This window comes from Triticum urartu, chromosome 1A (assembly GCF_056163025.1).
Source record: "Triticum urartu cultivar PI428250 chromosome 1A, HENAU_Tu73, whole genome shotgun sequence".
NCBI lineage: Eukaryota > Viridiplantae > Streptophyta > Magnoliopsida > Poales > Poaceae > Triticum > Triticum urartu.
The window spans coordinates 445630408-445702496 of record NC_141873.1 but is presented as its reverse complement, the minus strand read 5'-3'; the positions used below and the strand labels follow the sequence as shown (position 1 = coordinate 445702496).

The 72089-nt window shown below is 44.5% G+C and overlaps 1 protein-coding gene across 1 annotated transcript; it reads left to right on the top strand.

The window, feature by feature from the left end:
* The first annotated feature begins 61590 nt into the window (after window positions 1–61590).
* LOC147991633 (uncharacterized) lies at window positions 61591–71040 on the top strand. The gene is made up of 3 exons (XM_087538749.1): window positions 61591–61652; window positions 70331–70388; window positions 70624–71040. Exons 1-3 carry the CDS (start codon window positions 61591–61593, stop codon window positions 71038–71040), a joined length of 537 nt encoding a protein of 178 aa, XP_087394875.1.
* The last annotated feature ends 1049 nt before the right edge of the window (window positions 71041–72089 follow it).

Below are 72089 nucleotides of genomic sequence, written 5' to 3'. Positions count from 1 at the left end.
TGATACGTCTCCAACGTATCTATAATTTTTTTATTGTTCCACGCTATATTATCTGTTTTGGATGTTTATGGGCTTTATTATACACTTTTATATTATTTTTGGGACTAACCTATTAACCCAGAGACCAGTGCATGTTCCTGTTTTTCCCTTGTTTCAGTGTTTCGCAGAAAAGGAATATCAAACGGAGTCCAAACGGAATGAAACCTTCGGGAGCGTGATTTTTGAAACGAACGTGATCCAGGAGACTTGGATTTGAAGTCAAGGAAGCTTCGAGGCGGCCATGAGGCAGGGAGGCGCGCCTGCCCCCCTGGCGTGCCCCCACCCTCGTGGGCCCCTCATGGCTCCCCTAACCGACTTCTTTCGCCTATATATATCCATATACCCTAAAAACATAAAGGAACATAATAGATCGGGAGTTCCGCCACCAGAAGCCTCTGTAGCAACCGAAAACCAATCTAGACCCTTTCTAGCACCCTGCCGCAGGGGGGAATCCCTCTCCGATGGCCATCTTCATCAACCTGGCGCTCTCCATGACGAGGAGGGAGTATCCCACCCTCGGGGCTAAGGGTATGTACCAGTAGCTATGTGTTTGATCTCTCTCTCTCTCTTGTGTTCTTGATTCGCACGATCTTGATGTATGTCTTGCATGTGCTTATCTGTGGTGACAATGGTATATCACGTGATCCATTTGATGTATGTTTTGGTGATCAACTTGCGAGTTCCGTCAGTTCATGAACTTATGCATAGGGGTTGGCACACGTTTTCGTCTTGACTCTCCAATAGAAACTTTGGGGCAATCTTTGAAGTTCTTTGTGTTGGTTGAATAGATGAATCTGAGATTGTGTGATGCATATCGTATAATCATACCCACGGATACTTGAGGTGACATTGGAGTATCTAGGTGACATTAGGGTTTTGGTTGATTTGTGTCTTAAGGTGTTATTCTAGTATGAACTCTAGGATAGATTGAACGGAAAGAATAGCTTCGTGTTATTTTACTACGGACTCTTGAATAGATCGATCAGAAAGGATGACTTTGAGGTGGTTTCGTACCCTACAATAATCTCTTCGTTTGTTCTCTGCTATTAGTGATTTTGGAGTGACTCTTTGTTGCATGTTGAGGTATAGTTATATGATCCGATTATGTTATTATTGTTGAGAGAATTTGCACTAGTGAAAGTATGAACCCTAGGCCTTGTTTCCTAGCATTGCAATACCATTTACGCTCACTTTTATCACTTGCTACATTGCTGTTTTTATATTTTCAGATTACAAAAACCTTTATCTACCATCTATATTGCACTTGTATCACCATCTCTTTGCCGAACTAGTGCACCTATACAATTTACCATTGTATTGGGTGTGTTGGGGACACAAGAGACTCTTTGTTATTTGGTTGCAGTGTTGCTTGAGAGAGACCATCTTCATCCTGCGCCTCCCACGGATTGATAAACCTTAGGTCATCCACTTGAGGGAAATTTGCTACTCTCTTACAAACCTCTGCACTTGGAGGCCCAACAACTCCACTTGAGGGAAATTTGCTACTCTCTTACAAACCTCTGCACTTGGAGGCCCAACAACATCTATGTAACGCCCCGAGACCGTTGCGCCAGGTGTCGTCCAGTTATTCGCTGTTGTTGCCTTGTCTTTGCTTGCGTGTTGCATCTTATCATGTCATCTTGTGCATTGAATCATCATGTTTTCAAAACTTGCATTCGTCTGGGTCTCCCAGTTCCTTCCGTTGTCCGTTCTGAGCCCAGACACACTTGCACGCGCCCGCGGCATGTCCGAAATAGTATTTTATAAGTGGCCGGAGAATGTTCTCGGAATGGGATGAGAGTTGACGTGTGGTCTTGTTATAGTGTAGGTAGACCTCCTGTCAAGTTTCATCGCATTCGGAGTTCGTTTGATGCCCCAACGGTTAACTATAGCGGCATTATAGCCGGTCTAACGTCGGACATTTTTGGTCTCCGGAAACATATGCCGGGCCCTCTCTCTCTCTTTTCCCCCTCGCAGTCTCGCCACAGCCCACCTAGTCCATCCTCCTTCCCCTCTTCGCTTCCGGAGTTGTCCGATGCGACCGCACGGTCCGAAACCCTCTCTGCTCAGTGCATCAAACCCCCTCGCGTGCGCGTCCGAAAAGCTGTCCCGGACCCGACCCGGACTGTCGCCACCGTTGTGTCCGGATCATCCCCAAACATCTACAAAACGTCTCCGTTTTCTTATTTGGGCTCCCTAGCTATTTTATCCGCGATCGTCCGATTACGATCGTAGGGTTGAGAAAGCCCCTAACCTAACCTACCCGCTATATATATTAGTCTATCCAGAGACCAAATCTCTAATTTCTAGGGATCCTCCTCCGCCGCCACTCTCTTCCATCTCCCTCGAGATCCTTTCCGATCTACTCCACCTCGTTTTCTTTAGCCAACCAACCCGCATCGCTCGCTGATTTCCTCGTGCCCGAGGCCTCCAAATCACTCCTCGCCGGCAACCAGCGCCAGCAGGCCGTGCCCTGCGCCCTTCCTCCCCTGCTCCTTTCCCTTCCTTCTTTCTCTCCCTCTTACGCGCAAGCTCTCCCCTTGTTCTCTTCTTCTTCTTCACAGGGAACCGAGACGCCAGTGCCGCCGTTCCTCTGCTTCGTCTGCTTCCAGCAGGACCACGAGGCGCGCCCGAGCCCCGCCTGCTCCTTCACGTCCGCCGCCGTCTCCCAAGGCCCTCGGCTCCGCCGCCCCGGCAAGCTCCATGCCGCCCCGGCAAGCTCCATGCCGCCCCGTCTTCTCGTTCTTGCTGCCGTACCCATTGCTGCTTTGCTGCTTGCCCCGCCATCCAGTTCAAGGAGAAGCATCAGCCCCGCGCCACCGGAGTCAAGCCGCCGCCGGCCTCCGCGTCGAGCTCCGCCACCAGAGATCCCCGTCACAGCCTCCTCCTCGACCAAGACCTCCGCCTCATCGCCTGAAGCCGCCGCATCGACTCCCCTGCCTCGCTCTGTTGCCGCGTCAGTAGCCACCACTGTCGTGGTCTTCTCCATCGCCAAGTCCCAGCACCCGCGGCCCTACGCCTCGCCTATATCCGGATGGGTCCGTGCCCTCCCACATCGCCGGCAGCCATTCCCGCCGCCTAGTCTGTCACCGTGAACCTGCTGCTGCTCTGAACCATGCACCCCCGCTGCTGTTTCTGCTTTCAGAGACGAGGGCAGCAACGCTCGCCCGCTCTTACGCGTTGACCAAGCCAAGCGAGCGCAGGCCCAACTCCCTTCGCCCGCGTGGGCCTCCCAGCCGCCAGGCAGCTGCGTTGCCGGGCCCAGTCACTGCTCCGAGCCGGCCCAAGTACCTTGGTGAGAACCCCATCCCATCCAGTTTCGGCCTAGTGTAGTTTTTTTCCTGATCTGCGTTTTTTCCTATTAATCCTGAGACTGCAGTTTTGCAGAAAAACCCTCCTGTTTCGTGCATATAATAACTCAACAACCGTGCATCCTTTGTAAAAACTTTATATATGAAAGTTGCTTAGAATTTTGTCTAGTTTCACAATATCCAATTTTCACCCATGTTTAAAATGTTTAAAATGTTGTTTGTGTAACTTTGTCCATATGCCATGCTAAAATGGTTTAATTCTTAACTAAATAACCGTAGCTCCGTTTTTAACAAACTTTATATGTAAATGGGGTAGAATTTTGCCTAGTTTATCATGGTGACATTGTTTTGCATGCCTAACAACTCTAAAATATGGTTTAGGGAAGAACAGGACCTAACCTAATATATGCACATGAGTTTCCGGATTTGTTGTTTGTTGTTCCCGGCCTCATTTAAACTTGACTAGATGGGTAGTTTTCATTTGCTTCACCCTCTTGTCATGTTTAACAACATTTAATATTGTTGGGTACATAAACGAGATCGAGCTAAATAATTGATGTGGTGCTCCGTCAATATGCAACTCGTTGCATATTGAGCTCCACTTAATTTGTAGGATTGTTTGTGCACTTTGTCATGCCATGCTTCATTAAACCGGACATGCATCATACTTGATTGTGCATCATGCCATGTTATGTGGTGGTTGTTTACTATGTTGTGTGCTTCTTTTTGGTGTTGCTTCTTCAGGTTGTTTCCGGTAACGTTGCATTGTGAGGATCCGTTCGACTACGCCCGTTTGTCTTCTTCATGGCTCGTTTTTCTTCCTTGCGGGATTTCAGGCAAGATGACCATACCCTCGAAATCACTTCTATCTTTGCTTGCTAGTTGCTCGCTCTTTTGCTATGCCTATGCTGCGATACCTACCACTTGCTTACCATGCCTCCTATATTGTTGAACCAAGCCTCTAACCCACCTTGTCCTAGCAAACCGTTGATTGGCTATGTTACCGCTTTGCTCAGCCCCTCTTATAGCGTTGTTAGTTGCAGGTGAAGATTGAAGTTTGTTCCTTGTTGGAACATGGAGATGTTGTTCCTTGTTGGAACATGTTTACTTGTTGGGATATCACAATATCTGTTATTTAATTAATGCATCTATATACTTGGCAAAGGGTGGAAGGCTCGGCCTTATGCCTGGTGTTTTGTTCCACTGTTGCCGCCCTAGTTTCCGTCATATCGGTGTTATGTTCCCGGGTTTTGCGTTCCTTACGCGGTTGGGTAATAATGGGAACCCCTTGACAGTTCGCTTTGAATAAAACTCCTCCGGCAATACCCAACATTGGTTTTACCATTCGCCACCTAGCCTTTTTCTTTCCCTTGGGTTCTGCAGACTCAAGGGTCATCATTATTTTAACCCCCCCCCGGGCTAGTGCTCCTCTGAGTGTTGGTCCAAACTAGAGTCATGTGCAGCGCCCCCTCGGGGAAACTCGAGGTTTGGTTTTAGTTGTATGGAGAGCTCATCTGAGTGTGCCCTGAGAACGAGATATGTGCAGCTCCTATCGGGATTTGTCGGCACATTCGGGCAGTGTTGCTGGATTTGTTTTACCATTGTCGAAATGTCTTGTAACCGGGATTCCGAGCCTGATCGGGTCTTCCCGCTAGAAGGAATATCCTTCGTTGACCGTAAGAGCTTGTCATGGGCTAAGTTGGGACACCCCTGCAGGGATTTGAACTTTCGAAATCCGTGCCCGCTGTATGGGCAGATGGGAATTTGTTAATGTCCGGTTGTAGAAAACCTGAAGTTGACCTTAATTAAAATGCATCAATCGCGTGTGTTACCGTGATGGTCTGTTCTCGGCGGAGTCCGGGTAGTGAACACGGTGTTGGAGTTATGTTTGACGTAGGTTGTTCTAGGATCACTTCTTGATCATAGTTTCTCGATCGTGCCTTGCCTTCTCTTCTTGCTCTCTTTTGCAAATATGTTAGCCACCATATATGCTAGTCGCTTGCTGCAGCTCCACCTCATACCTTTACCTTACCCATAAGCTTAAATAGTCTTGATCGCGAGGGTGCGAGATTGCTGAGTCCCCGTGGCTCACAGATACTTCCAAAACTAGTTTGCAGGTGCCGTTGAGTCCATGCAGATGACGCAACCAAGCTTAGGAGGAGCCCGATGAAGATCTTGTCCTTTGTGTTGTTTCGTTCTAGTTGATCAGTAGTGGAGCCTAGTTGGGGTCGATCGGGGACCTTGTCGCTTTTGGGGTTCTTCTTTTATTTTGGTTCCGTAGTCGGACCTTGAGTGTGTTTGGATGATGTAATGCTTTATTCATGTAATTGTGTGAAGTGGCGATTGTAAGCCAACCATGTATCTTTTCCCTTATGTATTACATGGGTTGTGTGAAGATTACCTCACTTGCGACATTGCTTTCAATGCGGTTATGCCTCTAAGTCGTGCTTCGACAGGTGGGAGATATAGCCGCATCGAGGGCGTAACAAGTTGGTAATCAGAGCCTTCCCCGACCTTAGGAGCCCCCACTGCTTGATCGTTTTTAGCAGCCGTTGTTGAGTCTAGAAAAATGTTTTGAGTCATTTAGGATTTTATATATCGGAGAGTTTAGGAATTCTTTTTACTCTCCAGTCTCTTCATCGCTCTGGTAAGGCATCCTGATGTAGAGTTTTGACTCTTTTCTTCTTGAATTTCACTAAAAAAATTTAGGATCACGCGGGTATCTTGGAATCGTTCCGATCGATTTGTGACGAGAACATTGTTCTTGGTGCCTCCTGACATTTAGGGGTTGTGGCAGTGTCCCGGGGAGTTTAGCTCCGAGGTGTTGTCATCACAATTTTATCGTTGCAATTCTGGAATACCTGAGTTTAGGTTCGCCGACATAAAAAATCTCTTTTATGCAGTTGTTGGTGAGATAACCTCGACGCCACCCAGTACTGGGGCGGGAGTTCGGGAGTATTGCCATAACTCGTATAACGGATGCTTTTCGAAGGTTGAGGTAGACGATTTCCGAAGGTTTCTTGGTTATGTGTTGAAGGATGGATACATTTGGATGTACGATTTGCTAGTTTTGGGTGAGATATTATGCTTCCCCTGTATCCCCAACACCTGATTGCATAACCGGAAAATTTCGGGAGTTTATAAGTGGGAATTCAAGTAGCTCTTAGGTTATCTTTCCGACAGATGTATGATATGAAATCGGGGTTCGACGTCTAGTGGTCCACCTATTCACGGTTGGTTTTACAGTGGTCTCGTTGTGTCTTAAAGAGTCCTTGGCTATGCCGACTCGGGGACGCTTCGTATGTCATGTGCACTGCCTTGTACATGATGGTGATGTACGATCGAGCCCGTGTAGGCCCCACCACGAAAACTTCGGACGAAATCTCTATCATATGTTTGTTCCGGCTTATTTTGCAAGCCAATCCTTTGTTTTTGTTTTGAGCTGTGGTATTCGAGTTGCTTCGAAGTCAAATGTTGATTCCATACCTTCCCTAAGCGGCGTTCTCATATTCCTATGGGAATACTAAACCTTCATGATAATCGAGACTGTCATGTCAATCCTTTTCAACCGGGGTGCTTCTCTTCAAGTGGATCCGATCACTTCAACATTCGCAAGATCAATTATTAGTTCTTCTCAATGTTGTTTGTTTCATCCATCTCCAAGTTGCCTTTGTTTTTCCCGCCCTCCCTCCCTTGTGTTTCTGCAACGACTCGGATTTCTTAATCAAGTATCCATCTTATTGATGTGAGTCTCTCCATTTTTTTCCGTCAATGTTCTTATCCGGTGATTCTCATGAAGATACTAATGGACCTTCAAGTTCGTCATTCTTCATTCTTTTCATCTCCGGTGGTTTCAAGTCAAGCTTTGTTGATCATATCCTTTCCTCGTTTCAATGTTTTCTCATGCCGGTGCACCTCGTAATCATCCACTTCTCGCTATTCAATTGTTCCGGAGTGCACAAGATATCTTGAAGATTCGTGCTTCCACTCTGCATCCGTTCAACCTATTTCGAGGTTGTTATCTCAGTCAAGCCTTTTAATTCAACCGGTGCAACCTCTCTTTTAAATCATTTCAACGGTATTCTCTTTTCAGTGGGCCCTAACCCACAGGTCTATTCCCAGGATCTTACCTGACTCTTCTTATTTCCCGGAGATATCCTCAAATTTGTTGTCAAAGTTTGACGTAAGAATGAATTATCATCAGTCAAATGTATTTCTCCAAGATCTTTCAAATTCTTTTCATCGTTGGCTCAACCTTTTCCATTCTTCATTCCGGAGTGCCTCAACAATTCTTGGTGTTGTTTCTCGTCGTCATTCTCGGATTTTGAAGTCTGAAGAAGAGTTTTCCCTTGAATCTTGTTTCGATCTATCAAAGATTCGTGGTTCTAGTTCAAGGCCATCCTCTCATAATTATTTTCAATTGTGACAATTCTTTTCACCCACCCGGAGCATTTCATGAGTTGTTACCATTTATTTCCTCTGAAGGCCATCTTTCCAAATATTATTCATTCTCAGCTTTCAGCTATCATTCTCCAAATCTTACCGGTGCATCATTCAAATATCCTCTAATCAACTCGCGATTTTTTCGTTCACTTGCATCTAAATTCTCTCAAGTTTCTTCGTTCATTTCATAATTCTTCCCAGTGTTTCTTTACCTTTTGCTTCGTTCTTTTCCAATTCTTACGGTGGTTCGTTGAAGACGTTCTTAAGTTTTGATATATCTCTTTTAATCCTTTCTACGAGAATAAGTAGTATGCCAAATCCATTGATTGTCACCAATTTAATTGGTGAAGGATAAGCATAATGTAATTCTTATTCTTGTTTCATCCAAGTGATTAATTCTTTATTCCGGAGGTTCATCAAATTCGCGGTTTCACTTGATTCATCTTTCTTTTCCCGGAGTTCCAAGTTCTCTCAATTATATCATCACGGAGATTCATCTAAATCATTACAAGGTTTCACCTTGTGTTTTCAACTTCCCTTTCTTTTCGTCATCCTTTTGTTTACCGGAGTACTTCATCAAGGTGCTGCATGATGGTTCATCAAAGAAATAATTCCTTCTCCAAGTGTTCATTGAGATTCTTTTCAAAGGAGCTCAAGCATTTCTCATCTTGCAATCCGGAATTCAATTCTTTCTTCCGTATCATTGGAGATGGTATTATGTCATTCTTAATATTTTGAGTTCATGTTTCATAACTCACATGTTGTTAAGAATGGGGTATTTTAAATCCATCAATCTCGTCATTGGATTTATCTTGGGTTATATTTCACCAAAGCCTTCCCTAAGGATTGTTGCTATTTATGGTGCTTATAAATGATCCAAGTTCTTCATTTATCCTCCCGGCGAAATAAGTTTTCTCGTCTCCTTGGTCATATCAATCCAATTCTTTTCCCATGACTGGCAGGTTGTCACCTCATAATTTGAGATGTTTTCCATAAGCCCACTTCAAGTTTATTCTTTTCGTTGTTGGTTTGCCAACAACTCCGGTCTAGCATTTGTTGTAAGCGTGCTCCCTCGAGATCTTGTTTCCCTTCGTTCATCCCATTCCATTCTTACTTTTGTTCCGGAGGCTTTGTGATGTTGCTCTCTTCAACCCATCATCTTGGTTGTCAAGATCATGTTCAGTTCCTTCCATTTTCAGTCGAAGTGCTGCCCAAATTATACCTTTCTTTCCCTCTCTATCTTGTTTTTAACCGGAGTGTTGTGCCTTTTTCCTCAACTTCTTTTCGTCTTATCAATGCTTGTACCACTTTTCAATCGGAGTGCTGCCCGAATTGGTTCTTCCTCGTTACCCTTCTCAAACGGAGTGTTTTCAACTTTGTTCATCTCCGTGGTATTCTTTCTTTCAATGTGTACAACCTATCAAGGTTCTTTGGTTTCACTCGTTTGTCAAAAGAGCAACTTAGCTTTACCTCTTCTCTTTCTCTTCCGTTTTTTCCCTCCGGTGCCATTCTAGATCTCGGGACGAGATCCTCTCGTAGTGGTGGAGTGTTGTAACGCCCCGAGACCGTTGCGCTAGGTGTCGTCCAGTTATTCGCTGTTGTTGCCTTGTCTTTGCTTGCGTGTTGCATCTTATCATGTCATCTTGTGCATTGCATCATCATGTTTTCAAAACTTGCATTCGTCCGGGTCTCCCAGTTCCTTCCGTTGTCCGTTCTGAGCCCAGACACACTTGCACGCGTCCGCGGCATGTCCGAAATAGTATTTTATAAGTGGCCGGAGAATGTTCTCGGAATGGGATGAGAGTTGACGTGTGGTCTTGTTATAGTGTAGGTAGACCGCCTATCAAGTTTCATCACATTCGGAGTTCGTTTGATGCCCCAACGGTTAACTATAGCGGCATTATAGCCGGTCTAACGTCGGACATTTTCGGTCTCCGGAAACAGATGCCGGGCCCTCTCTCTCTCTTCTCCCCCTCGCAGTCTCGCCACAGCCCACCTAGTCCATCCTCCTTCCCCTCTTCGCTTCCGGAGTTGTCCGATGCGACCGCACGGTCCGAAACCCTCTCTGCTCAGTGCATCAAACCCCCTCGCGTGCGCGTCCGAAAAGCTGTCCCGGACCCGACCCGGACTGTCGCCACCGTTGTGTCCGGATCATCCCCAAACATCTACAAAACGTCTCCGTTTTCTTATTTGGGCTCCCTAGCTATTTTATCCGCGATCGTCCGATTACGATCGTAGGGTTGAGAAAGCCCCTAGCCTAACCTACCCGCTATATATATTAGTCTATCCAGAGACCAAATCTCTAATTTCTAGGGATCCTCCTCCGCCGCCACTCTCTTCCATCTCCCTCGAGATCCTTTCCGATCTACTCCACCTCGTTTTCTTTAGCCAACCAACCCGCATCGCTCGCTGATTTCCTCGTGCCCGAGGCCTCCAAATCACTCCTCGCCGGCAACCAGCGCCAGCAGGCCGTGCCCTGCGCCCTTCCTCCCCTGCTCCTTTCCCTTCCTTCTTTCTCTCCCTCTTACGCGCAAGCTCTCCCCTTGTTCTCTTCTTCTTCTTCACAGGGAACCGAGACGCCAGTGCCGCCGTTCCTCTGCTTCGTCTGCTTCCAGCAGGACCACGAGGCGCGCCCGAGCCCCGCCTGCTCCTTCACGTCCGCCGCCGTCTCCCAAGGCCCTCGGCTCCGCCGCCCCGGCAAGCTCCATGCCGCCCCGTCTTCTCGTTCTTGCTGCCGTACCCATTGCTGCTTTGCTGCTTGCCCCGCCGTCCAGTTCAAGGAGAAGCATCAGCCCCGCGCCACCGGAGTCAAGCCGCCGCCGGCCTCCGCGTCGAGCTCCGCCACCAGAGATCCCCGTCACAGCCTCCTCCTCGACCAAGACCTCCGCCTCATCGCCTGAAGCCGCCGCATCGACTCCCCTGCATCGCTCTGTTGCCGCGTCAGTAGCCACCACTGTCGTGGTCTTCTCCATCGCCAAGTCCCAGCACCCGCGGCCCTACGCCTCGCCTATATCCGGATGGGTCTGTGCCCTCCCACATCGCCGACAGCCATTCCCGCCGCCTAGTCTGTCACCGTGAACCTGCTGCTGCTCTGAACCATGCACCCCCGCTGCTGTTTCTGCTTTCAGAGACGAGGGCAGCAACGCTCGCCCGCTCTTACGCGTTGACCAAGCCAAGCGAGCGCAGGCCCAACTCCCTTCGCCCGCGTGGGCCTCCCAGCCGCCAGGCAGCTGCGTTGCCGGGCCCAGTCACTGCTCCGAGCCGGCCCAAGTACCTTGGTGAGAACCCCATCCCATCCAGTTTCGGCCTAGTGTAGTTTTTTTTTCCTGATCTGCGTTTTTTCCTATTAATCCTGAGACTGCAGTTTTGCAGAAAAACCCTCCTGTTTCGTGCATATAATAACTCAACAACCGTGCATCCTTTGTAAAAACTTTATATATGAAAGTTGCTTAGAATTTTGTCTAGTTTCACAATATCCAATTTTCACCCATGTTTAAAATGTTTAAAATGTTGTTTGTGTAACTTTGTCCATATGCCATGCTAAAATGGTTTAATTCTTAACTAAATAACCGTAGCTCCGTTTTTAACAAACTTTATATGTAAATGGGGTAGAATTTTGCCTAGTTTATCATGGTGACATTGTTTTGCATGCCTAACAACTATAAAATATGGTTTAGGGCAGAACAGGACCTAACCTAATATATGCACATGAGTTTCCGGATTTGTTGTTTGTTGTTCCCGGCCTCATTTAAACTTGACTAGATGGGTAGTTTTCATTTGCTTCACCCTCTTGCCATGTTTAACAACATTTAATATTGTTGGGTACATAAACGAGATCGAACTAAATAATTGATGTGGTGCTCCGTCAATATGCAACTCGTTGCATATTGAGCTCCACTTAATTTGTAGGATTATTTGTGCACTTTGTCATGCCATGCTTCATTAAACCGGACATGCATCATACTTGATTGTGCATCATGCCATGTTATGTGGTGGTTGTTTACTATGTTGTGTGCTTCTTTTTGGTGTTGCTTCTTCAGGTTGTTTCCGGTAACGTTGCATTGTGAGGATCCGTTCGACTACGCCCGTTTGTCTTCTTCATGGCTCGTTCTTCTTCCTTGCGGGATTTCAGGCAAGATGACCATACCCTCGAAATCACTTCTATCTTTGCTTGCTAGTTGCTCGCTCTTTTGCTATGCCTATGCTGCGATACCTACCACTTGCTTACCATGCCTCCTATATTGTTGAACCAAGCCTCTAACCCACCTTGTCCTAGCAAACCGTTGATTGGCTATGTTACCGATTTGCTCAGCCCCTCTTATAGCGTTGTTAGTTGCAGGTGAAGATTGAAGTTTGTTCCTTGTTGGAACATGGAGATGTTGTTCCTTGTTGAAACATGTTTACTTGTTGGGATATCACAATATCTGTTATTTAATTAATGCATCTATATACTTGGCAATGGGTGGAAGGCTCGGCCTTATGCCTGGTGTTTTGTTCCACTCTTGCCGCCCTAGTTTCCGTCATATCGGTGTTATGTTCCCGGATTTTGCGTTCCTTATGCGGTTGGGTAATAATGGGAACCCCTTGACAGTTCGCCTTGAATAAAACTCCTCCAGCAATACCCAACATTGGTTTTACCATTCGCCACCTAGCCTTTTTCTTTCCCTTGGGTTCTGCAGACTCAAGGGTCATCATTATTTTAACCCCCCCGGGCCAGTGCTCCTCTGAGTGTTGGTCCAAACTAGAGTCCTGTGCAGCGCCCCCTCGGGGAAACTCGAGATTTGGTTTTAGTTGTATGGAGAGCTCATCTGAGTGTGCCCTGAGAACGAGATATGTGCAGCTCCTATCGGGATTTGTCGGCACATTCGGGCGGTGTTGCTGGATCTGTTTTACCATTGTCAAAATGTCTTGTAACCGGGATTCCGAGTCTGATCGGGTCTTCCCGCTAGAAGGAATATCCTTCGTTGACCGTGAGAGCTTGTCATGGGCTAAGTTGGGACACCCCTGCAGGGATTTGAACTTTCGAAAGCCGTGCCCGCGGTTATGGGCAGATGGGAATTTGTTAATGTCCAGTTGTAGAAAACCTGAAGTTGACCTTAATTAAAATGCATCAACCACGTGTGTTACCGTGATGGTCTCTTCTCGGCGGAGTCCGGGAAGTGAACACGGTGTTGGAGTTATGTTTGACGTAGGTTGTTCTAGGATCACTTCTTGATCATAGTTTCTCGATCGTGCCTTGCCTTCTCTTCTCGTTTTTTTTTGCGAATATGTTAGCCACCATATATGCTAGTCGCTTGCTGCAGCTCCACCTCATACCTTTACCTTACCCATAAGCTTAAATAGTCTTGATCGCGAGGGTGCGAGATTGCTGAGTCCCCGTGGCTCGCAGATACTTCCAAAACCAGTTTGCAGGTGCCGTTGAGTCCGTGTAGATGACGCAACCAAGCTCAGGAGGAGCCCGATGAAGATCTTGTCCTTTGTGTTGTTTCGTTCTAGTTGATCAGTAGTGGAGCCCAGTTGGGGTCGATCGGGGACCTTGTCGCTTTTGGGGTTTTTCTTTTATTTTGGTTCCGTAGTCGGACCTTGAGTGTGTTTGGATGATGTAATGCTTTATTCATGTAATTGTGTGAAGTGGCGATTGTAAGCCAACTATGTATCTTTTCCCTTATGTATTACATGGGTTGTGTGAAGATTACCTCACTTGCGACATTGCTTTCAATGCGGTTATGCCTCTAAGTCGTGCTTCGACACATGGGAGATATAGCTGCATCGAGGGCGTAACAATCTACAAGAAGAAGGTTGTGTAGTAGACATCATAGTACAACCAGAGTATGGTCCGCACCAGATTGGTATGGTAATCCTTTCTGGAAGTCATGTTACTAGACCATGACGAACCTACGAACTATCAGGAAGCGATGATGAGCCCAGATTCCACAAAATGGCTTGAGGCCATAAAATCTAAGATGGGATCCATGTATGAGAACAAAATATGGACTTTGATTTACTTGCCCGATGATCAGTGAGTCATTGAGAATAAATGGATCTTCAAGAGGAAGACGGACGTTGATAGTAGTGTTACTATCTACAAAGCTCGAATTGTCGCAAAATGTTTTCGACAAGTTCAAGGTGCTGACTACGATGAGATTTTCTCACTCGTATCGATGCTTAAAAGTCTGTTCGAATCATGTTAGCAGTTGCCACATTTTATGAAATCTGGCAAATGGATGTCAAAACTGTATTCCTTAATGGATTTCTTAAAGAAGAGTTGTATATGATGTAACCAGAAGGTTTTGTCGATCCAAAAGGTGCTAACAAAGTGAGAAAGCTCCAGCGATCCATCTACTGACAGGTGCAAGCATCTTGGAGTTGGAATATATGCTTTGATAAAGTGAACAAACCATATGGTTTTATACAGACTTGCGGTGAAGCCTGTATTTACAAGAAAGTGAGTGGGAGCACTACATCATTTCTGATAAGTATATGTGAATGACATATTGTTGATTGGAAATAATTTAGAATTTTTCTGAAAAGCATAAAGGAGTGTTTGAAAGGAGTTTTTCAAATAAAGACCTCGGTGAAGCTACTTACATATTGAGCATCAAGATCTATAGAGATAGATCAAGATGCTAGATATATTTTCAATGAGTACATACCTTGACAAGATTTTGAATAGTTCAAAATGAAATTGTCAAAGAAGGATTTCTTGCCTATGTTGCAAGGTGTGAAGTTGAGTAAAGACTCAAAAACCCGACCACGGAAGAAAATAGAAAGAGAATGAAAAGTCATTCCCTCTGCCTCAGTCATAGGTTCTATAAAATATGCTATGTTGTGTACCAGACCTATTGTGTACCTCACCATAAGTTTGGCAAGAGGGTACAATAGTGATCCAGGAGTGTGTCACTTGACAGCGGTCAAAAATATCCTTAGTGGAATAAGGAAATGTTTCTCGGTTATGGAGGTGACACAGAGTTCGTTGTAAAGAGTTACGTCGATGCAAGCTTTGACACTAATACGTCCATTTTGCATCATGCTTTTATATCGATATTTATTGCATTATGGGCTACTATTACACATTATGTCACAATACTTATGCCTATTCTCTCTTATTTTACAACGTTTACATAAAGAGGGAGAATGCCGGCAGCTTGGATTCTGGGCTGGAAAAGGAGCAAATATTAGAGACCTATTCTGCACAGTTCCAAAAGTCCTGAAACTTCATGGAAGACGTTTTCAGAATATATAAAAAAATACTGAGCACAAGAAGTTCACCAGGGGGGCCACACCCTGCCCACGAGGGTGGGGGCACGCCCCCCAACCTCGTGGGCCCCCTGGTGGCCCTCCGATGGCCATCTTCTGCTATATGGAGTCTTTCAATGAGAAAAAAACCACAAGCCATCTCCTCGGACGAAACTCCGCCGCCATGAGGCGGAACCTTGGCGAATCCAATCTAGGGCTCCGGCAGAGCTGTTCTGCCGGGGAAACTTCCCTCCGGGAGGGGGAAATCATTGCCATCGTCATCACCAACGCTCCTCTCACCGGGAGAGGGCAATCTCCATCAACATCTTCACCAGCACCATCTCCTCTCAAAACCCTAGTTCATCTCTTGTATCCAATTCTTGTCTCCAAGTCTGGGATTGGTACTATTAGGCTGCTAGTAGTGTTAATTACTCCTTGTAGTTGATGCTAGTTGGTTTATTTGGTGGAAGATCGTATGTTCAGAACCTATATGCATATTAATACCCCTCTGATTATGAACATGAATATGCTTTGTGAGTAGTTACGTTTGTTCCTGAGGACATGGGACAAGTCTTGCTATTAGTAGTCATGTGAATTTGGTATTCGTTTGATATTTTGATGAGATGTATGTTGTCTCTCTTCTAGTGGTGTTATGTGAACATCGACTACATGACACTTCACCATTATTTGGGCCTAGAGGAAGGCATTGGGAAGTAATAAGTAGATGATGGGTTGCTAGAGTGACAGAAGCTTAAACCCTAGTTTATGCGTTGCTTCGTAAGGGGCTGATTTGGATCCATATGTTTCATGCTATGGTTAGGTTTACCTTAATACTTTTGTTGTAGTTGCGGATGCTTGCAATAGAGGTTAATCATAAGTGGGATGCTTGTACAAGTAAGGACAATACCCAAGCACCGGTCCACCCACATACCAAATTATCAAAGTACCGAACACGAATCATACGACCATGATGAAAACTAGCTTGACGATATTCCCATGTGTCCTCGGGAGCGCTTTTCTCTATTTAAGAGTTTGTCCAGGCTTGTACTTGGTACAAAAAGGATTGGGCCACCTTGCTGCACTTTATTTACTTTTGTTACTTGTTGCTCGTTACAAATTATCCTATCACAAAACTATCTGTTACCACTTATTTCAGTACTTGCAGAGAATACCTTGCTGGAAACCGCTTATCATTTCCTTCTGCTCCTCGTTTGGTTCGACACTCTTACTTATCGAAATGACTATGATAGATCCCCTATACTTGTGGGTCATCAAGACTCTTTTCTGGCGCCGTTGCCGGGGAGTGAAGCGCCTTTGGTAGGTGGAATTTGGTATGGAAAAATTTATATAGTGTGCTGAAATTTACTGTCACTTGTTACTATGGAAAGTAATCCTCTGAGTGGCTTGTTCGGGGTATCTTCACCCCGACCAGTAGAGCAAAGAGTTGCTCCTCAACCTACTGAACCTACTGAAAGTGAAAATGTCTGCTTTGAAATTCCTTCGGGTATGATAGAAAAATTGCTAGCTAATCCTTTTGTAGGAGATGGAACAAAGCATCCTGATGAGCACCTAATATATGTGGATGAAGTTTGTGGATTATTTAAGCTTGCAGGTGTATCCGGAGATGTTGTTAAGAAGATGGTCTTCCCTTTATCTTTGAAGGAAGACGCATTGACATGGTATAGGCTATATGATGATACGGGGTCATGGAACTACAAACGATTGAAATTGGAATTTCATCAGAAGTTTTATCCTATGCATCTTGTTCATCATGATCGCAATTATATATATAATTTTTGGCCTCGCGAAGGAGAAAGCATCGCTCAAGCTTGGGGGAGGCTTAAATCAATGTTATATTCATGCCCCAATCATGAGTTCTCAAGAGAGATGATTATTCAAAATTTATATGCTCGGCTTTCTCATAGCAATTGCACCTGCATGCTTGATACTTCTTGCGCTGACTCTTTTATGATGAAGACTATTGAATTCAAATGGAATTTATTGGAAAGAATTAAATGCAACTCTGAATATTGGGACCTCGACGAAGGTAAGGAGTCAGGTATGACACCTAAGTTTGATTGTGTTAAATCTTTTATGGATACCGATGTTTTCCGTAAATTTAGCACTAAATATGGACTTGACTCTGAAATAGTAGCTTCTTTCTGTGAATGTTTTGCTACTCATGTTGATCTCCCTAGGGAGAAGTGGTTTAAATATCATCCTCCCATAGGAGTAAAAGTAGTTGCACCAATTAAAGTTGAAGAAAAGACTGTCACTTATAATGATCCTATTGTTCCTACCGCTTATGTTGAGAAACCACCTTTCCCTGTCAGGATAAAGGATCATGCTAAAGCTTCAACTGTGGTTCATAAAAGCAATATTAAAACTTATACACCTCCTGAGCATATTAAAGTTGAACCTGATATTGCTATTGTTAAAGATCTCTTGTCTGATAATATTGATGGGCATGTTATTCATTTCCTTGATGAGACTGCTAGAATTGCTAAACCTTGTGCTAAAGATAAAAACAGACCTGTGGTAGGCATGCCTGTTATTTCTGTTAAAATAGGAGATCATTGTTATCATGGCTAATGTGATATGGGTGCTAGTGCTAGTGCAATACCTTACGACTTATAAAAGAAATTATGCATGATATTGCACCTGCTGAGATAGAAGATATTGATGTCACAATTAAACTTGCCAATAGAGATACTATTTCACCAATGGGAATTGTTAGAGATGTTGAAGTCTTGTGTGGGAAAACTAAATATCCTGCTGATTTTCTTGTTCTTGGTTCCCCACAAGATAGCTTTTGTCCCATTATATTTGGTAGACCCTTCTTGAACATTGTTAATGCCAAGATAGATTGCAAAAAGGATGTTGTTACTATCGGTTTAGATGATATGTCTCATGAATTTAATTTCTCTAAATTTAGTAGACAACACCGTGAAGAATAATTGCCTAGTAAGGATGAAATTATTGGTCTTCCTTCTATTGCCGTACCTCCTAGTGATCCTTTAGAACAATATTTTCTATACCATGAAAATGATATGTTTATGAATGGAAGAAGGGAAATAGATGAAGTATTCTTTAAACAGGAACCTATTCCGAAACACAATTTGCCTGTTGAAATCCTAGGGGATCCTCCTCCACCCAAGGGTGATCCCGTGTTTGAGCTTAACCGTTGCCTGATACTCTTAAATATGCTTATCTTGACGAGAAAAGGATATATCATGTTATTATTAGTGCTAACCTTTCAGAGCATGAGGAAGAGAGATTATTGAAAACTTTGAAGAAGCACCATGCTGCTATTGGGTATACTCTTGATGATCTTAAGGGCATTAGTCCCACTCTATGTCAACATAAAATAAATTTGGAAGAAGATGCTAAACCAGTTCGTGATCATCAACGACGGCTGAATCCTAAAATGAAAGAAGTGGTAAGAAAGGAAATACTAAAGCTCCTTGAGGCAGGTATAATCTATCTCGTTGCTGATAGTTAGTGGGTAAGTCATGTCCATTGTGTCCCTAAGAAGGGAGGTATTACTGTCGTTCCTAATGATAAAGATGAATTGATTCCTCAAAGAATTATTACAGGTTATAGGATGGTAATTGATTTCCGCAAATTAAATAAGGTCACTAAAAAGGATCATTACCCCTTATCTTTTATCGATCAAATGCTAGAAAGATTATCCAAACATACACATTTTTGCTTTCTAGATGGTTATTCTGGTTTCTCTCAAATACCTGTGTCAGCCAAGGATCAATCAAAGACTACTTTTACTTGCCCTTTTGGTACTTTTGCTTATAGACGTATGCCTTTTGGTTTATGTAATGCACCTGCTACCTTTCAAAGATGCATGATGGCTATATTTTCTGACTTTTGTGAAAAGATTTGTGAGGTTTTCATGGACGATTTCTCCGTCTATGGATCTTCTTTTGATGATTGCTTGAGCAACCTTGATCGAGTTTTGCAGAGATGTGATGAAACTAATCTTGTCTTGAATTGAGAAAAGTGACACTTTATGGTTAATGAAGGTATTGTTTGGGGCATAAAGTTTCTGAAAGAGGTATTGAAGTTGATAAAGCCAAGGTTGATGCTATTGAAAAGATGCCATGCCCCAAGGACATCAAAGGTATACGAAGTTTCCTTGGTCATGCCGGATTTTATAGGAGGTTCATTAAGGACTTCTCAAAAATTTCTAGGCCTCTGACTAATTTATTACAAAAAGATATACCATTTGTCTTTGATGATGATTGTGTAGAAGCATTTGAAATACTTAAGAAAGCATTGATCTCTGCACCTCTTGTTCAGCCACCTAATTGGAATTTACCCTTTGAAATTATGTGTGATGCTAGTGATTATGCTGTAGGTGCTGTTCTAGGGCAAAGAGTTGATAATAAATTAAACATTATTCAATATGCTAGTAAAACCCTAGACAATGCTCAAAGAAATTATGCTACTACTGAAAAAGAATTCTTAGCAATTGTATTTGCTTGTGATAAGTTCAGGCCTTATATTGTTGATTCTAAAGTAACTATTCACACTGATCATGCTGCTATTAAATATCTTATGGAAAAGAAAGATGCTAAACCTAGACTTATTAGATGGGTTCACTTGCTACAAGAATTTGACTTACATATTGTTGATAGAAAGGGAGCTGAGAACCCCGTTGCAGACAACTTGTCTAGGTTAGAAAATGTGCTTGATGACCCACTACCTATTGACGATAGGTTTCCTGATGAGCAATTAAATGTCATAAATGCTTCTCATACTGCTCCATGGTATGCTGATTATGCTAATTACATTGTTGCTAACTTTATACCACCTAGTTTCACATACCAGCAAAAGAAAAAGTTCTTCTATGATTTGAGGCATTACTTTTGGGATGACCCACATCTTTATAAAGAAGGAGTAGATGGTGTTATTAGACGTTGTGTACCTGAGCATGAACAGGAACATAGCCTATGCAAGTGTCACTCCGAAGCATATGGAGGACACCATTCTGGGGATAGGACTGCACATAAGGTATTGCAATCTAGTTTTTATTGGCCTACTCTCTTCAAGGATGCCCGTAAGTTTGTCTTATCTTGTGATGAATGTCAAAGAATTGGTAATATTAGTAGACGTCAAGAAATGCCTATGAACTATTCACTCGCTATTGAACCATTTGATGTTTGGGGCTTTGACTATGTGGGACCTTTTCCTGCCTCTAATGGATATACACATATTTTAGTTGTTGTTGATTACGTTACTAAGTGGGTAGAAGCTATTCCAACTAGTAGTGTTGATCATAACACTTCTATTAAAATGCTTAAAGAAATTATTTTTCCAAGATTTGGAGTCCTTAGATATTTAATGACTGATGGTGGTTCACATTTTATTCATGGTGCTTTCCGTAAAATGCTTGCTAAGTATGATGTTAATCATAGAATTGCATCCCCTTATCACCCTCAGTCTAGTGGTCAAGTAGAATTGAGTAATAGAGAGCTCAAATTAATTTTGCAAAAGACTGTCAATAGGTCTAGAAAGAATTGGTCCAAGAAACTTGATGATGCATTATGGGCCTATAGAACTGCATATAAAAATCCTATGGGTATGTCTCCGTATAAAATGGTTTATGGAAAAGCATGTCACTTACCTCTCGAGCTAGAACACAAGGCATATTGGGCTATTAAAGAGCTCAATTATGATTTTAAACTTTCCGGTGAGAAGAGGTTATTTGATATTAGCTCACTCGATGAATGGAGAACCCAAGCCTACGAAAATGCCAAGTTGTTTAAAGAAAAAGTTAAAAGATGGCATGATAAAAGGATACAAAAGCGTGAGTTTAATGTAGGTGATTATTATTGCTATACAACTCTCGTTTAAGATTTTTTGCAGGAAAACTTCTCTCTAAATGGGAAGGTCCTTACGTTATCGAGGAGGTCTATCATTCCGGTGCCATAAAAATTAACAACTTCGAAGGCACAAATCCTAAGGTGGTGAACGGTCAAAGAATCAAACATTATATCTCAGGTAATCCCATAAATGTTGAAACCAATGTTATTGAAACCATAACCCCAGAGGAATACATAAGGGACACTTTTCGGAACGTTTCAGACTCCGAAAAGGAATAGGTATGTGCTACGGTGAGTAAACCGACTCCAAAACAATATTAAGGCAATATTTCTTCGTTTTGGAATATTTAGAAAAATAGAAAAATAAAAAGCAGTCCGGGAAGGACACGAGGCCTCCACGAGGGTGGAGGGCGCGCCCTCTACCTCGTGGGCACCTCGTGCGCTCTCCAGACTCCGTTTTTGTACATGACACGTATTTTGGTCGGTAAAAATTCATTATATAATTCCCGGAGGTTTTGACTCCCGTATCACGTAATTATCCTCTGTTTGTGTTTCGAACTGTTTCTCTGACAGATCCAGGACGTCATGTCGTCTTCAAGTGCCCCCAAGGACCAGTTTTTCGAGAAGGTCATCAACCCCTACCTCGCGGAGGTGCTGCAACACCCTCAAACCATTAAGATGCGTGAGGGGTTGTTGCACATCCGCGATGTTGAGGGACCAAGGAAGACCGGAAGCACGGAGGCAAGGCTCGAGGCATTGGAGTAAGATGTTTTCAAGTGTCAAGAGATGGTGGAGCGTGGACTCGATTCCAATCACATTATGATCATGGAGTTCACCAACAACCACAAGCTGGACGCCAAGGACATTGGGGAGGCCATCTTCAAGCTTCATGAGAAAATCGAGCACCTCCAAGCCCAGATCTATGACCTGCAAAATCAAAACTGTGAGTATGAATATAGATTCAAGAGGATGAGTTTGGCTGCAGATTTGAGGTTTCAGGAGACTCGATCATCCTTCTATGATGGTGAGCCTATGCCTTGGAAGAAGGACGACATGCCTACACCATCAACAAAACCATCACCTTCTCCACCAACAAAGAAGAATTGAGTATCTGGTATGGGCACTCCCCTTGGCAACTGCCAAGCTTGGGGGAGTGCCCCGGTATCATATCACCATCACTTTTATCTTTACTGCTTTTCGTAGTTCGATCCTTTTTGATAATATCTTGATCTAGTAGAATAAAGTTTTAGTATGATCTAGTTGTGAGTTTTGCTTTATGATCCTTCTATGTAATCGAGTCCGTGAGCTATATATAATAAAGATTAGTGTTGAGTCAAGGGCTTGATTATTTTGCCATGATCCTAAGTGAATAAAAGAAAAGAGAAAGAATAAAAAAGGAAACAAAGAGATCATATGGATCTTATGGAGAGTAATGAGCTCACATAGAAAAAGTATGATGAATAAAAGTTGTTGAGAGTTGACAAACATAGTTTTGGTCATCGTTGCAATTAATAGGAACTAATAAAGAAAGAGAGGTCTTCACATATAAATATACTATCTTGGACATCTTTTATAATTGTGAGCACTCATTAAAATATGACATGCTAAAGAGTTGACGTTGGACAAGGAAGACAATGTAATGGGTTATGTTTTCTTACATCTGAGATAAATTATATTGTCATGGATCATCCAACATGGTTGAGCTTGCCTTTCCCCCTCATGCTAGCCAAATTCATCGCACCAAGTAGAGATACTACTTGTGCTTCCGAATACCCTTAAACCAGTTTTGCCATGAGAGTCCACCATACCTACCTATGGATTGAGTAAGATCCTCCAAGTAAGTTTTCATCGGTGCAAGCAATAAAAATTGCTCTCTAAATATGTATGACTTATTAGTGTGGGAGAAAATAAGCTTTATACGATCATGTGATATGGAAGAAATAAAAGCCACAGACTGCATAATAAAGGTCCATATCACAAGTGGCAATATAAAGTGACGTTCTTTCGCATTAAGATTTTATGCATCCAACCATAAAAGCGCATGACAACCTCTGCTTCCCTCTACGAAGGGCCTATCTTTTTATTTTATCTCCTACATTGGATAAGAGTCATGGTGATCTTGACCCTTCCTTTTTACATTTTATCCTTTGGCAAGCACAGTGTGTTGGAAAGATCCTGGTATATATAGCTAATTGGATGTGAGCTTTCATGAACTATTATTGTTGACATTACCCTTGAGGTAAAACGTTGGGAGGCAAAACTACAAGCCCCTATCTTTCTTCGTGTCCGATTAAAACTCCATACCCATAAGTATTGTGTGAGTGTCAGCAATTGTGAAAGACTATATGATAGTTGAGTATGTGGACTTGCTGAAAAGCTCTTATATATTGACTCTTTCCTATGTTATGATAAATTGCAATTGCTCCAATGACTGAGATTATAGTTTGTTAGTTTTCAATGAAGTTTACGATTCATACTTGAATTGTGATTGAATTATTACTCTAGCATAAGAAATCATATGAAAAGAATTATGTAAGGATCTGTTCTAAGAATGATCATGATGCCCTCATGTTCGTATTTAACTTTTATCGACACCTCTATCTCCAAACATGTGGACATATTTTTCGATTTCGGCTTTCGCTTGAGGACAAGCGAGGTCTAAGCTTGGGGGATTTGATACGTCCATTTTGCATCGTGCTTTTATATCGATATTTATTGCATTATGGGTTGTTATTACACATTATGTCACAATACTTATGCCTATTCTCTCTTATTTTACAAGGTTTACATAAAGAGGGAGAATGCCGGCAGCTGGGATTCTGGGCTGGAAAGTGAGCAAATATTAGAGACCTATTCTGCACAGCTCCAAAAGTCCTGAAACTTCATGGAAGACGTTTTCAGAATATATAAAAAATACTGAGCGCAAGAAGATCACCAGGGGGCACACCCTGCCCACGAGGGTGGGGGCGCGCCCTACCCCCCTGGGCACGCTCCCCTACCTCGTGGGCCCCCTGGTGGCCCTCCGATGGCCATCTTCTGCTACATGGAGTATTTTGATGACAAAAAATCACAATCCATATCCTCGGACGAAACTCCACCGCCACGAGGCGGAACCTTGGCGGATCCAATCTAGGGCTCCGGCAGAGCTGTTCTGCCGGGGAAACTTCCCTCCGGGAGGGGGAAATCATCGCCATCATCATCACCAACGCTCCTCTCATCGGGAGAGGGCAATCTCCATCAACATCTTCACCAGCACCATCTCCTCTCAAAACCCTAGTTCATCTCTTGTATCCAATTCTTGTCTCCAAGTCCTGGATTGGTACTACTAGGTTGCTAGTAGTGTTAATTACTCTTTGTAGTTGATGCTAGTTGGTTTATTTGGTGGAAGATCATATGTTCAGATCCTATATGCATATTAATACCCCTCTGATTATGAACATGAATATGCTTTGTGAGTAGTTACGTTTGTTCCTGAGGACATGGGAGAAGTCTTGCTATTAGTAGTCATGTGAATTTGGTATTCATTCGATATTTTGATGAGATGTATGTTGTCTCTCCTCTAGTGGTGTTATGTGAATGTCGACTACATGACACTTCACCATTATTTGGGCCTAGAGGAAGGCATTGGTAAGTAATAAGTAGATGATGGGTTGCTAGAGTGACGGAAGCTTAAACCCTAGTTTATGCGTTGCTTCGTAAGGGGCTGATTTGGATCCATAGGTTTCATGCTATTGTTAGGTTTACCTTAATACTTTTGTTGTAGTTGCGGATGCTTGCAATAGAGGTTAATAATAAGTGGGATGATTGTCCAAGTAAGGACAGTACCCAAGCATCGGTCCACCCACATACCAAATTATCAAAGTACCGAACGCGAATCATATGAACGTGATGAAAACTAGCTTGACGATATTCCCATGTGTCCTCGGGAGCGCTTTTCTCTATATAAGAGTTTGTCCAGGCTTGTCCTTTGCTACAAAAACGATTGGTCCACCTTGCTGCACTTTATTTACTTTTGTTACTTGTTGCTCATTACAAATTATCCTATCACAAAACTATCTGTTACCACTTATTTTAGTACTTGCATAGAATACCTTGCTGGAAACCGCTTATCATTTCCTTCTGCTCCTCGTTGGGTTCGACACTCTTACTTATCGAAAGGACTACGATAGATCCCCTATACTTGTGGGTCATCAGACACCGATCTGGATGACTCTAAGTGTCGATCTAGATACATATTGAAAGTGGGAGCAATTAGCTAGAGTAGCTCCGTGCAAAGCATTGTAGACTGATACGTCTCCAACGTATCTATAATTTTTGATTGCTCCATGCTATATTATCTTCTGTTTTGGACATTATTGGGCTTTATTATTCACTTTTATATTATTTTTGGGACTAACCTATTAACCGGAGGCCCAGCCCAGAATTGTTGTTTTTTTGCCTATTTCAGAGTTTGATAGAAAAAGAATATCAAACGGAGTCCAAACGGAATGAAACCTTCAGGAACGTGATTTTCGGAGCGAACATGATCCAGGAGACTTGGACCCTACGTCAAGCAACCAACAGGGAGGCCAAGAGGTAGGAGGCGCGCCAACCCCCCCCCCCCCCCCCGCCGCCCTAGGGGCGCCCTCCACCCTCGTGGGCCCCTGTTGCTCCACCGACGTACTCCTTCCTCCTATATATACCTACGTACCCCCAAACGATCAGATACGGAGCCAAAACCCTAATTCCACCGCCGTAACTTTCTGTATCCACAAGATCCCATCTTGGGGCCTGTTCAGGAGCTACGCCAGAGGGGGCATCGATCATGGAGGGCTTCTACATCAATACCATAGCCTCTGCGATGATGTGTGAGTAGTTTACCTCAGACCTTCGGGTCCATAATTATTAGCTAGATGGCTTCTTCTCTCTTTTTGGATCGCAATACAAAGTTCTCCCCCTCTCTTGTGGAGATCTATTCGATGTAATCTTCTTTTATGGTGTGTTTGTTGAGACCGATGAATTGTGGGTTTATGATCAAGTTTATCTATGAACAATATTTGAATCTTCTCTGAATTCTTTTATGTATGATTGGTTATCTTTGCAATTCTCTTTGAATTATCAGTTTGGTTTGGCCTACTAGATTGATCTTTCTTGCAATGGGAGAAGTGCTTAGCTTTGGGTTCAATCTTGTGGTGTCCTTTCCCAGTGAAAGTAGGGGCAGCAAGGCACGTATTGTATTGTTGCCATCGAGGATAACAAGATGGGGTTTTTATCATATTGCATGAATTTATCCCTCTACATCATGTCATCTTGCTTAAAGCATTACTCTGTTCTCTTGAACTTAATACTCTAGATGCATGTTGGATAGCGGTCGATGTGTGGAGTAATAGTAGTAGATGCAGGCAAGAGTCGGTCTACTTGTCTCGGACGTGATGCCTATATACATGATCATACCTAGATATTCTCATAACTATGCTCAATTCTGTCAATTGCTCGACAGTAATTTGTTCACCCACCGTAAAATACTTATGCTCTTGAGAGAAGCCACTAGTGAAACCTATGGCCCCCGGGTCTATCTTCATCATATTAATCTTCCAACACTTAGTTATTTTCTTTTCTTTTTACTTTGCTTTTATTTTACTTTGCATCTTTATCATAAAAATACCAAAAATATTATCTTATCATATCTATCAGATCTCACTCTCGTAAGTGACCATGTAGGGATTGACAGCCCCTTATCGCGTTGGTTGCGATGATTTATTTGTTTTGTGTAGGTGCGAGGGACTCACGCGTAGCCTCCTACTGGATTGATACCTTGGTTCTCAAAAACTGAGGGAAATACTTACGCTACTTTGCTACATCACCCTTTCCTCTTCAAGGGAAAACCAGCGCAGTTCTCAAGAGGTAGCAAGAAGGATTTCTGGCGCCGTTGCCGGGGAGGTCTACGCAAAAGTCAACATACCAAGTACCCATCACAAACCCTTGTCTCCCGCATTATATTATTTGCCATTTGCCTCTCGTTTTCCTCCCCCCTACTTCACCCTTACCGTTTTATTCGCCCTCTCTCTCTCTATCCTCCCTATCTTTCTCTATTTGCCTCTTTTTGCCCGTTCCTCGTTTGCTTGTGTGTTGGATTGCTTGCTTGTCATGATGGCTCAATATAACACTAAATTGTGTGACTTTACCAATACCAATAACAATGATTTTATTAGCACTCCGATTGCTCCTCTTACCGATGCTGAATCTTGTGAAATTAATGCTGCCTTGCTGAATCTTGTCATGAAAGATCCATTTTCCGGCCTTCCTAGTGAAGATGCCGCTACCCATCTAAATAGCTTCGTTGATTTGTGTGATATGCAAAAGAAGAAAGATGTGGACAATGATATTGTTAAGTTGAAGCTATTTCCTGTTTCGCTTAGAGATCATGCTAAAGCTTGGTTTTCGTCTTTGCCTAAAAATAGTATTGATTCTTGGAATAAGTGCAAAGATGCTTTTATCTCTAAGTATTTTCCTCCCGCTAAGATCATCTCTCTTAGAAACGATATTATAAATTTTAAGCAACTTGATCATGAACATGTTGCACAAGCTTGGGAGAGGATGAAATTAATGATACGTAATTGCCCAACACATGGTTTGAATTTGTGGATGATTATACAAAAAATTATGCCGGATTGAATTTTGCTTCTAGAAATCTTTTAGATTCGGCCGCGGGAGGCACTTTTATGGAAATCACTTTAGTAGAAGCTACTAAACTCCTAGATAATATTATCGTTAATTATTCTCAATGGCACACTGAAAGATCTACTAATAAGAAAGTGCATGCGATAGAAGAAATTAATGTTTTGAGTGGAAAGATGGATGAACTTATGAAATTATTTGCTAATAAAAGTGTTTCTTCTGATCCTAATGATATGCCTTTGTCTACTTTGATTGAGAATAATAATGAATCTATGGATGTGAATTTTGTTGGTAGGAACAATTTTGGTAACAATGCCTATAGAGGAAACTTTAATCCTAGGCCTTATCCTAGCAATTCCTCTAATAATTATGGTAATTCCTACAACAATTCTTATGGAAATTATAATAATATTCCCTCTGATTTTGAATCTAATATTAAAGAATTTATTACTTCGCAAAAGAATTTCAATGCTTTGATTGAAGAAAAATTGCTTAAGATTGATGAGTTGGCTAGGAACGTTGATAGAATTTCTCTTGATATTGATTGTTTTAAACTTAGATCTATTACACCTAAGCATGATATCAATGAGTCTCTCAAAGCCATGAGAATTTCCATTGATGAGTTCAAAGAAAGAACCGCTAGGATGCGTGCTAAGAAAGATTGCTTTATAAAAGCGTGTTCTTCTAGTTTCCATGAAAATACAGATGAAGATCTAAAAGTTATTGATGTGTCCCCTATTAAATATTTGTTTTCAAATGTGAATCTTGATAATGATGGGATTGAATATGATCCACCTTTACCTAGAAGGCGTTCCAAAGATTCGGATTTTTTAGATCTCGATGCTAAATTTGATAAAAGTGGGATTGAAGAGATCAAAACTCTAGATGTTAATGAACCTACTATTTTAGATTTCAAGGAATTTAATTATGATAGCTGCTCTTTGATAGATTGTATTTCATTGTTGCAATCCGTGCTAAATTCTCCTCATGCTTATAGCCAAAATAAAGCTTTTACCAAACATATCGTCGATGCTTTGATGCAATCTTATGAAGAAAAACTTGAGTTGGAAATTTCTATCCCTAGAAAACTTTATGATGAGTGGGAACCAGCTATTAAAATTAAAATTAAAGATCATGAATGCTATTCTTTGTGTGATTTGGGTGCTAGTGTTTCCATGATTCCAAAGACTTTGTGTGATTTATTAGGTTTCCGCGATTTTGATGATTGTTCTTTAAACTTGCACCTTGCGGATTCCACTATTAAGAAACCTATGGGAAGAATTAATGATGTTCTTATTGTTGCAAATAGGAACTATGTGCCCGTAGATTTTATTGTTCTTGACATAGATTGCAATCCTTCATGTCCTATTATTCTTGGTAGACCTTTCCTTGGAACGATTGGTGCAATTATTGATATGAAGTAAGGAAATATTAGATTCCAATTTCCGTTAAGGAAAGGCATGGAACACTTTCCTAGAAATAAAATTAAATTACCTTATGAATCTATTATGAGAGCCACTTATGGATTGCCTACCAAAGATAGCAATACCTAGATCAATCCTTGCCTTTTATGCCTAGCTAGGGGCGTTAAACGATAGCGCTTGTTGGGAGGCAACCCAATTTTATTTTTATTCCTTGATTTTTGCTCCTGTTTAGTAATAAATAATTTATCTAGCCTCTGTTTTGGTTGTGTTTTTTTGTGTTTAATTAGTGTTTGTGCCAAGTAGAACCGTTGGGAAGACTTGGAAAAGTCTTGTTAATCTTGCTGTAAAAAACAGAAACTTTAGCGCTCACGAGAACTGCTTCCATTTTTATTTGGAAAGTTCTATTTAGTTAATTCTTTTTGCAGATGATTAATAGATCAATTACTCACGTCCAGCAATTTAGTTTAGAATTTTTGGGGTTCCATATCTTGCGCTAGCTACAGATTACTACAGACTGTTCTGTTTTTGACAGATTCTGTTTTTTCGTGTGTTGATTGCTTATTTTTGATGAATCTATGGCTAGTAAAATAGTCTATAAACCATAGAGAAGTTGGAATACAGTAGGTTTAACACCAATATAAATAAATAATGAGTTAATTACAGTACCTTGAAGTGGTCTTTTGTTTTCTTTCGCTAACGGAGCTCACGGGATTTTCTACTTTAAGTTTTGTGTTGTGAAGTTTTCAAGTTTTGGGTAAGGATTTGATGGATTATGGAACAAGGAGTAGCAAGAGCCTAAGCTTGGGGATGCCCATGGCACCCCCAAGATAATCTAAGGACACCAAAAAGGCAAAGCTTGGGGATGCCCCGGAAGGCATCCCCTCTTTCGTCTACTTCCATCGGTAACTTTACTTGGAGCTATATTTTTATTCACCACATGGTATGTGTTTTGCTTGGAGCGTCTTGTATGATTTGAGTCTTTGCTTTTTATTTTAACACAATCATATTTGCTATACACCCCTTTTGAGAGAGACACAGATGATTCAGAAATTATTAGAATACTCTATGTGCTTCACTTATATCTTTTGAGTTATATAGTTTTGCTCTAGTACTTCACTTATATCTCTTAGAGCACGGTGGTGGATTTGTTTTATAGAAACTATTGATCTATCATGCTTCACTTAGATTATTTTGAGAGTCCTAAATAGCATGGTAATTTGCTTAAATAATCCTAATATGCTAGGTATTCAAGATTAGTAAAAACTTTCTTATGAGTGTTTTGAATACTAAGAGAAGTTTGATGCTTGATGATTGTTTTGAGATATGGAGGTAGTGATATTAAAGTCATGCTAGTTGAGTAGTTGTGAATTTGAGAAATAATTGTGTTGAAGTTTGCAAGTCCCGTAGCATGCACGTATGGTAAACGTTATGTAACAAATTTGAAACATGAGGTGTTCTTTGATTGTCCTCCTTATGAGTGGCGGTCGGGGATGAGCGATGGTCTTTTCCTACCAATATATTCCCCTAGGAGCATGCGCGTAGTGCTTGGTTCTTGATGACTTGTAGATTTTTGCAATAAGTATGTGAGTTCTTTATGACTAATGTTGAGTCCATGGATTATATGCACTCTCACCTTTCCATCATTGCTAGCCTCTTCGGTACCGTGCATTGCCCTTTCTCACATTGAGAGTTGGTGCAAACTTCGCTGGTGCATCCAAACCCCATGATATGATACGCTCTTTCACACATAAACCTCCTTATATGTTCCTCAAACAGCCACCATACCTACCTATTATGGCATTTCCATAGCCATTCCGAGATATATTGCCATGCAACTTTCCACCATCCCGTTTATCATGACACGTTCATCATTGTCATATTGCTTTGCATGATCATGTAGTTGACATCGTATTTGTGGCAAAGCCACCGTTCATAATTTTTCATACATGTCACATTTGATTCATTGCATATCCCGGTACACCGCCGGAGGCATTCATATAGAGTCATACCTTGTTCTAGTATCGAGTTGTAATCATTGAGTTGTAAATAAATAGAAGTGTGATGATCATCATTTAATAGAGCATTGTCCCAATATAAAAAAAGAGAAAAAAGGAGAAAGGCCAAATAAAAAAAGAAGGCCTAAAAAAGAAATTAAAAGGGACAATGCTACTATCTTTTTTCCACACTTGTGCTACAAAGTGGCACCATGATCTTCATGATAGAGAGTCTCTTGTTTTGTCACTTCCATATACTAGTGGGAATTATTCATTATAGAACTTGGCTTGTATATTCCAACAATGGGCTTCCTCAAATGCCCTAGGTCTTCGTGAGCAAGCAAGTTGGATGCACACCCACTTAGTTTCTTTTGTTGAGCTCTCATACATTTATAGCTCTAGTGCATCCATTGCATGGCAATCCCTACTCCTTGCATTAACATCAATCGATGGGCATCTCCATAGCTCATTGATTAGCCTCGTTGATGTGAGACTTTCTCCTTTTTGGTCTTCTCCACATAACCCCCATCATTATACTCTATTCCACCCATAGTGCTATATCCATGGCTCACGCTCATGTATTGCGTGAAGGTTTATAAAGTTTGAGATTACTAAAGTATGAAACAATTGCTTGGCTTGTCATCGGGGTTGTGCATGATGAGAGCATTCTTGTGTGACGAAAATGGAGCATGACTAAACTATATGATTTTGTAGGGATGAACTTTCTTTGGCCATATTATTTTGAGAAGACATAATTGCTTAGTTAGTATGATTGAAGTATTATTATTTCTATGTCAATATTAAACTTCTATCCTGAATCTTTTGGATCTGAATATTCATACCACAATTAAGAAGAATTACATTGAAATTATGCCTAGTAGCATTCCACATCAAAAATTATGTTTTTATCATTTACCTACTCGAGGAAGAGCAGGAATTAAGATTGGGGATGCTTGATACGTCTCCAACGTATCTATAATTTTTGATTGCTCCATGTTATATTATCTTCTGTTTTGGACATTATTGGGCTTTATTATTCACTCTTATATTATTTTTTGGAGCTAACCTATTAACCGGAGGCCCAGCCCAGAATTGTTGTTTTTTGCCTATTTCAGAGTTTCGCAGAAAAAGAATATCAAACGGAGTCCAAATGGAATGAAACCTTCGGGAACGTGATTTTGGGAGCGAACATGATCCAGGAGACTTGGACCCTACCAAAGATAGCAATTTATTGATATGAAGTAAGGAAATATTAGATTCCAATTTCCGTTAAGGAAAGGCATGGAACACTTTCCTAGAAAGAAAATTAAATTACCTTATGAATCTATAATGAGAGCCACTTATGGATTGCATACCAAAGATGACAATGCCTAGATCTATTCTTACTTTTATGCCTAGCTAGGGGCGTTAAACGATAGCGCTTGTTGGGAGGCAACCCAATTTTATTTTTGTTCCTTGCTTTTTGTTCCTATTTAGTAATAAATAAATCATCTATCCTCTGTTATGATTATGTTTCTTATGTTTTAATTAGTGTTTGTGCCAAGTAAAGCCTTTAGGATCTTCTTGGATAATTGTTATTTGATCTTGCTGGAAAAAACAGAAAGTATGCGCTCATGAGAATAATTTTGATTTTTAACCAGAGAGCGATAAAATACTGATTCCAACTGCAGTAGATAAATATACAAATTATTTAGGTCTTCCTAATTTGGTAGAAATTTTGGAGTTACAGAAGTATTCGAAACCTACAGATTACTACAGACTGTTCTATTTTTGACAGATTCTGTTTTTCGTGTGTTGTTTGCTTATTTTGATGAATCTATGGCTAGTATCGGGGGGTATGAACCATAGAGAAGTTGGAATACAGTAGGTTTAACACCAATATAAATAAAGAATGAGTTCATTACAGTACCTTAAGTGGTGAGTTGTTTTCTTATACTAACGGAGCTCATGAGATTTTCTGTTGTGCAGTTAGGGGTGGACTAATGAGTAGCTCGGCTCATTAAGCTCGTGCTCGTTAAGGCTCGGCTCGTTAAGCTCGTTAATATTAATGAGCAGAAAACCTTGCTCGGCTTGGCTCGTTTGAAGCTCGTTAAGCTCGTGAGCGCTCGCGAGCGCTCGTTAACAGATTATAATGTGTTATGATATACAGGATGAATGTGTAGGTGTGATTTTCAAGATGAAATATGGTGACTACAAAAAGGAATGCACTAGTTTGTTGCCTCATATGTCTTAGATTAAATTGATGGGCTGAGGTGCTATAAAAATTTGTCACGTAAGATGAAAAAATGTGTTATGTTGTTATTAACGAGCTTAACGAGCTACTCGTCAAACTCATTAGCTCGTTTGTTAAGCTCCTTAAGCTTAACGAGTTGAAATCAATGATTGGCTCTGTTCATTAAGAAACGAGGTTCGAGCTTAACGAGCCGAACTATCGAGTGCTCATTAAGCTCGCGAGCTACGAGCTTTTGGTCAAGTTTTGGGGTAAAGATTTGATGGATTTTGGAACAAGGACTGGCAATAGCCTAAGCTTGGGGATGCCCAAGGCAACCCAAGGTAAAATCCAAGGACAACCAAAAGCCTAAGCTTGGGGATTCCCCGAAAGGCATCCCCTCTTTCGTCTTCGTCTATCGGTAACTTTACTTGAGGCTATATTTTTATTCATCACATGATATGTGTTCTGCTTGGAGCGTCTTGTATGATTTGAGTATTTGCTTTTTAGTTTACCACAATCATCCTTACTGTACACGCCTTTTGGGAGAGACACACATGAATCAGAATTTATTAGAATACTCTACATGCTTCACTTATATCTTTTGAGCTAGATAATTTTGCTCCAGTGCTTCACATATCTTTTTGAGCACGGTGGTGGTTTTATTTTGTAGGAATTATTGATCTCTCATGCTTCACTTATATTATTTTGAGAGTCTTTTAGAACAGCATGGTAATTTGCTTTGGCTATAAAACTAGTCCTATTATGATAGGCATTCAAGATGGGTATGATAAAAACCTTCATATAGAGTGCATTGAATACTATGTTTCTTGATAGATGTTTTGAGATATAAAGGTGGTAATGTTAGAGTCGTGCTAGTTGGGTGTAATTGTGAAATTGAGAAATACTTGTGTTGAAGTTGGCAAGTCCCGTAGCATGCACGTATGGTAAACGTTGTGTGACAAATTTGAAACATGGGGTGTTCTTTGAGTGCTTTCCTTATGAGTGGCGGTCAGGGACGAGCGATGATCTTTTCCTACCAATCTATCCCTCTAGGGGCATGTGTAGTAGTACTTTGCTTCGAGGGCTAATAAACGTTTGCAATAAGTATATGAGTTCTTTATGTGTGACGCCCCCGATTCAATCGTACACTAATCATACACGCAAACGTGTACGATCAAGATCAGGGACTCACGGGAAGATATCACAACACAACTCTACAAATAAAATAAGTCATACAAGCATCATATTACAAGCCAGGGGCCTCGAGGGCTCGAATACAAGAGCTCGATCATAGACGAGTCAGCAAAAGCAACAATATCTGAGTACAGACATAAGTTAAACAAGTTTGCCTTAAGAAGGCTAGCACAAACTGATATACAGATCGAAAGAGGCACAGGCCTCCTGCCTGGGATCCTCCTGAACTACTCCTGGTCGTCGTCAGCGGGCTACACGTAGTAGTAGGCACCTCCCGAGTAGTAGTAGTCGTCATCGACAGTGGCGTCTGGCTCCTGGACTCCAACGTCTGGTCGCAGCAATTGGGTATAGAAAGGGGGGAAAGGGGGGAGCAAGGCAACCGTGAGTACTCATCCAAAGTACTCGCAAGCAAGGAGCTACACTACATATGTATGCATTGGTATCAAATGACAAAAGGGGTAACATATGTGGACTAAACTGCAGAATGCCGGAATAATAGGGGGACAGCTAGACCTATCGAAGACTACGCTTCTGGTAACCTCCTTCTTGCAGCAGAAGAAGAGAGTAGATGGTAAGTTCACCAAGTAACATCGCATAGCATAACCCTAACCGATGATCCTCCCCTCGTCGCCCTGTGTGAGAGCGATCACCGGTTGTATCTGGCACTCGGAAGGATGTGTTTTATTAAGTATCTGATTCTAGTTGTCATAAGGTCAAGGTACAACTCCAAGTCGTCCTGTTACCGAAGATCACGGCTATTTGAATAGATTAACTTCCCTGCAGGGATGCACCACATTTCCCAACACGCTCGATCCCCTTTGTCCGGACACACATTCCTGGGTCATGCCCGGCCTCGGAAGGTCAACACGTTGCAGCCCTACCTAGGCACAACAGAGAGGTCAGCACGCCGGTCTAAATCCTATGGCGCAGGGGTCTGGGCCCATCGCCCATTGCACACATGCACATTGCATACGCGGCCGGAAGCAGACCTAGCCCCCTTAATACAAGCGCGAGCTTACGGTCTAATGCGGCGTGCGCCGCTCAGTCGCCGACGTCACAAAGGCTTCGGCTGATACCACGACGTCGAGTGCCCATAACTGTTCCCGCGTAGTTGGTTAGTGCGTATAGGCCAGTGGCCAGACTTAGATCAAATACCCAGAACACATTAAGCGTGTTATTTTGAAATAACCACGGACGCCGACCAGGGCTAGGCCCACCTCTCTCCTAGGTGGTCTCAACCTACCCTGTCGCTCGTCCACAAAGATCCACTCAGAGGGCCGGCGGGACGAACGTCCTTTCGGACCCAATCCGTGAATCACTCGCGGGTACTTTTCGAGCCGACCCGTCTTTAGTCACCACAAGTATCATATATTAGGTATAAGTATATACCCGTGATCACCTCCCGAGTGATCACGACCCGATAGTATAGCATGGCAGACTAACAAGAATGTAGGGCCACTGATGATAAACTAGCATCCTATACTAAGCATTTAGGATTGCAGGTAAGGTATCAACAACTGTAGCAACAATGACAGGTTATGCATCAGAATAGGATTAACGGAAAGCAGTAACATGCTACACTACTCTAATGCAAGCAATATAGAGAAGAGTAGGCGATATCTGGTGATCAAGGGGGGGCTTGCCTGGTTGCTCTGGCAAGAGAGAGGGGTCGTCAACACCGTACTCGTACTGGGTAGCAGCGGCGTCGGTCTCGGTGTCTAGCGAGAGAAGAGGGGGAAGAAACAATAAATATCAAGCAAACCGATGCATAGCGATGCATGACATGACAAGTATCGGTGCTAGGGGTGCCCTAACGCGGTATGAGGTGGTACCGGTGAAGGGGGGAAACATCCGGGAAAATATCCCTGGTGTTTCGCGTTTCGGACAGATGAACCGGAGGGGGGAAGTTGCGTGTTCGCTATGCTAGGGATGCATGGCGGACGAACGGGCTTCGTATCCGGATTCGTCTCGTCATTGTGAGCAACTTTCATGTACAAAGTTTTTCCATCCGAGCTACGGTTTATTTTTTATTAATTTTAAAACATTTAAATCATTTTTAGGATTTATTTAATTATTTAAACCAACATTATCCAGAATAGTGTTTGCTGATGTCATCATGATGTCAGCAGTTGACCTGGTCAACCTGACAGGTGGGTCCCACCTGTTAGTGACCCATTTGGCTAATTAACAGTAGTTAATTAGGTTAACTAGTTGTTAGGTTAATTAATCTTAATTAGTTAATTAAACAGAATTAATTAATTTAGTTAGTTAATTAATTAATTTTATTGTTATTTATTTATTTTTTTTAAATTCTTTTTTATCATTTTCGTTCTAGCGGTGGGGCCCCCTAGTCAGTGGCTCAGGGGCCTTTGCGGGCGTGCGGGTATCGGGTGTAGCCCAAACGGGGCATGGGCGAGGCCATGGCCGGCGACGGCCAGGTGCGGTGGTGGCCGGGGCGGCTGACGGAGAGGCGGGGCCGCAGGGGCCACCGCAGGCGCGATGGGCGCCGACAGCCGCTGCAGCGAAGAGTAGCGCCATCCGTGGCGGCGAGGGTGATAGGCCACGGCGGGCGGGCGTGGCATCGGGGCTGGCGCGAGCATGGAGGCGCGGCGCCGGTGACGAGATGCGGCAGAGAGCAGCAGGCAGGGGCCGGCTCGGCCGGGCGCGGCCAAGCGCGGGCGCATGGGCAATGCGAGGAAGCAGGGCGGTGGCGCGGCGAGAGCGGGCGAGGCCGGGCGAAGCGGGCGCGTAGGAGGGCGCGGACGGCGAGCTACGGGCGTGGAGGGGTGGAGGCCGGCGAGGCCGCAGCAGAGCGGGGGAGGCGGCCACGGTGGGCGCGCACGGGGCGGGACGCGTGCGGGGCGTGGCCACGATGGGCGCATGCTACCTCTTGAGCACTGCGTTGGTTTTCCCCGAAGAGGAAGGGATGATGCAGCAAAGTAGCGTAAGTATTTCCCTCAGTTTTTGAGAACCAAGGCATCAATCCAGTAGGAGGCTACACGCGAGTCCCTCGTAGCTGCACAAAACAAATAAATCCTCGCAACCAACGCAAATAGGGGTTTTCAATCCCTATAAGGCCACTTACGAGAGTGAGATCTGATAGATATGATAAGATAATATTTTTGGTATTTTTATGATAAAGATGCAAAGTAAAATAAAGGCAAAGTAAATAGCAAAGGAAATAACTACGTAGTAGGAGATTAATATGATAAAGATAGACCTGGGGGCCATAGGTTTCACTAGGGGCTTCTCTCGAGAGCATAAGTATTCTACGATGGGTGAACAAATTACTGTTGAGAAATTGACAGAATTGAGCATAGTTATGAGAATATCTAGGTATGATCATGTATATAGGCATCACGTCCGAGACAAGTAGACCGACTCCTGCCTGCATCTACTACTATTACTCCACTCATCGACCGCTATCCAGCATGCATCTAGAGTATTAAGTTAAAAATAGAGTAACGCCTTAAGCAAGATGACATGATGTAGAGGGATAGACTCATGCAATATGAAGAAAACCCCATCTTGTTTTCCTCGATGGCAACAATACAATACGTGCCTTTCTGCCCCTACTATCACTGGGAAAGGACACCGCAAGATTGAACCCAAAGCTAAGCACTTCTCCCATTGGAAGAAAGATCAATCTAGTAGGCCAAACCAAACTAATAATTCGAAGAGACTTGCAAAGATAACCAATCATACATAAAAGAATTCAGAGAAGATTCAAATATTATTCATAGATAGACTTGATCATAAACCCACAATTCATCGGTCTCAACAAACACACCGCAAAAAGAAAATTACATCGAATAGATCTCCACAAGAGAGGGGGAGAACATTGTATTGAGATCCAAAAAGAGAGAAGAAGCCATCTAGCTACTAACTATGGACCCGTAGGTCTGAGGTGAACTGCTCACACTTCATCGGAGGGGCTATGGTGTTGATGTAGAAGCCCTCCGTGATTGATGCCCCCTCCGGCGGAGCTCTGGAACAGGCCCCAAGATGGCATCTCGTGGATACAAAAAGTTGCGGCGGTGGAATTAGGGTTTTGGCTCCGTATCTGATCGTTTGGGGGTACATAGGTATATATAGGAGGAATGAGTACGTCGGTGGAGCAACAAGGGGACCACGAGGGTGGAGGGCGTGCCGGGGGGGGGGGGGTAGCCTCCGTACCTCGTGGCCTCCTGTTTCCTTTCTTGACGTAGGGTCCAAGTCTCCCGGGTCTTGTTCGTTGAGAAAATCACGTTCCCGAAGGTTTCATTCCGTTTGGACTCCGTTTGATATTCCTTTTCTTCGAAACCCTAAAATAGGCAAAAAACACCAATTCTGGGTTGGGCCTCCGGTTAATAGGTTAGTCCCAAAAATAATATAAAAGTGGATAATAAAGCCCAATAATGTCCAAAACAGTAGATAATATAGCATGGAGCAATCAAAAATTATAGATACGTTGGAGACATATCAGCGCGCACGGGGCAGGGCGCGTGCGAGGCGCGACCACGGTGGGCACGCACGGGGAGGAGGCCGCGGCGGAGCGTGCACGAGCTCGGGCGCGGCGATGCAGCATGCCACAGGGAGGCAAAGGGGAGAGGGGCGAGGCTCACTAGGGCCATAGGGTCAGGGCAGAGGGGCTCGGGGTGGTCGACAGCGACAACCGGGCGACGGGGAGGAAGACCGGCGGGGATGAGGAGGCAGTCTGGCGAGGTCCACAGGGGGCGGCGGGCGCGGTCGATCCGGGCAGCGGGGTCGTTCCCCCGATCCCGATCTGGATCGGGGAGGAGGAGGCGAAACGAGGGAGGAGTCGTGGACGGTGGGTTAGGGTTTCGGGGTCCAGGGGGAATAAGGGAAGTGGGGGTGGGCCGGCCTGGCGTCCTAGTGGGTTGAGACCCAAGGGGGGCGCGGTGGCCAGCTGGGCGAGTCGGCCCAGTTGAGGGGGGGGCTTTCTCCTCTATTTTTTTCGTCTTTTGTTTTTCTGTTTTTATTCTTTTTCTTTTATTTATTTTCTTTTACTATTTTAATTCAACTTAGGGCATTTAAGTATTTTATAAATTTGTGTTTTCTTTACTATAATTACCTGCCAATTTTGGCACTGCCCGAACATTTCTGTTTTAATTTTTGAAAACTTTCATTATTTAACTTTATTTTAAATTTGAATTTGAATCGGTTTTGAACTAACGATGGATTAGCAACCGTAACCGTGGTGACGTGGCACCATTTGCCTGGAATTACTGTAGCTTGATTAACCGGGCGTTACAAAACTCCTCCACTACAAGAAATCTCGTCCCGAGATTTTAGGAGGTAGAAGGAAACAGTGCGGGGTATTCATCACGCAGGCGGTCCTCGCGTTCCCAAGTGGCTTCATCTTCAGAATGGTGCGACCACTGGACTTTGAGGAACTTGATCGCCTTTTGACGTGTGCGGCGTTCAGCTTGGCCGAGAATGCGGATCGGATGCTCTTTGTAGGAGAGGTCCTATTGCAATTCGAGCACTTCATGATCCACTTCTCGGATTGGATCCTTGAAGCAACGGCGGAGCTGTGACACGTGGAACACATCGTGAACCCGAGAAAGGTTCGGCGGAAGCTCCAGTTGATATGCCACTTTTCCACGCCTTTCGAGAATAGTGAAGGGAACGATATAGCAAGGAGCTAGCTTGCCTTGATCCCGAAGCGGTGAGCACCCTTCATTGGTGTAACTCAAAGATAAGCCTTTTCGCCAGGTTGATAGACCATGTCTTGGTGATGACGGTCATACTGACTTTTCTGACGTGACTGAGCAGTCTTGAGATTCTCACGAATAATGCGAACTTGTTCTTCGGCCTGTTGGATTATTCGGATCGAAGAGTGGACGTTCCCCAGTTTCTGACCAGTTCAGAGGGGTCCGACACTTTCGTCCATATAACACTTCAAAGGGGGACATCTTCAGACTAGCTTGATAGCTATTATTATAAGAGAACTCGGCATATGGAAGAGATTCCTCCCATTTCTTGCGGAAGGAAATTACACAAGCTCGAAGCATGTCTTCGAGAACTTGGTTGACACGTTTAACTTGACCTTGCGACTGAGGATGAAACGCAGTACTGAATGACAGATGAGTTCCCATAGCTTCTTGGAAACTTGCCCAAAATCTTGAAGTAAACAAGCTGCCACGGTCTGAACTGATAACCAGTGGAATTCCGTGAAGTGAAACAATTCTGGGCATGTAGAGAGTTGCAAGCTGACTAGTAGTGATTGTTTCTTTGACCGCCAGAAAATGTGCAACTTTAGAAAGCCGGTCAATGACGACAAGAATAGCATCATTACCTTTCTGCGATTTGGGAAATCCAGTGACGAAGTCCATTTCAACATGGTCCCATTTCCATTTAGGAATAGAGATATGTTGCAGAGTTCCAGCAGGCCTTTGATGTTTAGCTTTGATACGACGACAAACGTCACACTCAGCAACATAACGAGTAATGTCCTGCTTCATATTGGACCACCAGAATCTCTGACGGATGTCCTGGTACATATTTGTACTATCGGGATGAATAGACAAAGGCGTATCATGAGCTTCTTTCATAACCTTTTTAGTCTGATCCAGGTTTTTCCTCGAACATGGTACCACTAGGCGGCCTTTGAAGTACAAGGCGCCATCATCAGCGATAGTGAAGAATGAGGGCATTCCTTCTGCTAGATGGCGTTTAATCTTATGGACTTCAGAGTCATAACCTTGAATAGTCTTTATAGCATCTACGAGATCTGGTACGACAGCCAAGGTATTTAGAGAACCCTTAGTAACAACACGAAGATTCATCTTTTGGAACTCTGGGGGAGGGGGAGCGAGTGCACCAGGGGGAACAATATGAAGGTTCAGCCTTTTGAATTCTTCAACAAGCGAGGGCTGAACTTTGTGAACCTGGAGGTGGTTGCAGTAAGACTTGCGGCTCAAGGCGTCAGCCATTACATTAGCCTTGCCTGGGGTATAGGATATACCCACGTCAAAATCTGCAAAAGTCTCCATCCATCTCTGCTGACGGAGGTTCAGGTCTGGCTGAGTAAACAGATACTTCAGACTTTGATGGTCGGTGAAGATCTCGCAACGATTACCAAGAAGGTAATGTCGCCACTGCTTCAAAGCATGAATGATAGCAGCAAGCTCGAGGTCATGAACTGGGTAGTTTTCTTCGTGAGGGCGCAGTTGATGAGAGGCATAAGCAATCACTCTGCGCTCTTGCATTAGGACACAGCCTAATCCTTAACGGGAAGCATCGCAGTAAATGACGAAGTCCTTCTTAGTATCAGGTGGAGCAAGCACTGGGGCAGAAGTCAACTTGTCTTTGAGTGTCTGGAAGCTTTCCTGACACTTGTCTGTCCATTCGAACTTGACGCCCTTATGCAACAGATTAGTTAGAGGCCTGGCAATCTTGGAGAAGTTCTCGACAAATCGACGGCAATAGCTGGCGAGACCGAGAAAACTTCGGACATGCTTGACATTCTTCGGAGGAGTCCAATCGAGAATAGCCTGGACTCATTCAGGGTTGACGACAATACCATCCTTGGAGATGACATGCCCAAGATAGGTTACTTCGGGGAGCCAGAATTCACACTTGGAATACTTAGCATAGAGTTGATGCTCCCGTAGCTTTTCTAGTACAAAACAAAGATGTTCAGCATGTTCTTCTTTATTCTTGGAAAATACAAGGATATCATCCAGGTAAACCACAACGAACTTGTCGAGGTAATCCATGAATATGTAGTTCATCAGACGAGAGAAGGTCGCTGGAGCATTCGTTAAGCCGAATGACATGACGGTGTACTTGTATGATCCATACCGAGTCACGAAGGCGGTCTTCGGGATATCCTCTTCACGAACACGAATCTGGTGGTAACCCAACCTCAAGTCGAGTTTGGAGAACACTGATGAACCAACCAGTTGATCATAAAGATCATTGATCCGAGGAAGAGGATATTTATTCTGAATGGTAGCTTGGTTTATAGGACGGTAGTCTTAGACTAATCCGTTCGTCCCATCCTTCTTAACAAAGAGAGAAGGTGCTCCCCAAGGAGAGCAACTAGGGTGAATGAAACCTTTGCTAAGAGATTTGTTGATTTCCTCCTTAAGCTCAATGAGTTCATGTGGCGGCATCTTGTAGGGTCGTTTGGCTATAGGGGTGGTGCTTGGTTTCAAGTCGATGATGAATTCAACAGCTCTTGCAGGGGGGATCCCTGGAAGTTCTTCCGGAAAGACGTCTTGGAATTCACGAACGACGGGGATGTTTTCAATGCCATCGAGTGGTGCAGCGTTCAACCCATTCAAGGCATAAAGCCGCGCCTCAGTGTTCTGAACTAGACGGGCATTGTAGCTTATTATTTCATCGGAAGGGTGTAGCAGATGGACGGTCTTAGTGGTGCAAACTATAGAAGTAGTATGCGCTTTCAACCAATCCATCCCCAGAATGAGGTCGATGTTAGACGACTTCAGGATAATGGGAGAGGCATAGAATTCCAGCCCTTTGATTTCCACGTGGACGTCGATGCCAACCAGTGAGGTATGACATTGCCCCACGGGGGGTTTTTACCAATACCGAAGTGTTCATCTCCTCACATTTAATGTCATGCTTGTATGCAAAATCTTCTAACATGAATGAATGTGATGCTCCTGAATCGAATAAAACAGATGCAGGTACTGAATTTACGAGGAGTGTACCCATCGCGGTAGTAGGTTGGTCTTGAGCTTCATCGAGATCAACGTGGTTGGCATGAACACGACCATAAGACCTGGCATTGTTGTTGCGAGGCTGGTTGCTTCCACGGCTAGCTGCAGGGAGGGCCAGTTGATTCTGATTCTGATTGCAATCTCTGGCATGGTGACCTGGTTGACCACACTTGTAGCAGAGACCATTATTGGGAGTGGGAACAGGAGCTTGGGGTGGTGTAGCTGGAAGCCTTGGCTGCCTGGTTGGTGGGGGAGGCAGACGCGGTGCAGCATAGGACTGCCTTGGAGCAGGTGCAGTTGGCTGGTACATGCTATTGGGAATCCATATCCTACGCTTCTACGTGGACGGGCCCGAAGATGAGCCCGTGTCACGGTTGCGCCTATGAGAGCTCTGGTGTTCCTGCAGACCAGTTTCAACATTGATGGCCTTGTTCACCAAGGTGGCGAAATCAGCAAAGTCATGCACTAGAAGTGCGAGCTTGATGTCAGCTTGAAGGCCATCACGGAACTTCTCCTGTCTGCGTGCATCAGTTGCAATGTATTCTTCAGCATAGCGGGACAAATCCAGAAACTCCCGCTGATAAGCTTCCACAGTTTTGTTGCCTTGGATGAGGTTGCGGAACTCACGCTTCTTACGGTGCATGACTCCTTGAGGAATGAAGCGAGCACAAAAAGCAGCTTGGAAGTCTGGCCAGGTGATGATTGTTCCAACCGGTAGAGTACGTCTGTGACTGTCCCACCATTGAGCAGCGAGTCCCTTCAAGAAGAAGGAAGCAAAGGTGACATAGCTGGCAGGGGCTACATCAGCAGACTCCATCTCATAGGTGATGTCACGGAGCCAGTCATCAGCATCTAGAGGCTGGGTTGAGCTGCGGTACACAGTTGGGTTGAGACGCATGAAATCCTGCAGAGTCACTTGGGTTGGCTGCTGGTTCATATTGGGCGAGGAAACTAAGCCATAATATTCTCCATAAACTGGCGATTCAGCTCAAACTGTTGCATCATCCCAGCCATGTACTTAGGCGGGGGTGGGGGAGGGTCACCACGACCACGACCACCTGGTCTAACCATCCTGCTAATATATAACAGGGGTGGTTCAGCATTGAGAATTTGCATGGACAAGAATCATTCATGATGAAGCATGCATAATGAAAGGAACACGATAGATACTACATAGTAGTTGGCGTATCTTACAAAAGAGATCATGCATAGATTTTGGTACACAGAGTTCAATACATAGGCTAAGAACATCATAGGCGGCACGCAGGCTCGCGGTGAATGCATCTAACACTAACAAGCAAGCCTACATCAGTCCCAGGAGGAACTATGGAGGTAGGTGTAGCCGGACAGCTGGTAGTGACGTGAAGGGAAGTCCTCCACGTGAGTAGCCTGGGGTCCGCGGATACTCTGGTGTGGAACCCGACGCGTAGGTGGCAGGAGAGGACCAAGTGCGGGAGAGTAGCCTCCCACATCCGGCCAGTCGACACCCTGGGGCATCACGGTCCTGGCAGGGTAGATCACAGAACGCGACAGATCACCAGATCGGACAGAGGGGTGCAACAGCGTCAGAGCACGGTACAGGTGCTGACGGGTGGTGTACAACTCGTGGCGAAGAGCTCGGTTAGCTCTATCCAGCCCATCAGCATGTAGAACCAAGTTCTGATGGTAGAAGGGCTCTCGGGTGACAGTGGAGTAGGCAGCAGTGTAGTATCCCTCCGCACCAACATCGGATGCGATAGCAATGTGCCTGAAGGGGGAGGTGTCCAACTCCCGGTACTCTCCACGAAGACGTGTTAGAGCAGCATAAGCAGCATCGTGGACCACCATGTCGATAGTCACTCCAACACCATGAGCAGTGTGCACCATGGTAGTGGAGTCATACTCCCGAGAGTAGAGGTGGACGATGGCACGGTACTGCTCCTTGTTGAAGTCCTGGTACTCCTCGTAGACGGTGTACTCAGGGTGCCAGCGATAACCCAGATAGGTCATCATCTCAACTAACACAGCAGGTGATCCTGAGGCACCAGTGGCCGTCGTGTGGCGCACGACCTGTCTCGTGGGCTCCATCTGAAAACAAAGGTGTTTCAAAGGAGTCAAATGACAGTGTGGATAAAGTTCAATATACTACTCTAAGGAATAACTAGGGCTTATCCAACTTTTGGGTGAACGTGGTCACGGGATCCTAATTATAAAGTTAGTAAAATCGTTTAACCCGAGTAGAAGAGAGTTCAGAGTCCCAGAGTAAGGATTGAGGAGTAAAAGATCCTAATACCACCTAGATGGCGACGTGGGCCCGTAAGGCACACAACCATGTTAGTAAAAAGTTTTGTAATGTCTAGACTCGACTTCGGCCAATGAGTGTGGAAGGGGGATTCCTACAGGCAGTTGGCTCTGATACCAACTTGTGATGCCCCCGATTCAATCGTACACTAAGCATACATGCAAACGTGTACGATCAAGATCAGGGACTCACGAGAAGATATCACAACACAACTCTACAAATAAAATAAGTCATACAAGCATCATATTACAAGCCAGGGGCCTCAAGGGCTCGAATACAAGAGCTCGATCATAGACGAGTCAGCGGAAGCAACAATATCTGAGTACAGACATAAGTTAAACAAGTTTTCCGTAAGAAGGCTAGCACAAACTGAGATACAGATCGAAAAAGGCACAGGCCTCCTACCTGGGATCCTCCTGAACTACTCCTGGTCGTCGTCAGTGGGCTGCACGTAGTAGTAGGCACCTCCCGAGTAGTAGTAGTCGTCATCGACAGTGGCGTCTGGCTCCTGGACTCCAACGTCTGGTCGCATCAATCGGGTATAGAAAGGGGGAAAGGGGGGGAGCAAGGCAACTGTGAGTACTCATCCAAAGTACTTGCAAGCAAGGAGCTACACTACATATGTATGCATTGGTATCAAATGACAAAAGGGGTAACATATGTGGACTGAACTGCAGAATGCCGGAATAAGAGGGGGATAGCTAGTCCTATCGAAGACTACGCTTCTGGTAACCTCCATCTTGCAGCAGAAGAAGAGAGTAGATGGTAAGTTCACCAAGTAACATCGCATAGCATAACCCTAACCGATGATCCTCCCCTCATCGCCCTGTGAGAGAGCGATCACCGGTTGTATCCGGAACTCGGAAGGATGTGTTTTATTAAGTATCTGGTTCTAGTTGTCATAAGGTCAAGGTACAACTCCAAGTCATCCTCTTACCGAAGATCACGGCTATTCGAATAGATTAACTTCCCTGCAGGGGTGCACCACATTTCCCAACACGCTCGATCCCCTTTGTCCGGACACACTTTCCTGGGTCATGCCCGGCCTCGGAAGATCAACACGTCGCAACCCTACCTAGGCACAACAGAGAGGTCAGCACGCCGGTCTAAATCCTATGGCGCAAGGGTCTGGGCCCATCGCCCATTGCACACCTGCATGTTGCGTACGCGGCCGGAAGCAGACCTAGCCCCCTTAATACAAGCGCGAGCTTACGGTCCAATGCGGCACGCGCCGCTCAGTCACTGACGTCACGAAGGCTTCGGCTGATACCACGACGTCGAGTGCCCATAACTGTTCCCGCGTAGTTGGTTAGTGCGTATAGGCCAGTGGCCAGACTCAGATCAAATACCCATGAAAGTGCGTTATATCGACTAGAGGGGGGTGAATAGGCGATTTTTATGAAAGTCTTCAGAACATAGAAGTTTTGAAGATAAACGATAAAATTAAACCTATTACCATGCAGTGGAAGGTAGACTACACTAGGCAAACCATAGTCAAGTATTCAATGAAGTGAAAGCACAAAGACTAATAGCAGCTAGGTAGTAAGGATCAGGTAGGAAGATATGGTGAAGCCAAACAGAACATGCAGTCACTCAGTGAAGACAAATGATAGTGCAAACATACAATGACTTCACAAGGAGTAACAGTAAGTAAAGTGAAGTGAAGATGAGACCAGTGACTCGTTGAAGACAATGATTTGTTGGACCAGTTCCAGTTGCTGTGACAACTGTACGTCTGGTTGGAGCGGCTAGGTATTTAAACCTTAGGACACACAGTCCCGGACACCCAGTCCTCACCGTATTCTCCTTGAGCTAAAGTCACATAGACCTCGCCCAATCACTCTGGTAAGTCTTCAAGGTGGACTCCCAAACCTTCACAGACTTCGTTCACTGGCAATCCACAATGTCTCTTGGATGCTCAGAACGCGACGCCTAACCGGCTGGAGGATGCACAGTCCTCAAGTGTAATAAGTCTTCAGATCACACAGACAAGAAGACTTAAGTGATGCCCAATTCTCTCTGGCTCTGGTGGTTAGGGCTTTATCCTCGCAAGGAATTCTCTCTCAAAGGCTTCGAGGTGGGTTGCTCTCAAACGACAAAAGCCGTACTTTCAATCTGAGCAGCCAACCATTTATGGTTGTAGGGGGTGGGCTATTTATAGCCACTTGGCAACCCGACCTGATTTGTCCGAAATGACCCTGGGTCACTAAGGAACTGACACGTGTTCCAACGGTCAGATTTCAAACTCACACGGCAACTTTACTTGGGCTACAAGCAAAGCTGACTTGTCCGACTCTGGACAAGATTCGCTCTCATAGTCTTCACTCGAAGACATAGGTTTTTGGTTTAGGCATCACTTCAGTCATTCTGACTGGTTCTCTTGGACCCCACTCAACAGTACGGTGGTTCCTATGACTCAACACAAAAGAAAAAGAACTACGAAAGATCTAAGTCTTCGAGCTCCATAGGCTTCATATAGTGTCTTCTCTTGTCATAGTCTTCAATGTGAATAGCTTCATATACCACCTTTGACTTCAATGTCTTCATACATTTTTAGGGGTCATCTCTGGTAGTAAAACCGAATCAATGAGGGACTTCTACCTGTGTTATCCTGCAATTCTCACAAACACACTAGTCCCTCAACTAGGTTTGTCGTCAATACTCCAAAACCAACTAGGGGTGGCACTAGATGCACTTACAATCTCCCCCTTTTTGGTGATTGATGACAAACTAGTTGAAGTTTTCAACGGGGAATATAATCTGTGAAATTGTAAAGGATAAGGAATTGTCTTCATAAGTTGCAAGGGCTCCCCCTGAAGATGTGCATATAAGTTAATTTGCTTTTGGAATGCAAATGCACATGGCAGGTTGTACTTGTGGAGATCCACTTCAACTTATGATGACAATCCACTATGCATGTGAAAGTATATGAAGATAATGACATGCATAATGGAAAATGGACGTCTGCAGAATGAGCTAAGTGCGGAATTTATCGTCGCACATGCGGAATTTATCTTTGCAAAACAAGGTGGCAAATAAGTAGCAGACGACCATCTAGTTTAAGTGTTACAACTCATAAGAACCAAATGTAGCAAAAACGAGAGTTGTAAGCACGAAGCAAAATATAAGGCACCCGCCCATATGGACCCGCTTGAAGACTATCAATCTCATATGCTTCTCCCCCTTTTGTCAGTAATGACCAAAAAGGTTTGAAGACATAGAGCCTCTACTCGTTCCCATGAGGAGTAGGTGAAGTAGCAGGGTTGTTGGTGTTGTTTGGCGGTGCAGAAGAGCTTGGAGGTGCTGAAGGAGGTGGCGGTGAAGTAGCATCGTCTTCTTCCTCAATAATTCTGGCAGTCACTGTGGCAGCAGAGGAAGAGAACTCAGAGTCTTCAAGGGATGGAGTTCCTAGCAGCACAGCCCTTCGAGGAGGTGTGGAGTCAAACTTGAATCTCTCAGTGAAGCCATCCTCTTGAAGATCAGCTTCAGAACACATCATCGTTAGCCCTTTCCATGTGCGGCGACAGGTTTCATGGGCAACGAAAGCATTCTTGGTGGCAAGATTTCGAGTGCGATTGACATCCACCAAGAGGCTTTTCATCTGACATTTCAGCCAGTCATGATGCCTATCATGTTTTTGATGTAGAGCCACAAGAAGCTCTCGGTCATTGAGAACACGAGTGCGCTTCTTGGGTCTTGGAGCAGTGGCACTGTCAGTGGCTTCAGTGGAAGCAGGGTGTGGTGCACGTGTAGTGCCAGCCAAAGGATACACCCGAGAAACTGCTTCAACGCCTTCAACATTCTGAGTAAAACTCTGATGTTCTACATTCTGAAGACTTAGAGGTTGCTTGGCAGGCTCAGAATAAATGGCTTCAGTGGACATGTCCACGTCAGGCAAGAAGATCCGATGGTTGCGGGCTGAGGGCTAATACGAGATGGCGGAGTGTAGCTTGATCAGCCGCATGACCCAAGGGGCGTAGAACTTCAAACCAAACAGATCAATGCCTGATGCAGCAAGTTGGCATATGAAGAAGTCCTGTGCATTGAAGCATTTTCCATGAAGTATATAGAAGACCAAAGTCTTCATTGCACCCTGAAGCTTGGCATTTGGAGAGTGCCCTTTGATAGGCCAGAGAGTTCGCCTGATGATGTGATAGATGGTTCTTGGCAGATACTCAAGGTCTTCAACGAAGAACTCTGTGGGATAAGCAGCATCTTGGGGCAATGGCTTCATCATGATGAGCATCTGACTCATATCAGGTTCTGGCCGCTGAAAGATGCTCTCAATAGCTTCAGCATGCAGTGGACAGCCTTGCTCGAAGAGATCGCCAGGAGTGGGCAAGCCAGTGAGCTCAATGATGTCAAAGGCATTGGCTTCATGATGAACGTTGCTAGTCATCCACTCCAGGACCCAAGTCTTCGGATCTCTGCTATACCCTCTGATGTGAAGTGTGGCATAGAATTGAAGCAGCAGCTCTTCATTCCAATGCTCTTTGTCAGTAATGAACGGCAGTAGTCCAACTTCCTTGAAGCAATCTAAAGCTTCTTCCAGACAGGGCAGACCAGCTATAGCTTCAATGTCAAGGCGCTTGTATGGGAAGATGCGACCTTGGTTGTACAGAATGCAAGAGTAATAGCTGCGCTGAGGATAGCTCCAGAACCGATCAGATGATATCCTTTCCCTTGAGTAGGGGTTCCTGGAGCTATTGAAGAACGTGTTGTCTGCCCTGAAGCCATTGATGTTGAAGGAGCCAGGTGCTGATGCAGGACTTGGAAACCTTGGCAGTCTTGGGATTGGCTTCTGGACCTGAGGCATGTGCTCAACATGATAGTTGAATTGGGGACCGGCAGCAGACTCAGGAACAGAAGTGGCGGGATCAGTGGCTTCGCTGTCTTCTGAAGCTTTTGCTGGGGAGGGCTCCACATTAGCTTCATTGGTGGTTGTGACAGCCTCACGATTTTCATCCTCCACTTGACTAGCTGGAGGGTCGGTCACAAGCACATTCTCCTGGAGAACTGCTTCTTGGTGGGACAGGGGAGTGGGATCTTGTGGGACTCCTTCTTCTGCGGCTGATGCAGCTGGAATGTCTTCAGCAGAGACTTGAGGCCTTGGACCTTTGCGAAGCCTGAGGAACGCAGACGACGCCTGTGGAGTTGGTGTGGGCTGGGCCTCATAGTCTTCTTCCTCTTGTGGGCGATCCACCCATGAAGCATCATGTGCAATTGGCGTTAGTGGACGACCAATGCTGATGAGTTCACTGTTTTCATGCCGAGGAAGGACTGCATCATCTTCTACATTGTCATGTTGACCAATGTCTTCAGCAGCAATGGGATCAGCTGCTGGAATGTCTTCAGCTTCATGAGCCTCTGTGGAAGCAGGCTCATGAATTGTCAGTTGTCGTTCTGCTTCAGGATAGACCATAGAAATGGGTTCAACTACCAAGGGCTCTGTGGAAGCAGCCCGAGATTTCTTGGTCTTCCTCTTCTTCTTGGAGGGGGCAGTAGGAGAGGCTTCAGAGTGTTTCCTCTTCCTGGCTTCAGCCTCAGCAGTCCTTGTCTTCTTGAGCTCTGAAGCTGTTGACCGGCTTTTTGGCTTCGAGCCAGTCAGTCTAGTTGGGAAGACAATCGGAACTGCTTCTTGCCTTGGTGCATCAGGTTCAGCCGTAGCAGGCTTCTTCTTCTTCTTTGCGGCCATCCTGGGGTTGATGCCAGGACGCCCAAGTGCCTTGCGCTTCTCAGCCTCATTATAGGCTTGCACACATCTGTCAGCTAGAGTCTTCATGCGCTCACGCGAACCCTGAGCTTCTGCACGCTTCTTCACAAAGGCTTCCTTGAGCTCGTGCATCATTGTCTTGAAGTTCTTCACTTCTTGCACGCTGAGCTTGGCCATATGCTTCTTGAACTGAGCCTTTTCATAGTCAATCTTCTGCTTCAGTTCAACAATGCGCTGGGCAATAGCAAGTTCTGAAGCAATGGCGCCTTGGAAGGCGACACTGAGGCCAATGGGTAGCTGCAGATCTTCAAAGCTGATGTTTGGCGTGTCAAACCACTTGTCAATGAAGTTGTGGATGATGGTGACATCAAAGAGAGGCAGATCATTGAAGATTTCTGCTTCTTCTTTGCTCTTGATGAATTGCTCAAGAGTGTCATCTGCAAGATCTTCATCACTTGACAAATCAATGTCGTCATTGCGCAGAATGGCAGCAGCTGTTAGCTCTTTGCCAGTGTGAGACAGAGGCATCTTGGCCTTCTGGGGCTTGGAGACGCGTGATAAGTCTTCAGACTGCACACTGTCTTCAGGAGGTGCGGTTGCCAGTGGCTTCGCCCTTGAGACTTTTGGTGAAGGGGCAGGCTTTGAAGCTTTTGGCTTCTTCAACTGCTTTGGCTTCGGCACTGCAGGCGTGTCATCAGACTCAGTGTCAGCTGCAGGCTCATTCACTACAGTCCCTTGAACCAAGATGTAGGTGATGAGGCCTTCAAGGTTGGCGAAAGGACCGATGACATTGGGTTCTGCATGTCGTGTGCCATCTGCCCTTGGAGATGAGGGACCAGGGTTGAAGTCTAACCCAAAAGTCTTCTTGTTCTGCTTCGCTGAGTTCTGAGCAAACTGGAAGTTGCGCTTGAACAGATTGTCGTCACGACACCATAGCAGTGACGACGAGTGTGCATCAGCAGGCTATGGTCCACGGACCATGCATGGATAGAAGCCTTGAGCAATGGCTTCATCTCTGGACCTCGGTAGAATATTCTTGAATAGGATGTCTCCCCATGGTCTCTTGATGGCGTTTTTCTCAGCATACTCCTGGGTCACAAATCTGTATTTGAACCATTGTTCTGCCAATATCTTTGAATCCATTGGATTCGGGTCTTGCGCTGACTGTAATCCTCTTCAGGATCTGTCTTGTACATTTCTGAGAGTTCATCTGGCAGATCTCTGGAGGTCTCACCATGACGCTTTCTGCCACCCTTCCTTGCTGCTTTCTCTGAAGCCATAAACTTTAACTTGAAAGGCTTCAAGACGTTCAAAGGCTTCAAAGGTTTTCGTTTGCTGGACCAACAGGAACTGGCTTCAGGAGAATTTATGTGATGCTGTAAGAATTCTGGAAAGGAATGCAGACTATGAGAACCAAAGGATTCTCCCACGGACATGTACCTGTGACAGCATTAAGGTGCGAGGGAAGGGGAAGAGGTCATATGCATTCTCAGAAGATTTTGAAGATAAATCAGTTTAGAAGACATTGACCTCATCGTACGAAGACATTCACTCATAGATAAGAAGTTGGTTCCAGATTTGTACGAATCCACAGATCAGTACAAGTGAGGAATCTAACTACTTTGTGAAGCACAAGTGAATATACTAGGCATGTTATGAGATGCAGTATGAGAGAGATCTAGCTTGTGTGAACAGAAACTGCTTGTGGTAGAAAGTGACAAATCCATAGGATCAATGGTGCTGTAAAAAGAGGAAGTTTTATTTACCACACTAAGAACTGCTAGACGGAGTGTAAGATGAGGCCGAGCAGTTCGATCTTCCATGCCCTAACTTGGTGACGGAGGACACCTACGGCGACGGCGGAGAGGACGATGTCCGCGGTCGGTGTGAAGACGGTGTCGGAGAGGTTGCGGCAGCGAAGCGCTTCGTTGCCGACGTCGTCGAGCGCTAGCGGTGGCGCTAGGGTTCGTGCGAGGGTGGAAGAAGAGATAATGACCGCTGTGAGTGTGTATTTATAGGCACAGGGGCGACACTGTGCTATTACACAGGTGCCCCTGGCGATTCGCATCTGAGGAACACGTGGCCATTATGCGGAATTTTGGGGTTTGTTCCACGTCCCACACACGCCTGGATTGTCGGGTGGTCGTTCCTACTTCTCCGGATTTCATGTGGAGGAATGAGCATTGAAAACGGACTTAATGGTTGTCTCTGTATCTTCTGCTGACAAGGACGCAGAGAAGACATTCGACAGTTTCAATAGAATGCATATGACTTGGGAAGATAGAGTTTGAGATAGAAAGCATAGAGAGGTTAGGGTCCGATCACATTCACTTAGTTCAAAAGATTCAACACGAAGACATAGCTATAAGTGAATGCTGTAGAGGACAGAACACTAGCATATATATATATATATATATATATATATATCTATAATCAACATAGTGAAGATAATCGTGAAAATATGTTGAGATCGAAGCCAAACCAAATGTGAAGACATTGCAAGGTAATGCCATGAGTGAAACACTTCAAAATAGAACGTTTGGTGGTGGCGTTACCCACCATATAGGAAGTATTAGACCCAGACACGGCGCACAATTATCGTGGCGCTCCGAAGTCAAATTCCACATTAATGTATTCACACTTAGAATGTATGTCTTCATTGATTGAAGATATACTTTACTTCGTGTGTTGCACATCTAAGTCATCAATATGCATAAGGGTTAGGATGTGTGCCTGATCACAGGACATTTGAGGATTCTAGGATATTTAGCTCACACCGTAACTTGCAAAACCTCTTCTCATCCAAGGGCTTGGTGAAGATATCTGTCAATTGCTCTTCAGTGTTGATGTGTATGATATCAATGTCTTCCTTCACAACATGATCTCTGAGAAAGTGATGACGAATTTCAATGTGCTTTGTCTTCGAGTGCTGAACTGGGTTGTTGGCAATCTTGATGGCGCTTTCGTTGTCGCAGTAAAGTGGCACTTGCTTCAGATGAATGCCATAGTCCTTGAGTGTTTGCTTCATCCACAGAAGCTGAGCGCAGCAAGATCCAGCAGCAATGTATTCAGATTCAGCAGTGGAGAGAGATACACAGTTCTGCTTCTTTGAAGACCAACATACAAGTGATCGTCCCAGAAAATGACATGTGGAGATTCAGCAGTGGAGAGAGATACACAGTTCTGCCTCTTTGTGAACCATTGGTCTCATCGAACCGCACATCCACTGTTTCAACCACTTTGTAATGAAAGAGATTGGAGACTCTGTAGGAGTGCGAATCCTTTCCATATCCAAGCATAAAACCTGCTTTTGGTGCAAATTTTGAGGTGTGATGTGGGTCCTTGATCCAGCACCTTGCGCCAAATACTCTGAAGTAACTGACATTTGGCTTCTTGCCAGTAAGGAGCTCATAAGATGTCTTGTTCAGTAGCTTGTGAAGATAAACATGATTGATTGTATGGCATGCAGTATCAATGGCTTCGGGCCAGAATTTTCTTGGGGTCTTGTATTCATCTAGCATCATTCTGGCCATCTCAATTAGTGTTCTGTTCTTGCGTTTGACGACGCCATTCTGCTGTGGCGTGTACGGGGCTGAGAATTCATGTGTGATGCCCAAGGTATCAAGATATGTATCAAGGCCAGTGTTCTTGAATTTAGTGCCATTATCACTTCTGATGTGCTTTATCTTGGCGCCAAAATTGTTCATAGCTCGATTGGCGAAGCGTCTGAATACATCCTGCACTTCAGTCTTATAACGGATTATGTGCACCCAAGTATATCTAGAATAATCATCAACAATAACGAAGCCATAGAGGCAAGCAGTAGTAGTTAGAGTTGAGTAATGAGTGGGACCGAAAAGATCCATGTGAAGCAGTTCGAAGGGTCGAGTAGTGGTCATGATTGTCTTCGAGGGATGTTTGGCCCTCGTCATCTTCCCTGCTTCACAGGCACCGCATAAGTGGTCTTTCTTGAACTTGACGCCCTCGATGTCTATGACATGCTTCTTCTTTGCAAGGGTGTGTAGGTTCCTCATGCCAGCATGTCCAAGCCTCCGATGCCAGAGCCAGCATTCTGAAGCCTTTGCTAGAAAACATACTGCAAGTTGTGGCCCTGCTGAGAAATCTACCACGTACAAATCATCTTTTCGATACCCTTCAAACACTAGAGACTTGTCAGATTCCATTAGTACAAGGCAACGATATTTTCCAAACATTACGATCATGTTCAAATCGCAAAGCATTGAGACAGACATTAAGTTGAAGCCAAGGGATTCAACAAGCATGACTTTATCCATGTGGTGTTCCCTTGAGATTGCAACTCTACCTAGACCCAATACCTTACTTTTACCAGTGTCAGCAAATGTGATGTGGCTCTTGTCGGATGGACGTAAGGTTGAGTCCATAAGAAGACTTCTTTTGCCAGTCATGTGATTTGTACACCCACTGTCAATAATCCATTCTGAAGACGCTGATGTCGTACCCTATAGTGCAGTTAGGGGGATAGGCTTCACCAAGAGCATTGTGAAGCAAAAACATTTGACGAACCAGTGGGTTATGAAAGCTTAGATCTAGGTTAGGACTAATAGGGAGAGTAGCAAGCGATTCAGGTACGAAGTACATAGTAAGACCATTTGGGCATTTGATCTTGCGCCCTACAAGATGTTTAAGGTCCCCAGCAATAGCGTCAGACGATTTTGGTTTTCTGCTGGAGACCTTTCCCTGCAAAAGAGAGTTAAGCTTTCTTAGCCACCCACATCTTCAAGGGTGGCTTAGAAGCAATAAGTCTAAGTGCAGCATCTGAGAATTTTGGCTTTGAAGCCCTAGCAATCAGTCTTGCAGGCGGACAATAGTACTCATAAGAATAAGCAGAATAGTTCTTGGTCTTATGAACATGGCGGTTTGATGAACCGCTCTCATATTCATATGCCTGAGTATGGTTTCCCTGCAAAACATTTGCGTTAGTGCGACTCAGGTGAGTCCTCTGTCTATATGAAGCCTTTGGACCGTATGAAGCCTTTGGTCTGAGGTTTGTCTGCTTCACGTGAGGTGTCATGATGACATTCACGGGAAGACTCTCCAGACACCTTTTTGGAACCCAGATCTTCTTCATAGGCGGTCCATTCCTGCAGTTAGTACCAATGTACCTGGCAAATACTTCACCATTCTAATTCTTAAACAGTATATAGTTTGCATCAAAGGATTCATCAATGATAACGGGGTTAGCACAAGTGAAGTCAGATAGATTGGATGGATCTGCTGAAGGTTCCTTTGCAGCAACCCACATGGTTTTGGGGTACTGCTCAGGTTTCCAGTAAGAGCCATCTGCATTCATTTTCCTTACGAACCCTACACCCTCTTTCCTAGGGTTTCGGTTCAGAATCTGCTTTTTCAGGACATCACATAGCGTCTGATGCCCTTTAAGACTTTTGTACATCCCTGTTTCAAGCAATGTCTTCAACCTAGCATTCTCATCAGCAATAGCGGTGGTATCCTCAGCAGAGGGGTTAGTTACCACATCAACAGTTGAAGATATTGCAACAGCAGTAGCAGTAGAACATTCAGCAACAGAAATAGCATTATCACGCTCAATGCATTTAAGACATGGTGGTTCAATCCTTCCTGAGCGGGATTGATCTGTTTGGCACGAAGTGACTCGTTTTTCGTTTGAAGATCTTCATGAACCGCTCTCAATTTCTCAAGATCTTGCTTCCTTTGAAGATAATCATAGGAAAGCTTTTCATGAGTTGTTGAGAGAGTTTCATGACGACTTTCAAGTTCCTGATACTTAACGTGAAGATTTTTTATGTCTTCAATTAAGGATTCAGATCGAGTCATTTCAGCACCTAACAGATCATCGCTTCTGTCTAGCAGTTTTTGAATATGTTCCATAGCTTTGTGTTGTTCAGTTGCAATTTTAGCAAGTGTTTTGTAGCTAGGTTTTGAACCACAATAAGAGTCATCGTCACTAGATGTTTGATAGTGAGTAGTGCATGTGTTTACCTTGGCACCGCGTGCCATGAAGCAATAGGTAGAAGTGGAGTAGTCCTTGTCATTTGCATCGGTGTCAGTGATGAAGTCATTGTCTTCAGTGTTGAAGATGGACTTGGCAACGTATGCTGTAGCCAGACTTGCGACGCCTGAGTCGGATTCCTCCTCAGACTCCACCTCCGCCTCCTCAGAAGCAGACTCCTCCTCTGAATCCATTTCCTTGCCAACAAATGCACATGCCTTGCCAGATGAGCTCTTCTTATGTGATGAAGACTTTGAGGAAGACTTGGAAGAAGACTGTGAGTATTTCTTCTTCTTCTTCTTGTCGTCAGAGTCATATTCCTTACTCTTCTTCTTCTTTTTGTTCTCATTGTCCCACTGTGGACACTCAGAGATGAAGTGGCCAAGTTTCTTGCACTTGTGACATGTTTTCTTCTTGTAGTCATGAGCAGGAGCTTCATCATTCCTTGAACTTGATCGGGAAGACTTTCTGAAGCCTTTCTTCTTGGTGAATTTTTGGAACTTCTTGACAAGCATAGCAAGTTCCCTTCCAATGTCTTCAGGATCATCAGAACTGCTGTCAGATTCTTCTTCAGATGAGGAGACAGCTTTTGCCTTCAAGGCACGAGTTCGCCCATAGTTTGGACCGTAGATATCTCTTTTCTCCGAAAGCTGAAACTCATGTGTGTTGAGCCTCTCAAGTATGTCAGACGGATCGAGTGTCTTGAAATCATGACGTTCTTGAATCATCAGGGCCAGGATGTCAAACGAACTATCAAGTGATCACAGCAGCGTCTTGACGACTTCGTGTTTGGTAATCTCAGTGGCGCCGAGGGCTTGAAGCTCATTTGTGATGTCAGTGAGTCGGTCAAATGTGTTTTGGACATTCTCATTGTCATTTCACTTGAAGCGGTTGAAGAGGTTGCGAAGGACACTGATTCTCTGATCTCTCTGGGTTGAGATGCCTTCATTGACCTTGGAGAGCCAGTCCCAGACCAGCTTGGATGTCTTCAAAGCACTCACACGGCCATACTGTCCTTTGGTCAGATGACCATAGATGATATTCTTGGCAGTAGAGTCCAGTTGAACGAATTTCTTGACATCAGCAGTAGTGACACCTTCTCTAGCCTTGGGAACGCCGTTCTCGACGACATACCATAGGTCTACGTCAATGGCTTGAAGATGCATGCGCATCTTATTCTTCCAGTAGGGATATTCAGTTCCATCGAAGACGGGGCACGTAGCGGAGACTTTAATTATCCCTGCAGTCGACATAGCTAAAACTCCAGGTGGTTAAACCGAATCACACAGAACAAGGGAGCACCTTGCTCTGATACCAATTGAAAGTGCGTTATATTGACTAGAGGGGGGTGAATAGGCGATTTTTATGAAAGTCTTCAGAACATAGAAGTTTTGAAGATAAACGATAAAATTAAACCTATTACCATGCAGCGGAAGGTAGACTACACTAGGCAAACCATAGTCAAGTATTCAATGAAGTGAAAGCACAAAGACTAATAGCAGCTAGGTAGTAAGGATCAGGTAGGAAGATATGGTGAAGCCAAATAGAACATGCAGTCACTCAGTGAAGACAAATGGTAGTGCAAACATACAATGACTTCACAAGGAGTAACAGTAAGTAAAGTGAAGTGAAGATGAGACCAGTGACTCATTGAAGACAATGATTTGTTGGACCAGTTCCAGTTGCTGTGACAACTATACGTCTGGTTGGAGCGGCTAGGTATTTAAACCTTAGGACACCCAGTCCTCACCGTATTCTCCTTGAGCTAAAGTCACATAGACCTTGCCCAATCACTCTGGTAAATCTTCAAGGTGGACTCCCAAACCTTCACAGACTTCGTTCACTGGCAATCCACAATGTCTCTTGGATGCTCAGAACGCGACGCCTAACCGGCTGGAGGATGCACAGTCCTCAAGTGTAATAAGTCTTCAGATCACACAGACAAGAAGACTTAAGTGATGCCCAATTCTCTCTGGCTCTGGTGGTTAGGGCTTTATCCTCGCAAGGAATTCTCTCTCAAAGGCTTCGAGGTGGGTTGCTCTCAAACGACAAAAGCCGCACTTTCAATCTGAGCAGCCAACCATTTATGGTTGTAGGGGGTGGGCTATTTATAGCCACTTGGCAACCCGACCTGATTTGTCCGAAATGACCCTGGGTCACTAAGGAACTGACACGTGTTCCAACGGTCAGATTTCAAACTCACACGGCAACTTTACTTGGGCTACAAGCAAAGCTGACTTGTCCGACTCTGGACAAGATTCGCTCTCACAGTCTTCACTGAAGACATAGGTTTTTGGTTTAGGCATCACTTCAGTCATTCTGACTGGTTCTCTTGGACCCCACTTAACAGTAAGGTGGTTCCTATGACTCAACACAAAAGAAAAAGAACTACGAAAGATCTAAGTCTTCGAGCTCCATAGGCTTCATATAGTGTCTTCTCTTGTCATAGTCTTCAATGTGAATAGCTTCATATACCACCTTTAACTTCAATGTCTTCATACATTTTTAGGGGTCATCTCTGGTAGTAAAACTGAATCAATGAGGGACTTCTACCTGTGTTATCCTGCAATTCTCACAAACACATTAGTCCCTCAACTAGGTTTGTCGTCAATACTCCAAAACCAACTAGGGGTGGCACTAGATGCACTTACAACCCAGAACTCGTTAAGCGTGTTATTTTGAAATAACCATGGACGCCAACCAGGGCTAGGCCCACCTCTCTCCTAGGTGGTCTCAACCTACCCTATCGTTCCGCCACAAAGATCCACTCAGAGGGCCGTCGGGACAAATGTCCTTTCGGACCCAATCCGTGAATCACTCGCGGGTACTCTTCGAGCCGACCCGTCTTTAGTCACCACAAGTATCATATATTAGGTATAAGTATATACCCGTGATCACCTCCCGAGTGATCACGGCCCGATAGTATAGCATGGCAGACTGGCAAGAATGTAGGGCCACTGATGATAAACTAGCATCCTATACTAAGCATTTAGGATTGCAGGTAAGGTATCAACAACTGTAGCAACAATGACAGGCTATGCATCATAATAGGATTAACGGAAAGCAGTAACATGCTACACTACTCTAATGCAAGCAGTATAGAGAAGAGTAGGCGATATCTGGTGATCAAGGGGGGGGGGCTTGCCTGGTTGCTCTGGCAAGAGAGGGGTCGTCAACACCGTAATCGTATTGGGTAGCAGCGGCGGCGGTCTCGGTGTCTAGCGAGAGAAGAGGGGGAAGAAACAATAAATATCAAGCAAACAGATGCATAGCGATGCATGACATGACAAGTATCGGTGCTAGGGGTGCCTAACGTGGTATGAGGTGGTACCGGTGAAGGGGGGAAACATCCGGGAAAATATCCCCGGTGTTTCGCGTTTCGGACAAATGAACCGGAGGGGGAAAGTTGCGTGTTCGCTATGCTAGGGATGCGTGGCGGACGAACGGGCTGCGTATCCGGATTCGTCTTGTCGTTCCGAGCAACTTTCATGTGTAAAGTTTTTCCATCCGAGCTACGGTTTATTTTTTATTAATTTTAAATCATTTAATCATTTTTAGGATTTATTTAATTATTTAAACCAACATTATCCAGAATAGTGTTTGCTGACGTCATCATGACGTCAGCAGTTGACTTGGTCAACCTGATAGGTGGGTCCCACCTGTGAGTGACCCATTTAGCTAATTAACAGTAGTTAATTAGGTTAACTAGTTATTAGGTTAATTAATCTTAATTAGTTAATTTAAACAGAATTAATTAATTTAATTAATTAATTAATTTTATTGTTATTTATTTATTTTTTAATTCTTTTTTATCATTTTCGTTCTGGGGGTGGGGCCCCCTAGTCAGTGGCTCAGGGGCCTTTGCGGGCGTGCGGGTATCGGGTGTAGCCCGAACGGGGCACGGGCAAGGCCGTGGCCGGCGACGACCAGGTGCGGTGGTGGCCGGGGCGGCCGACGGAGAGGCGGGGCCGCAGGGGCCACCGCAGGCGCGGCGGGCGCCGACAGCCGCTGCAGTGAAGAGCAGCGCCATCCGGGGCAGCGAGGGTGATAGGCCGCGGCGGGCGGGCGCGGCACCGGGGCTGGCGCGAGCGGGGAGGCGCGGGCGCCGGTGACGAGCTGCGGCAGAGAGCAGCAGACAGGGGCCGGCTCGGCCGGGCGTGGCCAAGCGCGGGCGCGTGGGCAGCGCGAGGAAGCAGGGCGGTGGCGCGGCGAGAGCGGGTGAGGCCGGGCGAAGTGGGCACGTAGGAGGGCGCGGACGGCGAGCTGCGGGCGTGGAGGGGTGGAGGCCAGTGAGGCCGCGCGCAGAGCGGGGGAGGCGGCCATGGTGGACGCGCATGGGGCGAGACGCGTGTGAGGCGCGGCCACGGTGGGCGTGCACGGGGCGGGGCGTGTGCGAGGCGCGGCCACGGTGGGCGCGCACGGGGAGGAGGCCGTGGCGGAGTGTGCGCGAGCTCGGGCGCGGCGATTCGGCGTGCCACAGGGAGGCAAAGGGAAGAGGGGCGAGGCTCACTAGGGCCATAGGGTCAGGGTAGAGGGGCTCGGGATGGTCGACGGCGACGACCGGGTGACGGGGAGGAAGACCAGCGGGGATGAGGAGGCAATCCGGTGAGGTCCACAGGGGGCGGTGGGCGCGGTCGATCCGAGCGGCGGGTCGTTCCCCCGATCCCGATCTAGATCGGGGAGGAGGAGGCGAAACATGGGGGGGAGTGGTGGACGATGGGTTAGGGTTTTGGGGTCCACGGGGGAATAAGGGAAGTGGGGGTGGGCCGGCCTGGCGGCCTGGTGGGTTGAGGCCCAAGGGGGGTGCGGTGGCCAGCTGGGCCAGTCGGCCCAGTTGAGGGGGGCTTTCTCCTCTATTTTTTTGGTCTTTGGTTTTTCTATTTTTATTCTTTTTCTTTTATTTATTTTCTTTTACTGTTTTAATTCAACTTAGGGCATTTAAGTATTTTATAAATTTGTGTTTTCTTTACTATAATTACCTATGCCAATTTTGGCACTGCCCGAACATTTTTGTTTTAATTTTTGAAAACTTTCATTATTTAACTTTATTTTAAATTCGAATTTGAATCAGTTTTGAACTAACGATAGATTAGCAACAGTAACCGTGGTGACGTGGCACCATTTGCGTGGAATTACTGTAGCTTAATTACCCGGGCATTACATTATGACTAATGTGAGTCCATGGATCATACACACTCTTATCTTTCCGCAATTTGCTAGCCTCTTCGGTACCGTGCATTGCCCTTTCTCACCTTAAGAGTTGGTGCAAACTTCGCCGGTGCATCCAAACCCCGTGATACGATACGCTCTATCACACATAAGCCTCCTTATATCTTCCTCAAAAAAGCCACCATACCTACCTATTATGGCATTTCCATAGCCATTCTGAGATATATTGCCATGCAACTTTCCACTGTTCCGTTTATTATGACACGCTCCATCATTGTCATATTGCTTTGCATGATCATGTAGTTGACATCGTATTTGTGGCAAAGCCACTTTCATAATTCTTTCATACATGTCACTCTTGATTCATCGCATATCCCGGTACACCGCTGGAGGCATTCACATAGAGTCATATTTTTGTTCTAGTATCGAGTTGTAACATTGAGTTATGAGTAAATAAAAGTGTGATGATCATCATTACTAGAGCATTGTCCCATGTGAGGAAATTCAAATAAAAAATAAAAAAAGGCCAAAGAAGCCCAAATAAAAAAAGAGGGAAGCCCAAACAAAAAAATGAGAGAAAAAGAGAGAAGGGACAATGTTACTATCCTTTTACCACACTTGTGCTTCAGAGTAGCACCATGTTCTTCATATAGAGAGTCTCTTGAGTTATCACTTTCATATACTAGTGGGAATTTTCATTATATAACTTAGCTTGTATATTCCGATGATGGGCTTACTCAAATGCCCGAGGTCTTCATGAGCAAGCAAGTTGGATGCACACCCACTTAATTTCCAGTTTGAGCTTTCATACACTTATAGCTCTTAGTGCATCTGTTGCATGGCAATCCCTACTCCTCGCATTGACATGAATTGATGGGCATCTCCATAGCCCGTTGATTATCCGCGTCAATGTGAGACTTTCTCCTTTTTTTGTCTTCTCACATAACCCCCATCATCATATACTATTCCACCTATAGTGCTATATCCATCGCTTGCGCTCATGTATTGCGTAAGGGTTGAAAAGGCTGAAGCGCGTTAAAAAGTATGAACCAATTGCTCGGCTTGTCATCGGGGTTATGCATGAGGGGAGCATTTTGTGTGACGACAATGAAGCATGGCCAAACTATATGATTTTGTACGGATAAGCTTCCTTTGGCTATGTTATTTTGATAAGACATAATTGCTTGGTTATCATGCTTGAAGTATTACTATTTTTATGTCAATATTAAACTTTTATCTTGAATCTTTTGGATCTGAACATTCATGCCACAATAAAGAGAATTACATTGAAAATATTATTAGGGAGCATTCACATCAAAAATTCTGTTTTTATCATTTACCTACTCGAGGACAAGCAGGAATTAAGCTTGGGGATGCTTGATACGTCTCCAACGTATCTATAATTTTTATTGTTCCATGCTATTATATTATCTGTTTTGGATGTTTAATCGACTTTATTATACCTTTTTATATTATTTTTGGGACTAACCTATTAACCAAAAGCCCAGTGCAAATTGCAATTTTTTTGCCTATGTCAGAGTTTCGCAGAAAAGGAATATCAAACGGAATCCAAACGGAATGAAACCTTCGCGAGGATCTTTTGTTGGAACAAACGTGATCCAGGAGACTTGGAGTGGACGTCAAGGAAGCAGCGAGGCGGCCACGAGGTAGGAGGGTGCGCCTAGAGGGGCCAGGCCCGCCCCCCACCCTCGTGGGCCCCTCGCAGCTCCACCGACCTACTTCTTTTGCCTATATATACTCTTATACCCTGAAACCTTCAGGGAGAGCCACGAAACACCTTTTCCACCTCCGCAACCTTCTATACCCGTGAGATCCCATCTTGGGGCCTTTTCCGGCGATCTGCCGGAGGGGATTCGATCACGGAGGGCTTCTACATCAACACCATAGCCTCTCAGATGATGTGTGAGTAATTTACCACAGACCTTCAGGTCCATAGTTATTAGCTAGATGGATTCTTCTCTCTCTTTGGATCTCAATATAAAGTTCTCCTCGATCTTCTTGGAGATCTATTCGATGTAACTCTTTTTGCGGTGTGTTTGCTAAGATTCGACGAATTGTGGGTTTATGAACTTGATTATCTATGAATATTATTCGATTCTTCTCTGAATTATTATATGCATGATTTGATATCTTTGCAACTCTCTCTGAATTATCGGTTTAGTTTGGCCTACTAGATTGATCTTTCTTGCAATGGGAGAAGTGCTTAGCTTTGGGTTCAATCTTGCGGTGCTCGATCCCAGTGACAGAAAGGGAAATGACACGTATTGTATTGTTGCCATCGAGGATAAAAAGATGGGGTTTATATCACATTGCTTGAGTTTATCCCTCTACATCATGTCATCTTGCCTAAAGCGTTACTCCGTTCTTATGAACTTAATACTCTAGATGCATGCTGGATAGCGGTCGATGTGTGGAGTAATAGTAGTAGATCGATGCAGAATCGTTTCGGTCTACTTGTCACGGATGTGATGCCTATATTCATGATCATTGCCTTAGATATCATCATAACTATGCGCTTTTATATCAATTGCTCGGCAGTAATTTGTTCACCCATTGTAATACATGCTATCTTGAGAGAAGCCACTAGTGAAACCTATGGCCCCCGGGTCTACTTTATCATATAAGTTTACAATCTTCAATTCTAGTTTACTATCTATTTTACAATCTTTATTTTCCAATCTTTAACACAAAAATGCCAAAAATATTTATCTTATTATCTCTATCAGATCTCACTCTCGTAAGTGACCGTGAAGGGATTGACAACCCCTTTATCGCGTTGGTTGCGAGGTTCTTGTTTGTTTGTGAAGGTACTAGGGGACTTGCGTGTGGCCTCCTACTGGATTGATACCTTGGTTCTCAAAAACCGAGGGAAATACTTACGCTACTTTGCTGCATCACCCTTTCTTCTTCAAGGGAAAACCAACGCATGCTCAAGAGGTAGCAATAAGCACTGTGTCGCTGGTGTGAACATTTGCTTTTGAGATCCCTCTGTATATTGGTGTGAGTTTCAATACATCACGCCATCAGAAGGAGCCACAGGGCTCTGGCGCGTGTGGGATTTTTTTATTGTAATAGGAAGACCAGATTAGCCCGACCCATGGAAAATCATGGCGGTTGTAGAACTTATGTAGGTACTTGAGGAGCAGTGCGTCACTCTGGATCCTAAGGTTTATTATGCCAAGACCGCCACTTAGTTTTGGTTGGCATACCATACTCCAAGCTGCTAGAGAATTGCATTTATCCCCTTGCTCAGTATTTTTGTCCAAAGGCATTTCCTTCGTATTTTGTCTAGGAGATCTAGAATCTTCGGTGGAAATTTGAGTTTGCAGAGGGCAAAAATTGTCAGAGACGTAATCACTGTGTTGAGGAGAGAGAGCTTGGCACTATATGACACCAGCGAGAGCGTGTTGGTCATCCTCCTTTTGACCGTGCAAACAAGAGGCATCAAATCTTGAACCGTTGGTTTGGTAATCCCGAGGGGTAATCCCAAGTAAGTGAATGGCATGCTTCCAACTTTGCAGCCAAAGATATTAGATATCTCATTATAGCATATTTCATCACAGTTGATTGGGATTAGTGTAGACTTGTGGAAGTTTATTTTTAGCCCGATGGAAATAGCATAATCTGCGAGAATATCCTTGATAGTTTGAGCTTGGTTGGGGCAGGCCGGGAGTATTATGATTGTGTCATTGGCGTATTGGATCACTGGATATTCTTGCTGGTTCTGCCTTTGGAATGGGAGCTGAATTTTTCCTTGCCTGAAAGCATCATTGATGGCAGCTTGAAGCAAATTAGCTGCTAGCACGAATATAAGTAAGTGGAGATAAAGGATCTCCTTGTCTAACACCACATTTGCACATGAATTGTCTGCTCGAGACACCATTGAGTAGCACCGCAGACTTGCCAGATGAGAAAATACACTTGATCCAACTAAGCCATTTATCATTAAAGCCCATATGCTCCATGATTTTAATCATTGCATCGTGTTCAATCGTGTCAAAAGTTTTGGTGAAGTCTAGTTTTAGGAGAACATTTTTTCCTTTGAAGCTTGGCATTGATGGATATATTCGAACGCCCAAGCGAGGCAATCCTGGATTGATCTACCTTTGATGAAACCATATTGATTGTCATGCACAATTTTAAGTATGAGTTTTTCAAGTCGGTTGGCTAGGAGCTTAATGATAATCTTGAGGCAACAGTTGAGTAATGTGATGGGTCGGAAATCTGACACTGTCTCCGGGGAACGAACCTTGGGTATGAGCGTGATATACCCTCATTGATGCTTTCAAGGTTGATACCACCATAAAAGATTTGGTTACAAAGTTCATAGAAGCCATCTTTGATGATAGGCCAGCATTTTTTTCAAAAATACTCCAGAGAATCCATCCGGACCAGGTGCCCTGTCAGCTGGCATTTCATGTATGACAACATCAACTTCCTCCTTGGTGAAGGGGGCAGTTAATTGGTCCAAATATTCCACCTTTTTGATGATGTTTTGAAGATTAAATTTCATTTGGAAGTCACCAGATTTGCCTAGTCTTTCTTTGAGTGCTCCGTAGATGATTGCTTCCTTACTTGCATGGTCTTCCAGAACAGTATCATCCGAGAGCTTGAGAGTTTGAATTGTGTTTCGCCAGTATCTTTCAGAGGCCAAAGCTTTAAGGAAATTAGGATCTTCATCACCCAGTTTAACCCATCTTACAATGCATCTCTTCTTGCAGTATTGTCGTTGATAGTTCAGAAGACGTAGGATATGCCTTTTCAGAATTTTCCTAAAATTGTGTTCTGGAATGGTGAGAGTTCTTAGGTTTTCAAGAACATCCAAGTTAGCCAATGCCAGGTTGGAATTATCAATGGCCACAGTGAGCTTGGAAATGCTTTTGCTCCACCGTTTCAACTCATATATGAGAGCTTTGAGCTTCCTGCATAGCGGAGTAGCCGCATTTGCATTGGAGGGTTTCATTGGTCTAGACCAGATCGATTGCACAAGCTCAAGAAATCCTGGATGTTCCGCCCAATATGATTCAAATCCAAGAGATCCGATGAATTGTGGATTTATGATCAGATTAGTGAATATTAGTTGAGTCTTTTTTGAACTCTTTTATGCATGATTAAGATAGCTTTGTATTTCTCTCCGATCTATTGATTTGGTTTGGCCAACTAGATTGATTTTTCTTGCCATGGGAGAGGTGCTTTGTTATGGGTTCAATCTTGTGGTGCTTATTGACACATATTTGTATTATTGCCATTAAGGATAAAAAGGTGGGTTTTTTTCACATTAATTGGATCTAACCCTCTACATCATGTCATCTTGCTTAAGGCGTTAATCTGTTCTTGTTAACTTAATACACTAGATGCATGCTGGATAACGGTCGATGTGTAGAGTAATAGTAGTAGATGCAGGCAGGAGTCCGTCTACTTGTCACGGACGTGATGCATGTATTCATAATCATTGCCTTAGAGATCGTCATAACTATGCGCTTTTCTATCAATTGCTCAACAGTAATTTGTTTACACATCGTATGCGTTCTTTAAAGAGAGAAGCCTCTAGTGAAAACTATGGCCCCTGGGTCTATCTTTTACCATGTTATTTTCAGATCTACAAAACCAAAAATCCAAAAATACCTTGCTGCAATTTATTTACGTTTATTTTATTTTGCGCTTTTACTTATCTTTTATACCTATCTATTCAGATCTCATCCTTGCAAGTAACCGTGAAGGGATTGACAACCCCTTTATCGCATTGGGTGCAAGTATTTGTTTGTTTGTGTAGATGCAACCATTGGTGACTTGTGTGTTCCTCCTACTGGATTGATACCTTGATTCTCAACCGAGGGAAATACTGAAGGAAATATGCCCTAGAGGCAATAATAAAGTTATTATTTATTTCCTCATATCATGATAAATGTTTATTATTCATGCTAGAATTGTATTAACCGGAAACATAATACATGTGTGAATACATAGACAAACATTGTGTCACTAGTATGCCTCTACTTGACTAGCTCGTTGATCAAAGATGGTTGAGTTTCCTAGCCATAGACATGAGTTGTCATTTGATTAACAGGATCACATCATTAGGATAATGATGTGATTGACTTGACCCATTCCGTTAGCTTAGCACTTGATCGTTTAAGTTTACTGCTATTGCTTTCTTCATGACTTATACATGTTCCTATGACTATGAGGTTATGCAACTCCCGATTACCGGCGGAACACTTTGTGTGCTACCAAACATCACAACATAACTGGGTGATTATAAAGGTGCTCTATAGGTGTCTCCGATGGTACTTGTTGATTTGGCATAGATCGATATTAGAATTTGTCACTTCGATTGTCGGAGAGGTATCTCCGGGCCCTCTCGGTAATGCACATCACTATAAGCCTTGCAAGCAATGTGACTAATGAGCTAGTTGCGGGATGATGCATTATAGAACGAGTAAAGAGACTTGCCGGTAACGATATTGAGCTAGGTATTGAGATACCGACGATCGAATCTCGGGCAAGTAACATACCGATGACAAAGGGAAGAACTTATGTTGTTATGCGGTTTGACCGATAAAGATCTTCGTAGAATATGTAGGAGCCAATATGAACATCCAGGTTCTGCTATTGGTTATTGACCGGAGACGTGTCTCAGTCATGTCTACATAGTTCTCAAACCCGTAGGGTCCTCACGCTTAAAGTTCTGTGACGATCGGTATTATGAGTCTATATGTTTTGATGTACTGAAGGTAGTTCGGAGTCCCGGATGTGATCACGGACATGACGAGGAGTCTCGAAATGGTCGAGACATAAAGATTGATATATTGGAAGGTTATATTCGGACACCGGAAGGGTTTCGGGGGTTACCAGATAAAAACCGGAGTACCGGGGGTTTCCGGACCCCCCCCCCCCGGGGGGGGGCTTAATGGGCGTACATGGGCCTTAGTGGAAATAGAAGGCAGCAAGGGGAGTGTGAGGCGCGCCCCCAAGGCCCAAACCGAATTGGTTTAGGGCAAGGGGGGCCGTCCCCCTCTTTCCTTCTCCTCTTCTCCCTTTCCTTCCCCCTCTCCTACTCCTACTAGGAAAGGAGGAGTCCTACTCCCGGTGGGAGTAGGACTCCCCCCTTGGCGCGCCCTCCTTGGCCGTCCGCCTCTCCCCCCTTACTCCTTTATATACGGGGACAGGGGGCACCTCTAGACACACAAGTTGATCATTGATCTCTCCCAGCCGTGTGCGGTGCCCCCTCCACCATAATCCACCTCGGTCATATCGTAGCGGTGCTTAGGCAAAGCCCTGCGACGGTAGCTTCATCAACATCGTCACCACGCCGTCGTGCTGACGAAACTCTCCCTCGAGCTCTATTGGATCGTGAGTTCGCGGGACATCACCGAGCTGAACGTGTGCTGAACGCGGAGGTGTCGTATGTTCAGTACTGAGGATCGGTCGATCGTGAAGACGTACGACTACATCAACCGCGTTGTCATAACGCTTCCGCTTAACAGTCTACGAGGGTACGTGGACGACACTCTCCCCTCTCATTGCTATGCATCACCATGATCTTGCGTGTGCGTAGGATTTTTTTTTGAAATTACTACGTTCCCCAACAAATACTTATCTCTACTTTGCTGCACCACCTTTTCCTCTTTAAGGGAAAACCAACACAAGCAAGAAGTAGCATCACACAGAGTAGTAGTCTTTGTTTAGAGCATCGGTATTTTGTTAGAGTAATGTTTAGGTCAGCTAGTTCTGTTTAATTGTTAAACTTGCTCGATTAAGTAGTTTGGTTGTGTTGTAGGCTCTTTTGTGTACCCAAATTATGCAATGACGTGGATGACCACTGTAACCAGGGAAATTCGGATCAAAATTTGCACGTTCAAACTCATCACACACGGGGTAAGCTATATTAATCGTTTGTGTTCAGATATCGTACACATTGCTGAATAAGGGACCGTGTCTGATGACACTTTGCGCATTAGTTTTTTGCTGCATTGGGCGAATTTTTTTGGCATCCATGGAAATATCTAATTCCCCCTCCTCTCGACCAAAAGCCACATTTCCCCTATTTTTGCCTTCCTTTACAAGTTCAAACCTTCGTTGCTCACTTGCAGTGCCGCCTCCTCGCCGGTGACGCTCCTTCCTGCTGCTCGGCCTCATCGATCTACCCAGGTAATCCATTCCACAGGTGAGCGTCATGAAATTGCTAATGGAGGAAGGTTGATGATGACGACGAAGTCGAATCCCCCTCTTCAGAGCCCGGAACGGACTCCCGATCAGCCCTCTTGATGAAGAACATGAGGTGTCTGCACAAGGACTAATTTGCTCCCAAATCTACTTTCCTAGATGATCCATGGTTTCTTGCCGTTTTCGCATGCGGAAACCATTGTTTTTGTGCATTGTGGAGGGAGTGGAGGCACGAGATGACTACTTCAAGCTCACAAGGGATTGTTGCGGCCAACTCTCTTTCTCGGCCAAGCAGAAGTGCACGGCTGCTCTGAGGATGCTTGCACTTGGTACTGTTGTAGATGCCGTTGGTGAGATGGCCAGGATGGGGGAGAGCATGTGCTTTAAGACTATTGTCAAGTTTGTCTGCGCCGTGGTGGAGGTGTTTGGACATGAGTATCTCAGAGAACCAATTGCGCAGGACACGGAGAAGTTCTTGGCTATTCGAGAGGCAAGGGGGTTTCGAGGAATGCTCAGATCAATTGATTGCATGCATTGGCAATGGAAGAACTGCCCCAAAGGTTTGCAGGGAATGTATCAAGGTCACACCAGAGAGGCCACCATCATACTAGAAGTGGTGGCATCACATGACTTATGATTTGGCATGCTTTCTTTGGAATGTGGGGTTCTCACAACGACATGAACGTGCTTCAACAATCTCCGGTGTTCAGGAGGCTTTGCAATGGGTTCCAATGGGGAATCACCGCCGTGCAACTACACCGTAACGCTCGAGAGTACAACATTGGATACTATCTTGCCGATGGTATCTATCCTTGGTGTTCCTCCTTTGTGAAGACCATATTCGAACCACATGGCAATAAACATAGCCATTTTTGCAACAATGCATGAAGCAACTAGGAAGGATGTGGAGAGGGCATTTGGTGTGCTTCAGCCTCATTGGGGAATTGTGCGGAGCGCTGCAATGATGTGGGAATTTTAAACTTTGTGGCAACTGATGACATGTTGTGTTATTCTGCACAATATGATTATCGACGATGATGGTGATGGCGTAGCCCAAACCCATGGTTTCGAAACACCTGGAGAACAAGTTGAAATCCTGGAAGATCAAGGTGCGACTCAGCTTATGAACTTTCTGTTGGGGAACGTAGTAATTTCAAAAAAATCCTACGCACACGCAAGATCATGGTGATGCATAGCAACGAGAGGGAAGAGTGTGATCTACGTACCCTTGTAGACTGACAGCGGAAGCGTTAGCACAACACGGTTGATGTAGTCGTACGTCTTCATGGCCCGACAGATCAAGCACCGAAACTACGGCACCTCCGAGTTTTAGCACACGTTCAGCTCGATGACGATCCCCGGACTCTGATCCAGCAAAGTGTCAAGGAAGAGTTCCGTCAGCACGACGGCGTGGTAACGATCTTGATGTTCTACCGTCGCAGGGCTTCGCCTAAGCAACGCTACAATATTATCGAGGATTATGGTGGAAGGGGGCACCGCACACGGCTAAGAAAACGATCACGTGGATCAACTTGTGTGTCTAGGGGTGCCCCCTGCCCCCGTATATAAAGGAGCAAGGGGAGGAGGCCGGCCGGCCCTATAGGCGCGCCAAGGAGGAGTCCTCCTCCTAGTAGGAGTAGGACTCCTACTAGGAGGGGGAAGGAAGTGGGGAGGGAGAAGGAAAGG

Excerpts from the sequence above, each read along its gene's own strand:
- LOC147991633 (XM_087538749.1), top strand. The coding sequence starts at position 61,591 with ATGGTCGACGGCGACGACCGGGTGACGGGGAGGAAGACCAGCGGGGAT. Across the intron at positions 61,653-70,330 it reads GGGGATGAGGAGGCAATCCG|TGCCGCCTCCTCGCCGGTGA; the intron begins GTGAGGTCCACA and ends GCTCACTTGCAG. Across the intron at positions 70,389-70,623 it reads GGCCTCATCGATCTACCCAG|GGAGTGGAGGCACGAGATGA; the intron begins GTAATCCATTCC and ends TGCATTGTGGAG.